Source organism: Haliotis asinina, chromosome 13, assembly GCF_037392515.1.
Source record: "Haliotis asinina isolate JCU_RB_2024 chromosome 13, JCU_Hal_asi_v2, whole genome shotgun sequence".
In the NCBI taxonomy this organism is placed as follows: domain Eukaryota; kingdom Metazoa; phylum Mollusca; class Gastropoda; order Lepetellida; family Haliotidae; genus Haliotis; species Haliotis asinina.
This window is the reverse complement of record NC_090292.1, coordinates 50,804,657-50,876,745: the sequence shown is the minus strand read 5'-3', so window position 1 is coordinate 50,876,745 and position 72,089 is coordinate 50,804,657. Positions and strand designations below refer to the sequence as shown.

The 72,089-nt window shown below is 41.1% G+C and overlaps 4 protein-coding genes across 4 annotated transcripts; all 4 read right to left on the bottom strand.

The window, feature by feature from the left end:
- Positions 1-3,990: 3,990 nt before the first annotated feature.
- LOC137259669 (uncharacterized protein F54H12.2-like) lies at positions 3,991-5,273 on the bottom strand. The gene is made up of 2 exons (XM_067797270.1): positions 4,653-5,273; positions 3,991-4,584 (listed from the first exon to the last, which is right to left on the bottom strand). The coding sequence occupies exons 1-2, from the start codon at positions 5,271-5,273 to the stop codon at positions 3,991-3,993; spliced, it is 1,215 nt and encodes a 404-aa protein (XP_067653371.1).
- Positions 5,274-23,339: 18,066 nt separating this feature from the next.
- On the bottom strand, positions 23,340-26,953 carry LOC137259668 (uncharacterized protein F54H12.2-like). The gene is made up of 3 exons (XM_067797269.1): positions 25,769-26,953; positions 24,022-24,144; positions 23,340-23,522 (listed from the first exon to the last, which is right to left on the bottom strand). Exons 1-3 carry the CDS (start codon positions 26,951-26,953, stop codon positions 23,340-23,342), a joined length of 1,491 nt encoding a protein of 496 aa, XP_067653370.1.
- An 895-nt stretch (positions 26,954-27,848) lies between these two features.
- LOC137259667 (uncharacterized) lies at positions 27,849-28,973 on the bottom strand. The gene has a single exon (XM_067797268.1). The coding sequence runs from the start codon at positions 28,971-28,973 to the stop codon at positions 27,849-27,851; it is 1,125 nt and encodes a 374-aa protein (XP_067653369.1).
- Positions 28,974-31,456: 2,483 nt separating this feature from the next.
- LOC137260038 (uncharacterized) lies at positions 31,457-32,706 on the bottom strand. Its single transcript, XM_067797724.1, has 2 exons — positions 32,543-32,706; positions 31,457-32,075 (listed from the first exon to the last, which is right to left on the bottom strand). The coding sequence occupies exons 1-2, from the start codon at positions 32,674-32,676 to the stop codon at positions 31,457-31,459; spliced, it is 753 nt and encodes a 250-aa protein (XP_067653825.1). The 5' UTR covers positions 32,677-32,706.
- Between the last annotated feature and the right edge of the window lie 39,383 nt (positions 32,707-72,089).

The window sequence follows — 72,089 nt, the reverse complement described above, 5'->3', positions numbered from 1 at the left end:
GGTTTGGCTTGCGTTTCATGTACAACTTCTCTTTTCTTTTGCTGTAAACACCCACAAGACGTTTCGGTGCACGTAATCTGCGAAGCAGTTTGCGAAACTCCCTATATCCAATTGGTCTTTTGGAAGAGCGCAGAATAACGAAGCGAATCAAGTCTGTCAGATTTGAATTTTCCACCGTGTCTCCATCTTGCGACACGATTTCTAACTTGTCCGTGACTGACATTTGTCCTGTAGCCACTTTATTCTTAAGAAAAACCCACAAAGCCATCAACTTTCCCATGGTTTTTGTCAAAGATATGTTCTTGAGTAGATGATCATCCAGAACTCTTAACAAAGAGCCACGATTGTCTGTAGGTCGTTTTTCATCGGGTGCTGCCTCCTCCGTCCACGTCTCGGAGCTATTCGCTGTCTGAAGAGGTGCCGTTGTCTGAGGATGTTGATTCGGATTGGGCATCACTGTCCTGTTCTTCTTCTTCTTCTGTTCCTCTTCCTGCTGGGACGTCAGTCTCTGGTAAGTGTCTCTTGTCAGAAGAATCATTGGCTTGCTCATGCTGCACGAACGAGAGGTAGGCGAGATACGATCTGATGCAAATGGGGAGAATCACCCGATGAGAAACGATCAACTCACGTTTGTGACGACGACTGATCGTCTTGCTAGCCAGTGTTCGAATGCACTTTTTGTGACGTGACAGTCGCCTTTTATCTTCTCCTGTCAAAGCAATGTTTCCCTTCAAAATGTTAAAGACGAGAGTGATAATAGCTTTCAACTGCCCGCTCGAAGCATGGACCAGGAACGCCTTTCTTTGCTTCCCATTGGCCTCGAGTAACATCTGAAGAAAAATCCTATGTTCTTGCAGTATTTGACTCATGACGATGTTTGTCCGCGATCCAACTCGAAATGAAAAATATCCTCTCCACGTGTTCGTATTTATCACACAAAAATGTCCTCTTCGTCTTGTTTCCACTGACTGCAATCGTGAGGCTGATCGTTTTGCCAACTGGCCAACACATCTTCACCTTGAACGATGTTCGTCGTTTGGGTTTTAGACATGTCATAATCGTGTAAAGACATGACCTCGCGACAAAGGTTGGTCGCGGCCATTCGATCGTGTTCGTGACTGAAACATTCGTAGCTAACCCGTCCGTCTCCACACGTTTCGTCATCCAAGGCTTCTGGGCACAGTCTGCCTTTCCACAGCAAGTCTTTGATCACTTCAGTCCATTCGCCGTAGTGATCTATGATTTGCAATGCGGCGTAATCGTCTCCCCACACGGACACCGTAAATGAGATCCGGCGAGCGGGCGTTTCGTTCCCCTTTCTGTGTGTTTCGATGATTCGCATCATATCGGTCCTTTCTTCGAGCTGTTTTGCCATGTCTCTGCGATGTTGTCCCGATGGAGAGCTGTCTGCAGAATTCCCGAAGTGAACTGACTGTTTTTTACCTTTTATGAAGGTGGCTATTTAGGTAAATACACCGTGCAGATGTCATTCGGGAATATACCCGTGCGCAATCGGCCGTAGCGTTCGTCGGCGTGTGGTGAAGCATCCACGACGAGATAGCCATATTTTTGTCCGGCCACGGCATCTCGGAAGGCTTCTGCGAAATAGGTGGCTTGACCCGGAAACATTTGAGACGCTAAAATTTTGTATTCGTGCGCCGAACGTGGGTTGGATAACAGAACAAAGTGATGCGTGTTTAACGACATGGTGCGGTTGAATTCACCTTTGGGATAGGCCGACTGTTGTATGTTGATGACCGAAATCCCGAGATGGTGTGACAGCGTCGTGTAAAGATTTAAATACAACCGATTCTCGCACACTTCTTGCATGTAATCGTCGAGCACCAATAAGCACCTGTTGTCAGATTCCAAAGCATAAGACCTCATTTCCTCCTCCGTTGGAAGGGTATCTTGAAAGCGAATGTTGGGGACACTTTTTTCTAAATCTCCGTACACTTCTGATTGGTACATCGCATAGGCGAAAATGGTGAGCTTCGGTGCAGGGTCGAACATGCTTTCAGCCTGTTTCAACAATCTGGCAACCCATTGCGTCTTTCCGCTTGACGATCCACCAATCACGGAAATGGTGGTTGGCGTTTTAAAAGGCAAAAGACACTTGGTCTCCTCCATCACACGTTGCTAGCTCTGTCAGTTACACTCGAAGAATGATTCTGACCAACAACGAGGAGTGAATTTATATCGTAAGCAACACGCTATGAACCCATTAATGTAAAAAAAAAAACCCATTAATTTTCACTTTGTTCACGAAACAAAAATAAAAAAACAAAAACAAAAAAAAACCTGGTCCCAAAAATGAAAAAAAAGAAAAATCACGAAGTTGACTTGATCATTATCCATAATTATAATACTTGTTTTCCGAATTCACAAATTTGTTATCATTATTTAAAAAATTGTAAAAACATAAACAAACACACGAAAGAGTTTTACTTCTTGTATGTGTGTTGTTTCAATGATTACGCCGAACACCATTAGCGGTGTCCTTTGCCCTGTCTTGTGAGTTATCTCCCTTAGATCGTGACATGTGTTAGCGAAAGCGGAATTGAAGAGGTATTGCAAATATTTTAATTATCGTAAGAAGAGAATGGGTCAGTGCTTTAGCAGGAGAAGGGAAGCTGCACAGAGAATAGAGGAGAGGTTGCAGAGATGCGAGGACAGACTTGACAGCGTTTCGCAGGATCTGAGAAGTATTTTCAGCCAAATCGAGTGTCCGAGACACTGTAGTTATGAATTTCGAATGGAGCGGGTTGAGGGTGACATTCGAAAACTCAAGGCACATCCACCTCCCCTGCCACCAAGGAGAATAGCGACCCTTGATTCAAGCACCGTCACAGACGATGTCGTATTGCCCCAGTGCAGTGGCTGTACCACGTCACCATTATTGGCACCTCATCCATCCCCAGTTACCTCATCCATGGACGAGGATTACATTGACATGAAGTAAAACTTTCATTCTATCAAAATAAAAATTTGGATTTCCTTGAATTCTGAAAGTTTGTTATTTTTTCTTATAAACCTTTAATTGAAAATTTGTGTTAAAAAAAAAAATTAAAATAAAATAAAGAAAAATGGTGATACCAAAAAAAATATATTTTTTTTTAAATTAAAAAAATTGTACATCATGCATATAAAAATGTGTTTGGCTCAGGTTGTAATAATCATTATCCATTTTTTTTTGAAAAACTGTAGATAAAGATAAAAACTTGTTGTCAAAGAGGAAAAACTTGTTTTACAAATTCACAAATATGTTTTCTTTGTACAACAAAAAAACAAACACGCAAAGGAGTTTTCTACATTTTTTTTTTTTAATCATTACACGTGTTTTCTTTTTCTAGTACATGGTGTTCAAATCAAACCTTTATAAAATTACAAAGAACAATACAACAGCAAAAGTAGGCTAAAGAAAACAATAGGGTACAAATAAACACAGTTAATACACGTTTATCATCTAACATTGAAGCTAAGAGCAGGTGATGGGTAGCGATGTACAGCGAGTGCAATATTTGAAATAGCGACACATGGATCGCGAAACAAAATCATCATTCCACAGCAAGTCGGAAGGATGAAATGGCTGGACAATCCGGTTCAAACTTAAACGATCTTTGAATTTACGCAGCAGGTAATACAAACAATACAAACCGCAGAGGTCTGACTCTACGGATTGCAACTGCTGACTGTTTCGTACGTAAGAACTGACGTGCGTTTTTAAATAACGGTCAAAGTCCACATACACTGGTTCTCCGAGACTGTTGAAAAGTTCTGCTCTCTTCCCATGGATGACCATGGCGATCCAATGACGACCTTTGCTTTGTCTTATCTCTGTATTGACGATAAGACCCACACCTCGGGCAAGCATGTTGTCTGGGATGGAGAGTGGTAGGGTATTTTTGGCGTACACGCCCAACACGTGTCTCTGTAAGCTGGAATCGCACTGGACAGCGCACCAAAGCTCCGAAGCCTTCATCTGACGTTCTACTTGACAAACACGTTCCGCGCTTTATCGATCTCAATCAGAGAGTTTCTCTGAGTCATGACAATGCAGCTCAGCGGTTGAGTGAGGGCATTTTTGAACTCCAGTTCGAGCCTCACGTCTCCAGACTTCACCAAATTGAGGTATTCCGAATCGGCGCAAATCTTGTCCAGGTCAAAGACGTAGAGGGCACTTCCCAGGAGAAACTCGCCTCTGCTGATGCCGTTGCCCTTGCCTTCCGCCCACAAACCCATACCATCGAGCATGCTGACATAAGTGGCGACATCGTCCGCTTCGGTCGGCTGACCTGGCACCCTGGCACCGTCGATGTAGAGGGTAATCTTTTTCACCATCGAGGATAAAAAATTGTATGGGTTGCGATCGTATGGACCGTTCAGAGAGGCCGATTCGACCAAGCCAACGATATAACGGCTGGCCACGGGGTTGGAGACGTTGTCGATGGAATGACTCAGCTGCGATGTCGGGATGCTGGTGACCTTGACCTCGCTCTTCGTGTATGGGTAGAGGGCGTTAGACTTTTCGAACAGGGAGTTGTGAGCCAAGATCAGAGCGGGGTTGACTTTGACTTTGCAGACCTGCAGATAAGCATCCAGGAGATGCACTTTGAATTCGTGGCTAGTCACGCTGGTCTATACATTTTCACGGTCATGTCCACTTCGTTGATCAGGTGACGGTTCATTTCGAAGATGTCTTCGAAGATGGGACCCGACATGGTCAGTTCCTTGCTTTGGGCGATAAAATAGGCACGTGTCATCATTCCATTGTTGACCGATCCCGTGACGTCACTGCTTTCCAAGTCCGCATTGGTCACGGCGTAGTCCTTGTAGAACAGCTGTGAGGTCAACTGCGTGCTTTTGGCTTCTGCATCGTACCCGAGCAGAGCTTTCATCATGCTCTTGTAGGCATAGTGGTTGTTGGTCGAAGACACCAGCTGATTCTGCAGGTAGACAGACGTTTGAGAAAATAGCGCCGACATAAACAAGTTTATGGGAGCCACGTTTTCATCTTCCGCCAACGACGTGGTGCCGTCGGCTTGAGTGACCTTGACCTTCACGTGCAGACGGGTCCGTTTCAGATCGATGTAGTCGGCTCCCGAATTGGACACGTGAAACTCCAGCGGGCTCGTGTCGTTGATTTGACTCAGAGGCCTCACATTAACGAAATAATGCTTCTGCACTGAACTTTGATATCCTTTGATAAGTGAAAACAAATTCAACGCTTCGGGAACCAGTTCCTCAAAGTCCCCGTCGTTTATGAGAGACATGCTTTTGGTTCTCTTTTAACTGAAAATGTCGTCTTCTCGCACGGGTGTGCACTTGAGCGCTTTGGCGGTTTTCGAAGGGACGATGGAGGTAGTGTTCTCGGTTCGACGAATTTTCTTCGTTGTGACGCATCTCTCGCCCGCTTTGCGTTTTATAGCCTTGGCTCTCTTGTCCTTGGCTTCGGCTCTGTCTACCTTGCTTTGAGATTCCGAGGTCACGCGCATGGTGACATCAACGGTCGTTTGGGGTGGCGTTGCGGCTGCTGTCCGACGTCGAACTGGAATCACCATCTTTTGAGCTTTCCCGTAAAGTAGATTGGAAGTCTTCCTCACGTGTTTGTTGTCGAAGGAGTGTTTGAACTTGGCATAGTCCAGAACGTACAGCGGACGAGATTCCATGGTGGGCAAGGATACGTGCAGTAAAGTTACTCCACGAAAGGATATCGTCTCAAGTGAAGTGTGGCGTGGGTCTCCCCCGACAAGAATGATGCGGTGCCGACGTCGTCGCTCCTTAAATACAGATCAATGTTGTCCGTTTCTTTCAGTTTGACGCGCATGCACATTTCGGTGCTGAAGCTGTAAGTAGGACCCTGTCTCAAATCGATCCTTCTCAGTAAGTTCAGCTGAGTCTCTCCCACCAACGAAGTGTCGCAGAGATTACACAAAACGTCAACGTAGGGATCTTTGACCTTGCTCATGTCTATGGATCCAAAGTTCAGCTCCTTCAAGGACACCACCCAGAATCCGTCAAACGTCAGTCTCTGGTTCAGTTTCACCCGAAAACGATAGGGCGTGTTCCCCGTGAAGGATGTGGTTTTGGAGTCTGAGCTTTTGAGAAACACGTACTTCTCCATGATTTGTTTCACGCTTCTTTCAGTTCGCTTTCCGGCACGTAGGAGTCAAACTTTTTTGGCCAACCAAGCCAGCGCACCAGGGCGTACGTCTCCCCCTTCACCTTTTTCCTTTTCAAGACCTTCTCTACTCGCCAGAGCACGTCGTCCGCTTTGTCGACCTTCTTTAGCTCGTTGACGTAAAATGATCCGGTCAGAGGCTCGTCGTGAAAGTCTTTCAGTTTGTACTGAGCAAACCCCTGCTTTCTGTAGCGTTGAGATACTTTGAAAAGCTCCTCCGTCCACTTGAGATCGAGCACCGTGCTGAAGGGTCTTCTCAGATATGAGATGCGAACCAGGTCGCCTACTTTAAATAGGTATCTCTTGACTCGAGGTTTGCCGCTGACTTTCTTCCTCAAGGGTTTGAGGTAGACGTGATTCCACACTTTGACCTGGTTCTCCTCAGTCACTCGTGCAGGAGACAGTTGTGGCAGCGAAGAATGCGACGTGTGGTTGTAGTTGTACACCAGTTCGGGGAGAACGTCCAAGTAGCGTTTGGTGTTTTTGTGCGTCATGTATCGAGTGATCAAGGATTTCAGGGTCCTGTTGAACCGTTCCACGTAATTGCTTTTGATGTTTTCATTGCGCGCAATGGTGTGGGTTATGTTTTGCTTTTCTAGAAAGACCTTGAAAGCCCCTTTGAATTCGCTCCCCGCATCTGTTCTCACTTTTTGAGGTTTCCTTTCCTCCAGGATCGCTTGGAAAGCCTTCAACACGGTCTCGGGTCTCTTGTTGACCAAAGGTAAGATGAAGGCATACCTAGAAAGAATGTCCAAGGTCACCAGCAGGTATCTAACGCCATCATTCCATTTCGTGTACCTAGACATATCGGCTAAATCCACGTCAAACATTTCGTCCAGAGAATGCACTCTGACTGTCATTCTTTTAAAGCGGTAGGTGGGAGGTCGATGTAAGCTGTAAGCGTCTTGGTTTTTCACAAACGCTTTGACCTTCCTCAGGGAAATGTGGGGTTGTTTATTCAACCGTAACTCCTCGCGGAGTTTGGATGGACCGTAGTAAGCTCCTGGTTTGCCGGGATCAAAATAATACTGCTGTAGAGCTTTCTCATTCTTTGGAGGACTCATGATGCACACTGAGTCAAAACATGGTAAGATTACGCATATATACATAAAATAGAACGCAAAGTCATCATGAGCTGAATATGATATTTTATTGACAATGGGCGCGCACTCACACACACACTTTACATAAAATATTTGTAAATAATATATAAGTATTCACATATACATACATATACATACATATACATATACACCTATGCATCAGGTGGACTGTACTTTTGTGAACTTTATCTCCAAACAGTATCGGTTTAAAGTCAAAATTTGTATGTAGTCACGCATTTTTATCCAATAAGACAATGTCCAATCTCATGGGTCACTTTGAAAGTTTCTTTTCCAGAAACAGCATTTTAACCACACGCTGTTTCAAATCACTAAGCCACTCCTGTGATTTGAACTGGGATTCACGATAGTCCTTACAGCGATAGGGAAGTAAGTGAAAAGTAGTCACATGCTTCAACGATGAATCATCAGCTATCAGTTTCATCCAGTGATCCAACACCTGATCCTCATCGACCTCGTTCAGGGCTATGTTCAAGTATTTATCGGCCTGATCCTCTTCTGTCAGGTCACAACAGGTATGAACTGGTTCCCCCTCTGTATCGAACATGCAACCAAAACATAACTCGCTTGAAAGGCGTTGAATGATCTTGGTGACTTCCAAACAGTAACACAAAGTGAGAAGTCTCTCGACGTGTTTCAGCGTATTCGTTGTTTCCACTTCATCGACACCACAGCTGGGAACTCGCCTTGACTTTTTGATAATCACTCGCTTGACCGAAGGGCGATTTTCATCCTCAGGACATTTCCGTTTGGCATCCACGACACACGCATCTCGACGTTGAAACCAGTCATTGGATTCCTGGACCACAGCGTCGTGGAGACTGTGAGAGGCACGAATCACTTGCTTCCAGCTGTAGAAGGTAGCCCTATTGGTCATGATTTGATCCACCTTCACCACCCTAGCAAGCCACGACCGCCTGTTGAAGCATCTAAAGAAATGCTCGAATGATAGTCTACACGAGTGTGTGTATAATATATACATAAACATGCACTATGTCGTCAATTCATTGGTTATTTTAAATGGGTAATGTCACTGGATTGGCTAGATGATATCGTGTTTGGTATCTGTTTATAAATAGATATGATTCACCTAAACATTTTTTTTTTCCAGTCCTACTCGTTCCGTTCAATGTACGCTTTTAGGACCGTTCTTTCATCTTCTCTCTCAACTTTTCTTCCAGTCGCTCCTTTCGAGCGGAAGTAAAGAAAAAATGGATCAGGTAGTCTTCATCCTGGTACCGTAGTGTGTCTCTGTCAGAGAACGGGAGGTCAGTCGATGTTCTCTGTACTCTGGCTTTCTCCAGAACGTTAGCATGAGATACAGTCATCAATGCATCGTCAAAGTATAAATCAACACGATCATCTTCCGACATCATAAGACATGGATGATGTCGCTGAGAGGGATGATCTGTTTGGCAACCGTAACAGTTACTTTGACACAATTCATTGACTCTAGCTCGTAGTTCATCCACATACGCTGCTTCCAAAATGCTCTCAAATCGCACTCTACGTTGACGATGATTACTATTTCTGAACATTCTGCGTTCTGGAACCAGGACTTCATGGACGGATAAGGAAAAGGGTCCCGGATCCACCGCTCCTGCTCCTGTTGACAACAGCAGACGTTGAAGAGTACTTTCTAAACAACGAGCTCCAGCAAGGTAAGCCGTCAAAGGACTTCTCCGTGATGTTCTGCCTTGTCTGATTAGTTGACTTCTACCATTCAACCTGTAGCGGTAGTGAGTTGACCTGATGTTTTCCGTCATTTCTGTAAAACAAACAAACAAACAAAATGTATGTAAATAAACACAGCTAGTGTACATCATTACACGACAACAACAGTAAAACAAATTATGCAAATACTGAAATTTTTTCCAATGGATGAAACAATTTTAAGGGGGAGGAAAAAATAAAATAAAAACCAAACGTTGTCACCTTTAACATGAGTTTTTTTAAAAAATTAAATAAATAAATATGGTAAATAAAATAACATTAATACCTTTCTTTAGTTCAGGAAGATTTGTAGGCAGCATTTTTTTTCCACAGTGGAGCTACATTGTTTGCTAGACAATGACTGTTTGCTTTGAGATTCTGCATTTTTTTTTTTTCTATAGAGGATTGAACCCATAGGATCGAGATTGAATGCCATCTGCCAAAAGATATCGTTTATCATCCTGTGGAGTCAAAGCCAGTTTCGTCACTTTGGTCGTGTAAAGGGTGTTCTGTATGGATCTAATTTGGGTAAACGTGGCCAAAGTTTGTTTGCGATCGAAAAGACACTCTTTAAACATGTCGTGACGAAGATGTTTTCGGATGAAAGCTGTCTGAACGCCTTTAGCAGTGCGTTTCTCAACCCTTTCACTCGCAGATTTGTCAAAAGTAAAGCTGTAGTTTTTGGGACGAAGCCCAACGAATTCTCTGATCACTCTCCCTCCCATTTCATCTTTCATGAGACCTATGGCTTTGTGCCTTTCCATCGAATGAAGTGGGTGGTCTTTGGGATAGTTGGATGTATCGAACAGGTGAATGTTTCCTAGCATAAAATCTTGGGGATCTCGAAGAGGTACACCCACCGGGGACCAGACTTGGTAAAACAGACTGTCTGTGTCTGTCATGAGCACTCTAAGATGTTTGCGAGTGTACTCCTTCAGCATGACATTGTAATGAAAATCGTACATAAGCCGTTTAGCATGTTCCAGAATGGTGAAGCCCACAGCGACGGGTTGGTTCAAAGTCACAGATACCTTTTCCATGTTCACGGCAACTAAATTTTCAGAGAAAATGTTCATGCTTCTGAAATTGGTTTTAGCCACGAACCTGCGGAATCTTTCCTGCGTGGTGATCAGTTCGATCTGTTTGTAGTTTCTCACATTTTGTAACTGTTTACCATAAACGGCATTGGAAAGCAATTTGAATAAGTCTTTGGAAAAGCTATCTGTGGCTTCTTTCCGCTTTTGGGTGTTAAAGTCGATGTAAGGTTTCATCCATTGGGACTGGGTAAATTTCAACACTTTGTGCACTTTTTTTAATTTCAGACCCAAGCGTAAGTATTGCTGCAATGTGCCAAAATAGGTGATGTAATTTTCCTTGTCTTTCAAGGTCGAAAACAGTTTGGTCCCCGTGGATGGCTTCTTCTCATTCTTTTTCCCTAACATACCCAACTCTGAAAGCAGTGTCTGTTGATAGGGAGACAGTTTGTCGAAAGGTATGCTCTCTTTCGTCGGTGCCAAAGGTAACGTATCGTGGACACGGTGGAGATGACGCGGGTACTCCAAATCACACTCCACGATGTATCCCACGTCACCATTCGGATCCAACCGAAGCCAGTCAATGCCGTCAATGTCATCTACCCACTCAAACTGACCCTGAGGTAAAGGACAACTCATGGCTGCACCGTACAGGTTATTGATGTCGTAATACAGTAAGTGACTTTCTGGCTGGCACTGATCGAAATCGGACATGTGTTTGTTGTTGGCTTGGGCAAACCGGTGGTTAATACTGGCAACATCTCCTCTCACAGAATCAGCGACGAAATTGTACATGTCAGGGTCGGTCATGAGATCTAAGGTCACCCCCGTCATTAAAAGACAAGCATCCATGGCCATCCCCGGGAGAGTAAAATACTGACAAGGATCGAGCTTGTAGTAACCCAGACACATATCACGAAAAGCTTCGAAGACGTCTGTCAAGATCAACGTGTCAACAGCAACGTACAATTCCATGAATTGTCTGACAGATGTTATTTTGAAGGTGTCCCAAATGTGACGAGCAAAGGCATAGTCTTCTTCAGAAATGGTTTCTTCGGTTAAAGAAGAATAGAAATCTTCCAGGCTCGGGAATGTGGTCACTTTTAATTTTTCGAAACTGTCCACATATTCATAGAAATAGGGCAATTTTCGAGTCAAGACATCCACATGATCTGGATAATTATTCGTCAAGTACTTGAATTCCAATTGACCTTTGCTTCTCAAATTGTCAGCCAGTGTTTGCAAACTCGTGCTCAAAAATTTGAAACTGTCCAGAAAACGAAGTTGGTCAATTTGAAACATAATGAAGTGTTCAGAATTTTGACCTATGCACGTCAATTTTCGATCGGCAAATAATTCGGCTGCCTGTAGAATCAAATGGTTGTCGTATCGGGAGGCATTGTGACCAATAACATTCACAAATGTGGACTCCTTGAAATTAACATTGCAGAATCTGTGACAAAGGCCTCTGACTCGACCTGTCAAATGGTCGTGGTCGATGTGTCTCTCTTTGCGTTGTACCATCTTTCCACAAAGATAACAGTGGGTTTCCAAATCTAATGCTGACTTTTCAGCAGATGTTAAATTCATAGGGACGGGGTTGTTCAATATGTCCATGATTGTCTCGTAATCTTCCAAAAGATGTGTCATGAAATGCTGTGCTGCCTGTTCCCCGCTATAGGTTCTCAATGGGAAAGAATAGAGATTGGGTTCTCTGCACACTATCTGATAGCTGTAACCACAAGGAATGTGCTCTTGGACACGACGAGTTCCCCCCTCTCTCTCACCGTGATCTAATCCAGCTAAGACAGACTCGAAATCGGCATAGATTACAAAGGGGACTTTACTCATTTTGGCATACTGACCCAATCGAAACGCTCGAAAAGCTCTCTCCGGATCAGGCATTTTTATCCTTTGTGCTTTCTCGTGACAGTAGGGAGCATGTTTTACCAGGACGTCTTCAGAACTAAAGGTCCACAAACATTTTCGACAAATGAATTTACTGTTGGTGTCTCCGGATTTTCTGACAAGACCTGCCAAACTAGTGATCAGAACATAATGAGAGATTGGTCGTTCGTCTTGCACCTCCTCCACTTCTTGTGTTAACAGCAAGAGATCAATGTGTTGATCTTTGGTTGAATGGGTCCTGTGAGAACTGATTCTCAAAGGGAAGACGACATGTTCTTGATTTTCATCTTCATCTACACCATATACATTGATGCTTAAATTGTTTGTCTTTTCAAATTTCGAGATATGCCTGAGACCCATGGGAAATTCACAACCGTTCAAATTCAATTCGTGTATTTTATCTTTATAGTGATCCACTTGCTCTCTGACTAAATGAGATGGCACCGGAAACAACTGAGCCAAGACACAATACACAAAACACATGTCGTCGTCTGTGTTCTTGATGTTTAACAGACAGCGCTTTTTCTCAAGTGATCGGGGCAGGGGGAGGTATGAACTTCCAGGGAAAGGTTGAAATTTGACCACAGATACTTTTACGCTCACCACAGTTTCAAAATTTAAATTCGAACTTTCCCCTTCGTAATTGTCCATGAGTTTCATGATGGTATTTATGGCTTCGGAGTACAATTCATCCAAATCATTGGCTTCTGTGACAGGAGACATTTTGGTTCTAAAGTACGGTTCGGTAAAGGAAGTCAAACCGTCAGAGCCCATTTTGCTAAATCGAAATTGCGTGCATAGGCCCCATTTGATGGATCGCTTCGTTTCAAGCTCCCTGTTTAAGTGTTGAATGATGTCAGGTTGAATTTTAACAAAATAAAAGTAGGGATCATTTCCATCTCTACCCTCGGGAATAATGTCAAATTCCCTCGCATTCCCATTCAAAGCCTCTCTTGAGCAAGACTGTTTTTCATTATCTCCATTCCTTTTCCTTCGCTTAGCTGTCTCTGCCCCTGCACCGCTTTGGTCATTGAAATGTGTATGTCTTTTATGATGAACAAGAGCTTTGGCCGATTTGAAACTATTCGAACATAGGTTACATGAAAATTTTGAAGTCAAAGAACTAGGGTGCTGATTTTTCACATGTTTCTGTAATGTATCCTTGCGTGAGAATTTTACTGAACAAAATTCACAGGTAAACACAGAAGAAGATGACCCACAGTTTTTCTGATGTCTGACGAAGGAATTTTTGAAACGGTAGCTTTTTTGACAAGACTCACACTTATACAAAGATTTTGTAGATAGATTAGACATTTTTTTTTAAACAGTGTCTAGCAAACAACATACACCCGTGACACGTGCTCTGAAATGCATTATTAAAAAAAATTGGAATCAGATTTGTTGATTTCATATAATTCTCTTCACAAGTAGCAAATCTATATACATCTTAAATCAATACTTACAAAACAATATGTTCCATATATTTGATAGCATTTTACAGTTTGTTTATTAGTTATTGTTCAGAAATGTTTGCTGAATTCTGTCTGCAATGTCAATATGGTAAGACTGCCTAAGAGCATCCGTGAATTGGTGGAAATTGGCACGTCTCATAAGAAAACACACCAATTCGCGATTCGATTCAAGTCGATCCTTATGCTTTAACAGAGACCTATAGTCATCAAAGCATGCAAATTGTAAGCACTGCCTTTTCAAATAAAACATCAAGAAAGTAGGAAGTTTCCAAATTCTGGATGATGTAAATCCAGTGGGCTTGAATGCTGCTTTTTTCTATAGGATTCATTTCAGTTAGTTATTGAGATTTCTATGTTAATGCTGTACTGTTTTAAAAACAAAACCCAAAATGTTAAATAGTATGTTCTAGCAAACAATGTGGAGGAGAGGAAAGATATTCTGTAACATAGAAAAACTCATTGTTAGGAATATGACTAAGCTCATTGTTAAGAATATCACTCAACATGAAAGTGAAATTGATGTAAATAAAAGGAAGAAGAAGAATAAAACTTACCTTATTGTTTGGAGATGAGGCAAATATAATCCAGATATCAATGTATGTTCAATGTGTTGACGTGTTTCCCTTGGAATGCGACCAGTGCTGTGACGACAATGATTTTGTGGCTCCTGTTTTTATAGTGTTTGATGATAGCACGATGCCGGGGTGGCACCGAATACAATACCTATTCCATTCATGGCACCACGCCTTGTTGACACAGGTGGTCGCTATCGAGACTCGCAGCCACCTCAATGGATCTTTGTTGACACAAATGGCTTATGACCAGCCACCCTTCCCCCCCGTTTTACCTAAACCAAACGTCCTGGTGATAAAAATAGGACATCAATTTATAGCGCCAGGTTGTTTTTTTTTGATTGGGCTAAGAAGAGCATAACAGCCATTCCACCACTGATCGCTGAATGTTTTACAACAAAAAAATAATCTGTATGGGTTCAGCTGTGTCAAAATTCAAACACCCATTCCGTTGTGTTTTTCCACGCCCTATCATGATATTGACACAAGTGGGTTGAAAGCAATACCGATTCAAAGTTGGGTTTTCAACGCTATTGACACAGGTGGGTTGAATGTAAAACCCATTTACCCATTCAAGCCACTGTTGACACAGGTGGGTTGGACACAATAGCTATTCAAAATAAAACCCCATTTTCCCTCCCCCTCTGCCGGTACAACCAGACGTCTCCATCAGGAAGACATATAGACGTTTAAAAGGGGCTTTTGTTGACACACATGGTTATAGGCAGCCACTATCTACTGTTCGCGTGAACCCGACTTCCTGTGTTTAAAAGACACACCCTTGTTGACTTTGGCTCACATCACCTTCTCCAACCCGTTGACAGTAGATAATAAAGAAGATGTATCGCACCACATTTGTGGTGCTCTGACGTCACCAGCGTACCTACTGACCTTATGTCAACAATGAGTTGAATGGGTATTGTCCTTATGTCAACAGCGGGTTGAAAGGTATTGTCCTTATGTCAACAGCGGGTTGAAAGGTATTGTCCTTATGTCAACAGTGGGTTGAATACCCATTGTACTCATGGGGCAGCTGTGTCAATAATGCATTGAAATCGAATTGATTAAGGTTTCTGTACACTGGCACTCCTAGAAGTCATTAACTCTTTGGACTGAATAGCTTGTACACCTGTGTTAATAACGTATTGAAACTGAACTTAATAGACCCTAGTGTTACTACGTCGCGGATATACCATCAGTGTCACGCCTTGTGTCAATAATGTATTGAAATGGAATTGAATAGCACCCTCCGGCATATTGCGTCGCAGATATAGCGTTGGTACCACACCCTGTGTCAACAATGTATTGAAATCGAATTGAATAGCACCCCCGACATATTGCGTCGCAGATATAGCGTTGGTACCACACCCTGTGTCAACAATGTATTGAAATCGAATTGAATAGCACTCCCGACATATTGCGTAGCAGATATAGCGTTGGTACCACACCCTGTGTCAACAATGTATTGAAATCGAATTGAATAGCACCCCCGGCATATTGCGTCGCAGATATAGCGTTGGTACCATGACTAATCCCTGTATACAATCCACCCAAAAAAAAAACAACCCCAAAGCATTCTGTATATAAAGAGCTCTACAGATCTTAGGTAACTCATACTTCGTCTCATACACTGAAGACATCTGTCCCATCTGTTATAGTACACTTCCTTCAGTTGAACTCTACCTCACGAGATGTCTCTCAAACGTACAAGTGAAGAAGTCTCCGCTAACACCAACGACGCCAAAATGTTTAAGCGCACAGTCACAAGCATTTCGTTGGATCAGCTAATGAAGAAGGTGGATAAAGATGGTATTCTGAGAAAAGAAGATACTCGATGTCGAGTGAGTGATTTGCCACAAAATTTATTGTTGAAGATCGAGTCAACCGGCAAAGTGGAGGTGCGTTCAGAATCACTCTGGAAGGTTACATTGTCTCCAGTAGTGAAGAAAGAAAATAGTTGTTGCTACAATATATTGCTGAATGAACAATACACGGACGCACTGAGCAATTCGACACACTTGATATTCAGGGGACAGGCCCAGTCTAGGAACAATCGAACATTCAACAAGCTGGAGTTCTTTTGTTGCACAGAAGAGACAATAAACGAAGAAGCTGAGGAGCAGTCGGAGGAACCACTGACACAAGCTGAGGAGCAGTCAGAGGAACCACTGACACAGAGTTTGTCCTAGGTGAGTAAAAATCATGATAATGTTACAACGTCAGAACATCATGTAGAAAGAATAAACGGTTAATTGACTGATGTATGTGTAACATAAAAAAAAATAATAAAAAATGACACGTTATCAAGTTCATGTTCTCCCTATGAAATTTGTCAGATGTTTTATTTGATAATATTTATCACTACACAATATAGTGTTTTTTTTTACAATAATCAGAATGTAAGTGTATCCTAAATGCAGATGTATTAAGAGCAGACAAGTTATCCTCCATTGTTGTTCAATCTACAATCTTTGCAAACTTGACAATTCTCATACACATTCATGTTCTTTTACTTGCAGATAAGACATCTTACCGGAGTCAGGTCTCTCAGTTGATGACATTCCGAAGAAATTCGATTCCAATGTAATCAGACAATGATATTCTCAAGTCTAATGTGAATAAATCTATTTGACACTTTATCAAATGTATTTTTTTTATTATCATGGGAGTAAGATATGGATGATATCACATATAACTAAAAGATATGACTTACAGAACAGTTAAGATTAGTCATAGGTTTCGATGATCCTCCTTTATATATTAATTAAACGGAGCTGTTTTACATGAGTTTTGTACACGTTAAGGTAACTCCACACACACACACACACACACACACACACACACACACACAGACACAGACACAGACACAGACACACACACACACACACACACACACACACACACACACACACACACACACACACACACACACACACACACACACACACACACACACATGTTAAGGTGATATTTTTTTAGGGGGTTGTCGGATCCTTGATCATCGCCTCACCACTGCCGGGGTCAGCTGGGGTAGAAGTGGTGGAGTTGGAGGAGTCCAGGTTGAGGCACCACCGCAAGCAGTCGCGGTGGAGCTAGTGGCGGTGGTGGTGGTGGTGACCCCAGCAGTCGCAGTGGTGGTGGTGGGGACACGAGCACTCGTGGTGGTGGTCTCGCCAGCAGTGGTGGTGGTGGTGGTCTCGCCAGCAGTGGTGGTGGTGGTCTCGCCAGCAGCAGTGGTGGTGGTGGTCTCGCCAGCAGTGGTGGTGGTGGTGGTGGTGGTGGTCTCGCCAGCAGTGGTGGTGGTGGTCTCGCCAGCAGTGGTGGTCTCGCCAGCAGTGGTGGTGGTGGTGGTGGTGGTGGTCTCGCCAGCAGTGGTGGTGGTGGTGGTGGTGGTGGTGGTCTCGCCAGCAGCAGTGGTGGTGGTGGTCTCGCCAGCAGCAGTGGTGGTGGTGGTCTCGCCAGCAGTGGTGGTGGTGGTGGTCTCGTCAGCAGTGGTGGTCTCGCCAGCAGTGGTGGTGGTGGTGGTGACGTCAGCAATCGTGGTGATCATGTTGGTAGCATCAGCATCAAAAAACAGGATATCATCGTCATCGTCGACGTCTTCATCTTCGATACTAGCGACTTCTTTGATGTCAAATGTGATGAAGTCTTTTGGGGCGGCAGGATAAAAACACGTGGTAGTTATCCTAAAACGGAAAGCAACACCCGACGCTGTCATAATCACAACCAACACCACCGCCAGAGAAATGACCCCACTCCTGAGGCTAGCAACGTGATCTGGAAAAAAGGAGGAAAGGAATAGAAATAGTTAAAGGTCTCATGATTATACCGTACTTACTGTCGTTTCTAAATATATTGGACTTCGATAATCACGATGGCTGACACTTCGTCTTTGTTTCTTCCATTTATATATTAAAACAGCAATGATTGTAAACATAATTAATACTAATATTATTATTATACCTGCCAAAAGCCCTATTTCATCATCTCGCAAACCCTCATCATCATCATCATCATCATCATCATCATCATCATCATCATCATGAGGGGGGATGCTAGTGGAAGCTGTAATGTGAGAAGAATATGAAGCACTAATAGCGTTAGTGGTAGTACTACCAATGGTAGAATTAGAAGCTTTAATAGTAGAATTACTATCGAGAATGGTAGCTGTAGTCGTAGTAGCAGCAGTGACTATGGCAACACTAGCAGCAGCAGTAGTAGCAGTAGTAGTAGTAGTAGTAGTAGTAGTAGTAGTACTAGTAGCAGTAGCAGTGGTAGTAGCACTAGTAGTAGTAGTAGTATTAGTAGTAGTATTAGTACTAGTAGTAGTAGTGGGTGGGTATGAAGGAAAGGTGGATTTAGCGGTTATAGTTAGGGTCTTAATAGTTGTTGGGAGGGGTATAGTAGTCGTGGGTTGAGTTGCAGTAATTGCACTGGGAGTTGTAGTGGCCGTAGTAGTTGTAGATGGACTTGTAATAGTTGTTGTTGTAGTAGTGGCCACAGGTGGATTTGTAGTAGTAGTTGTAGTAGTTGTTGTTGTTGTTGTTGTTGTAGTACTGATGGTCCTAGTAACCACAGTGGAAGTCACATGGGGTGTTATAGGTGTATTGGAGCAATTGTCTGAAGATTAAAAACACAAAAAAAAGTGTAACGTTTCTGTAGATATCGCTCTTATCCATGCAACGACATCACCAGGATTCGTTGAAAGTATTTGGTGACTTTAGCATCCGGGTAAAATATAAACATGATTTTAAAAAGTACCAAACTGATGTTTTAAATATTCATGTTTATATTACTTTTCATTTGAGACCAATAAATTGTTCACTTACACAAAATATACTAATTGCAATAAAAAACAATTAAAAAATTGCGTCCAGGTACATATGTGATAAATGACAGGGTCAATCCCAAAATAATATATCCAGTTGACACAGTTGTAAAAATACAATGGATACATTGTATGGATGATGACGTGTGATAAGACGCTACACCTGACATTTCAACAAATCAACTCATGAATTTATATTTTTATGAAATAGAACATTATGTGAAGAACCTATTGAGCTTCATTCCGTGTAGCTATATTGGACAGTTCGTCTACCATCATCCTTTTAACACGAGCTGGTAGCAACATCATGATGATTTTTTTTGAGGAATATAACTAACCAGACATGGAATGTATGAATGAGTTCGCTGAATGGATAGATACAATATTCACCACTTATGTACTTACCGCGACATCTTTCTCCATTTACGTCAATTTTCCCCACTCCAGCTCCTCTCAGGTCAGAGCATCGAGCCGCCTCACCTTTGATGTGCTGAAAATAATTTGTCATCACATTAGTATGTTAGTTCATTACATTGGTGAGTGAGTGAGTGAGTGAGTGTTTACATCGCAGTCGACAATATTCTACCTGCGCTCTGTAAATACTCGATTTTGCACTAGACAACCCAGTGATCAACAGTATGAGCACCGACCTGCGCAGTAGGGAACCGATGACATGAGTCAACCAAGTCAGCGAGTCTGATCGTCCAATCTCGTTAGTAGCATAGTCGCCTTTTTGCGGCAAGCATGGGTTGCTCAATGTCTATTCTACCCCTCAGACGTTCACGTGTCGATAATATATAACGTGTCGATAATATAAAGTTCCCTAAAATAGATGTTGTGTAATGTACTCACCTGTAATTTGGGGAAAAGATCCGTAGACACCTCAATCCTGTCTCGTCGTCCCAGTAATTTAATAATGGTGATTGTATGATAGGGGTCCCCACTCAGATGTGAGAATGTTCCCCCACCAGGTGGACATTTCATCATTTTACTTATCACATCACACTTGCTGGTGGGCAGCAATGCTGCAGAACACATTATCAAAAACCCACCAACAACTACGATCAGCAGCATTTTACACATCGTGGCTTTGCTAAATTATTGTAATGGCTTTATATACCCTATCCTTCCACGTGTTTCACATGCACCATATTTGATCTTAAAGTTCAAAGACCAATATGCTACTCTCTTTTCTTTCATCGGCATTTTTCAAACGATGACAACCATAGCTTTGAAATACAAAGTTGTTGCTATCAAACAATGTTTACAGTGTACCTACATAGATGTTTATGATCTTGCAAATCGAGGTAAACTTGAAATGTTGACAATTAACACATCATATATATATATCATTGTAATCTTGATGTTGTCGACACTTTACATTATCTTGTCAATTAAACACCATTCATTAATTATCTTTAGACATGAGGTAAACACAATAATATGATCATCTCTGCAAGGGATCACCCCCCAGAAGCGCACAACGTTTGTTTAAGGTTACAAAGTGACCTCCGCTCTCACACTTTTTCGCACGCCAGATGTGTTTATTTTGCTTGCTATTCCAATATCAAATTTAAATATTTATTAAGCCATACACCTAGCTACCACTTCCGATGTGCCTTTTTTTCACTTTTTATTTTTACCACTGATTATCGAAAGTAAAGGGGTTACATAGTTTAATGTATCATTAGGTATTAATTTGTTAGATTCATATAAAAAATACCCAGTCGCTGCAGATGAAAGATTAACGAACTACAGGGAAATAGATTAATGGTGTGTCTGTAAAATTCACTCGGTGAAACCCTATCAACAGAATTATTGCAACATCACGCATGACCTACATACTACACTGATATTTACTATTCAATGTTTGAATAAAGTTTTTTTTCCACTGGAAAAACTGGTTTCATATTGCTCGTCTCACACTCCTATGGTCATTCTCACATTCTTGGTTTTTTTTTATCTTCGGTGTACAAAACGTTAACCGTAGTTTACTTACTTGGATCTCATAGAAATTTGGAAGTCGAATGTGATATTTAATTTTATTTTGTACCTTAGAACCGACTTTAAAGTTACTCTATATTGTGAATGATCTCTTTATTTTGCTGTTATGATCAAAGTGTGGAACCTGGTGAGGATTTCACCCTATAGGGAGCGTTTCCTAACTTCTGTCTTACCCCCACGACGAAGCACATTTAATGTGGTCTCACTTTAGGGGAGTGACCATGTTCTAATTTGCCTCGGTTCATCCAACAGAAACTGGGTACCCGGTGAGATCATGTGACCATAACCTTCTAGCATCCTAACCTAGCAGCTTGGGCTATCAATGATAATAACGATGATGATTAACGTGCTAGTGCTTTAAGCGTGCTTTGTTGCGTGGACGCCGGCGCATTACAAGATTTCACATTATTCTTATGAGTGATTGAGTGAGTGAGCATTTCCGAAAATAAAATAAAATAAAATGCACAGCCTATATTATCAGAATTATTTCTGTAATGGATTTGTCCGGTACACATAATGCTCTGCAGCATCACCAATGGAATAATGAACACGGAAGTTCGTAATACTTACATTTCAGCATAAATGGTTGAAATCCACCCTAAATTGGAATTTCTCCAATTCCGCCTCCCCGCGAATTAGCAGTTCCACCGTTTCCTTTATTTCATCTAGGTCCAGTAGTGCGATTGAGTGACAGCCTAGAGTCTGTATCTCCAATGTCCTTTCATCTCGATTGAAAGTGAATCGGGTATTTTCTAAAGTTAACGTTAATAGATTATTGAATGTCTGAATGAACGATCTGCTCACCCACAAGTCTTGCTCTTTTAAAAAGTTTATAAGGATAAACTTTAGTTGCCCGCTCACGTTGTAACTCAAAATGTGATCCTCTCCGATGCCGAACCTGTATTTGCTTCTTGTTTCATCATAAATTAGAGTAAAACCCATTTCATGAGAGTAAGAAGACTTTTGTGAAAATGTCTGCTGAGAGGTTCAATTTATACTAAATGTGTGTGTGTGTGTGTGTGTGTGTGTGTGTTATATTCGTAGGCTGATCGGAATGTACATGAGCTTCAATGCGCTTACCAAATCGTGTATTGCTTTTAAAATATGATTGAAATACACATAGTCATTATCATCAAATGAAGCTGACGGGTACATCGTGTATTAATATAGTGAAAAACGCATCGCAATAGCCACCCGACATCACAGGAAAAACGAAGGTTCCTGTCCTACACACATTCCTTCTTATTTTGTATTTATTTTGTCCATCATAACTATTGCACGTAAACTTGGGTTATTGCATTATATTCGTGAATCGACACCCATCGTGCCTACATGCGATGAGTCTCGGGCCCTATGTTAAGTAGGTGGAAGGGAAGGGAAGGGAAGGGAAGGGAAGGGAAGGGAAGGGAAGGGAAGGGAAGGGAAGGGAAGGGAAGGGAAGGGAAGGGAAGTGTGTTTGCAGTGTAAATACGATTTTGCATGTTTTCTTTCAGCGGCGTTGAAAACATCTCTTTTCTACCTGCGGATATACCGCTCTTCCGGGTAATTGCATTTCATTCATCACATGCACGTATTATTCGTATGCTGAGCTATACGTCATCCATTGACGAATCCGAGGGAGGAGAGTCGTTTGCACGGGTGTGTGCAATCTTTATAAATTCGTTTAAGCAACACAGCAAGAGATTTCAACGTTACTGTCAGGCGGTCTATGGTAACTCTCCGCGCACAGGCGAACGAGTATACGCTTAACCAGGTGAGTGAGTGATAAATAGATAACATGACTTGGGGGTTTAAAGTCCGCTTTCAACAGTATTTTAAATTGTCTCACGGAGGTTAGTATTAGGACAGGAGGGGTGCGAGCAATTGTAAAACACCGACTGTGGTTTCTGTTTGCAGTGACATCAACAAACCCGTGTTGAAAATAAACAACATGACGATGGCTTCATTGTTTGTTTATTTATTTATTTACCACAATCATGTATGTAAACACACAAGTCACAACCATCATTTCGATTACAAAGATTCCAATCTTTTAAAACGCAGCTGCCCCGGCACACCATTTATAACTTTGCTCTTCACCCCTAATCTTTTGTTAGTAGCTGTTTTAACTCCAGATCGTTTCACAATATGTTTAGGTACTTTTAAACTGCGTAGCAGATTACGGAATTCCTTATATCCAATTGGCTTTTTCGATGTAGAATGTTGCAGAACAACGAAACGAATCAGTTTCACAAGGTTCGAGCCTTCCAGCCGTTTTCCATTTTGCAGTTCAAGTTCCAAGTTATCTCTCACTGTCAAGTATCCCCCCTTGATTACATTCTTGACAAATAACCACAAAGTCATTAATTTCCCCACAGTTTTTGTAGAAGAAATGTTCTTGAGAAGTTGTTCGGGAATCCGTAACAAAACTTCACTGTCGCTGTTGCTGTTGCATTTATTGTTGACAGACTGAGATTCATCCTCAACTCGGAGGTCATCCTTTGCCAATGTGCTACTGTCATCCGATTCATTCTCTGTCCGAGATCTTGGCTCTGGATTCGCTGTCTGATTCGTCGACGTCGTCGTCGTCGTCGCTGTTGTCGTCGCTGCTGCTGCTGTCGCTGTTTTCTGCGCTTCCGCCTCGGACATCAGTCTCTGATAAGTGTCCCTCGTCAAAAGAATCATCGGCTTGCTCATCATGAATCTCTGGCTGTACAGATGAGAGGTAATCTCTATAGGATCTTATGCAAATGGGTAGAACCGAATGGTGAGCGGCAATCAAATCACGTTTGCGACGTCCACTGACTGTCTTGGTGGCCAGTGTTCGAATGCACTTCTTGTGACGTGACAGTCGTAATATATCCTCATTCGATAGGACAATGTTGCCCCTTAACACGTTAAATATCAGAGTAATCACAGCCCTGAACTGTTCGCGCGATGCGTGATTCAACAAAGCTTTTCTTTGTTTCACATTAGCTTGTTCCAACATCAGAAGAAAAGTCCTATGTTTATCCAACAGTTCACTCATGTTGAGATGTGTTGGATGTTTGCCGCTCCGCTTTCAAATGTTCGACACTCACTAGGTCAATGGGGTTTTATTATATCGTGTGAAAAAAAATCATGGATGCTTTCTAAGCTCCTTTGCTGTGTTTGGGTTCAGACACCATGTGTATGTAGTCACAGTGAGGTGACAGTCTGAAATGTTCTACCATGGGATTGTCTTCCGGTATCCATCGATGAACACGTAGCTTGCAGCTGAAACAGTAGACTTTGTCCGATTGTCCAGTGTACACAAATCCGGCCGCAGCCATGGACTTTGGAGACTGCTTCATCTGAAGTGGCCAGCAGTTAGCAAACGAGTTTAGTCTGTCACTAAATTTGTGTCCATGCACCTGGGGACAGTACTCTGTTTCGGTACAGTCTGGAGCTATGTCTTCAAACCTTCCACATACGTCCATAACGCCGACAACAACGTGAAGAGTTCTGTTTAGTTCGAGAGTTGAAAGCAAAGTGACGAAACCCAGTGCAGCATGTACACTTTGTAATATTTTTGTGTTGTTTTGATTTGTTAGATACAGGTTTAGATGCGAGCAGACGTGAATTATGACTGAGGTAAGTATACCGTGCACACATCACCGGGAAATATTCCTGTACGCAAACGTCCATACTGTTCGTCGGCGTGGGGTGAGACATCCAGAACGAGATATCCGTACTTTTGTCTCCCAACAGCATCTTGGAAGGCTTCGGCAAAGTATTTCGCCTGTCCCGGGAATATCTGCGACGCTAAAATTTTGTATTCGTGCGCCGAACGTGGGTTGGATAACAGAACAAAGTAATGCGTGTTTATAGACATGGTTCTGTTGCATTCGCCTTTGGGATAAGCCGACTGTTGAATGTTGATTACCGTGATCCCTAAATGGTGGGAGAGAGTAGTGTACAGATGCAGCATGAGTTGATTTCTAGATATCTCCATCATTAAATCATCAAATATCAACAGCATGCGTTTTCCCGACTGTACAGACCAGGATCTCAGTTCATGTTCCGTAGGAAGGGTGTCGTGAAACTGAATGTTGGGAATGGAGTGCTGCATGTCACTGTACACATCTTGCCAAACTGCGTAGCAATACACTATCAAGTTGGGTGCTGGTTGAAACATGTCATCGACTTGTTCTAGCATCCGTTTTACCAGATGGGTTTTACCGGAAGAACTTCCTCCTATGACGGATATAGTCGTAGGTGTTTGAAACGGCAGTAAGCATGAGCTGTCTGCGACATTTGATCGATCATCGGACTGTTCCATGATTGTACTGTACAGTACCAGTGTTCAGACAAAACTGATCGAATCGTTATCTATGCAGATGTATTTTATGTCAAAGTTTTAGGGAAAGAAAACATAAAACCAATATTTTTTTCTGAAATATTTTTTATTTATTTATTTGAGTTGATGTTTCTCTACAGCATCTGTTCAGCACTATAAAGAAATAGTATTCAGCACTATAAATGAATATACATTCAGTACAATAATGCGGTTACATAATTAGTAACATTAAAGAACTAGATTCGGCGCTATGAAGAAGCTGACTGCTTTACAAACACATACAACACTCAGTAATCCTATTTTTCACGTCTTCTGTGCAGGGGATAAACACGATTCTGTAAAATATCTGAAATAGTGACAAACATATGTGACATGGGTCGTATGGCACTGAATTTAAGTAAAAGCTAATACACCTGCGTGTTGGCTTAATTTTTGCGTGCAGATTTGACATGAGCATAGATCGTGAAATCGGGTCGCATCGTAGGACACACCAAAGGTGTGAAGCTTTCAGCCGCTGACAATTACTTGACAAACACGTTGCGGGCTTGATCGATTTCAATGAGTGAATTTCGCTGCGTCAAGACAATGCAACTCAGCGTGCTTTTGAGTGCCGATTTAAATTCCAGTTCGAGCCTCACGCTTCCCGATTTCACCAAATTCAGATACTCCGAATCCGCACACATTTTGTCAATGTCGAAGACGAACAAAGCGTTCCCAAGGAGAAATTCGCTTCTACTAATGCCGTTGCCCTTGTCTTCGTTCCACACACCCATGCCGTCGAGCATGTTGACGTAACAGGTGACATCGTCGGCTTCGACGGGCTGACCGGGCACACTGACACCGTCGATGTACAACGCCATCTTTTTAAGCATGGATGACTTGAAATTATACGGATTGCCTGTGTAGCTCCCGTTGAGACTCGAACTTTCCACCAGTCCCACGACATATCGGTTGGCGACGGGATTGCTGACGTTGTCTATGGTGTGTGCCTGTTGGGTGGTTGGGATGCTGGTCACCTTGACTTCGCTTTTAGTGTATGGGTAAAGCGCGTTTGACTTTTCGAACAGTGTGTTGTGAGCCAAGATCAAGGCAGGGTTGACTTTGACCTTGCACACCTGCAAGTAAGCGTCCAAGAGGTGAACTTTGAATTCATGTGCGGTAACACTGCTCATCAAACAAAATTTGGGCTCCGATCTGAACATTTTCAGGGTCAGATCCACGTCGTTGGGCAGAAGTCGATTCATGTCGAAGATGTCCTCGTACAAGGGTCCCGACATGGTGAATTCTTTGCTTTCCGCTATGAAAGCGGAGCGTGCCAACACGCCTGTATTACTAGATCCGGTAACGTTACTGCTTTCCAGATCAGCGTCGTTATCGCCAACATCCTTGTAGAACAGCTGCGTGGACAACTGGGTGTTTTTTGCTTCCTCGCCATATCCCAGCAAGACTTTCATCATGCTCTTGTAGGCGTAATGGTTGTTGGTCGAAGACACGAGCTGGTTCTGCAGGTACACCGCGAGCTGTGAGAACATTGTTTGGAGGAACAAATTTGTGGGGGCGACATTCTCATCAGTAGCTAAGGAAGTACCATCGGCCTGTGTTACTTTGACTTTCACGTGTAGACGAGTGCGTCTAAGGTCGGTGTAGTCGGGACCGGAGTTGTTCACTTGAAATTCCAACGGTGCACCATCGTTGATTTGGCTTAAAGGTCGCACATTCACGAAATAATGTTTCTGTACGCTAGTCTGATAAGGGGGTAAAGTGAACAGATTCAAGGATTCGGGCACCAGCTCTTCAAATTCTTTGTCGTTCAGCAGTGACATCGTGTCTTGGTCGTTACGGATGGTGTTTTAACTGAAGATATCGTTTTCTTGCACGGGCGTACACTTGAGCGCTTTGGCTGTCTTTGATGGGGCAGCGTTGTTGTCGGTTCGGCGAATCTTCTGCGTTGTGACGCACTTTTCACCGCCCTTGCGTTTTAAAGCTTTCACTCTTTTGTCTTTGGCTTCCGCTCTCTCTACCTCGCTTTGCGATTCTGACGTCATTTGCAAAGTGACCTTTGTCGGCTGCTGTTGCTGCTGTTGACGATGTGTTCCTGCTTGCCGTGGTGGGATCACTAGTTTTTTCGCTTTTCCGTGAAGCAGATTAGACGTTTTCCTCACATGTTTGTTGTCGAAATAATGCTTAAACTTGGCATAGTCAGGGAAATACAGAGGACGTGAATCCATGGCTTCTTTTGTATTTTTACTCCACAAAAGGATAAGACCTTAAATGAAGTGTAGCGTACGTCGCTTCTGTTAGGAATGAAGCTGTCGATGCATTTTCCGACTTTAAATACATTTCGATATTGTCGGTTTCTTTCAGCTTGACACGAATATTAAATTCAGTACCAAAGGCGTAGGTAGGTCCCTGTCTTAAATCGATACGTCTCAATAAGGCCAGTTGTGTTTCGCCCACCAATGAACTGTCGCACAGATTACACAATACGTCTACGTACGGATCCGTGACTTTACTCAGGTCCACCTTTCCAAAGTTCAGCTCCACTAAAGATACAACCCAGAATCCGTCGAAGACTAACCTTTGATTTAATTTGACGCGAAAATGGTAGGCCGTATTCTCCGGAAAGGATGTCGCTTTGGAATCGGTGCTTTTAAGAAACAGGTACTTCTCCATACTTGATTTTTTTTGTTGTTGTTGTTGTTGTTGTTTTTCACTCCATTACAATTCCTTCAATTCGCTTTCTTCAACGTATGAATCGAAAGACTTAGGCCAGCCGACCCAGCGCACCAGAGCGTAAGTTTTTCCCCTCACTTTTTTCCTTTTGAGCACTTTCTCAACTCGCCAGAGCGCGTCCGTCGTCTTGTTGACCTTCTTTAACTCGTTTGCGTAAAAGGACCCGATCACTGGTTCGTCGTGAAAGTCCTTCAGTTTGTACTGTGGAAATGTCTGTTTCTTGTAGCGTCGAGCCACTTTAAATAACTCCTCTGTCCACTTGAGGTCGAGTACCGTGCTGAAGGGTTTCCTGAGATATGAGATGCGAACCAGGTCGCCCACTTTAAATACATATTTTTTCACTCTAGGTTTACTGACTTTCCTCAAAGGTTCCAGATAGACGTGATCCCATACCTTCACTTCATTTTCTCTATTCACTTGCGCAGGGGACAGGTGGGGTAAAGAAGAATGTAATGTGTGGTTGTAGTTGTAAACCAGTTGTGGCAGAACGTCCAAATAATGCTTGGTGTTTTTGTGCGTCATGTAACGAGTGATGAGAGACTTCAATGTTCTGTTAAAGCGTTCGACGTAATTGCTCTTGATGTTTTCATTGCGAGCTATGGTAAGTTTTATCTTTTGTGTTTTTAAATACTCCTTAAACACACCTTTGAATTCACTCCCTGCATCCACTCTGACTTTTTGGGGTTTTCTTTGTTTGAGTATTTTTTTGAAACTCTTCAACACTGTCTCAGGTCTCTTGTTTTCCAGTGGTAAAACGAAAGCAAATCGTGATAGAATGTCCACCACTACCAGCAAATATCTCACTCCCTCGTTCCACTTGGTATACCTCGACACATCGGCTAAATCCACATCAAACATTTCATCGATAGAATTGACTCTTACTTTCATCCTTTTGAAACGATATCTAACAGGTCTATGTAAGCTGTAAGCATCTTGATCGCTAACAAACTTTTTGACACGACGAAGTGACGTCTTTGGTTCACCCTTATCTCGTAGCACACTTCGAAGTTTCGAGGGTCCGTAATAGGCACCTGGTTTCTGCGGGTCGAAATAATAATCTTCTAGTGCTGTGCCAGGAGTCTGTGCAGTGTTACTCTCTTGAGAACTCATGATGAAATGAGAGCAGCGTAAGATAAGACAACAAAAATACAATGAAAACATAATGATAAAATAACATCATTGAACGGGATGTTGATTAAGCGGTCGGTCTCTCTCTCTCTCTCTCTCTCTCTCTCTCTCTCTTGCTGTCTCTAAGAGTTATCCCCCTTGGACCATGACCACGTTTTAACTGTAGCGGATGTAAAGAGGATTTGTGGGTAATTTTAATGGTGGTGCAAGAATTACATTTGTTTTGGCTTAGTTGCATACGAGGAGAAAATGGGCCAGTGTTTCTGTAGAGCAAGGGGAGACGGGGACATAGAAGAGAAGGTGAGGAGATGTGAGGAGCGACTAAACGTCGCTTCTCAAGACATAAAGACAGTGTTTTCTTTGATCGAGTGTCCCAGACACTGCCGTTATGAGGTCAGGATGAACCAGGTAGAGAGTGACATTCGCAGACTGAAGTGTCCTCCACCTCCCCTGCCTCCGCCGAGGAGAGTGGTAGCAGCCAGCATTGATACATCATCATCATCTCAGAGTAGCTGGCCCACCCCGATGGCGCCACATCCATCCCCAGTCACCGCAACCACAGACGAAGACTACATTCCCATGACTCCCATGACTGAATTATAAAAGTTGTACTACATTCCCATGAATGGATTATTTGAACCTTATTTTAGACCAGATTGCATTCCATCCCAGATGGGAACCCAAATTTTGTTACGGTTAATGTTTCATTATTTTCCCGAAATCTGCATTGTACCACTGCTGTTGTACATTTGCTCAATACATTTAATTGAATATTTTAGATTTGTCAGTGTTATATTTTGGTGGTTCATTGTGGATTTTTTTATACATTTTGTCACGGCAATATAATGACAAATAACATAAATAACATAGAGGGGTTTTATTTGCGAGAAATACAGACCAGTACGATGGTTTCTTCTTCTTACGGTCCTTTATCCAACTTTAACATTTTCAAGACACGCTCTTTCATACTGTCAGTGCATTTATCAGTTTTAAACTGAGAGTCACGATATTCCTCGCATTGATACGGAGCAAAGTTGAATTCTTTCACGTCTCGCAAAGTCGGGTCATCTGCCAACAGGTTTCTCCAGTTTCTGTTCACCTCTGCGTCGTCTACTTCAGACATCGCCATGTTGAAGTACTTCTCCACCATGTTTTCTTCTGACAAGTCACAAGTATGCACCCATTCACCTTCTGTCTCGAACATGCACCCAAAACACAGTTCGCGAGACAGTCGTTTGATAATCTTAGTGAGTTGATGACAATAGCAGAGAGTCAACAAGTTTTCTATGAGGGTCATCTTCTCCGTCATAGCGACCTCATCTGCGGAGAGTGCCCAGCGAGATTTTTTAATAATGACTCGCTTTGTGACCTTGGAATCACTTTGAAACTTTTTCTTGGCATCGTTCACACATTCGTCACGAGTTGAAAACCAGTTACTTGATTGGTGAATGACCGGTTCGTTCAGAGTGAGTGGCATTCTCACGACTTGTTTCCAGGAGTAAAATGTAGATTTGTCTCTGCTTTCTCTCCTGATACAAAAAAAAAGCCAACCAAACAACAATATAGAATGACAAGGTTCTGAAATAGATTAACTCGACAGGAGAAGCAGTACATAGTATGTTGAATCACTCACAAGCATCAATTTGCTAAAAGTACATTAAATATTCTATGTTTATAAAATATAGATGATAAAATTCACAAACCTTGCCGTCATGATTTACACTGTATTTCTCACTAACACAATTTCTCACTAACTCTCTCTCAAGCAGTAGACGTGACAATGAATGATATCCAGGTAATTTTTTGCGCAAGACAGTATTAAGATATTTGAAATCCATTGGTTGACGGGATTAATTCTTGTTTGTCACGTGTTTGAAATCCATTGGTTGACGGGATTCTTGTTTATCACGTGTTTATCTAAATACAGTAAAATGATTTAGACCAATGTAACCGTTTACATAAATATTTGAATTTATAAGCATCTCAATGACTGATGAATAAATGTGTGTTTGTTTGTTTGTGCGTGCGTGTGCGAGTGTAATATAATATTGGTTGGTTGGTTTCTGTTTCGATTCTCTCAGAATGAACATATGAACTTTGTTTTTTCCCCGCTTTCATGATAACTTCGACATATGAAATAACAACAAAACAAATTTTATCTCTTGTATTTATATCATATTTTAATATATTACTTCATGAAACAGGTTTCTCGATTATTAATAGAAGTACTAACATTATTCATCCATGTGTTGAAATACAATAGAAAGGATGACCATAATGCAATAATGGTAATGTTCATTCATTTATAAATTCATTTATTATTTCAGCATGATGTTCGTGTCCCCAACATCAAACAACCAGATTCACAATTCTTAGGCGAAAACTACTACAGCATGAGGTAAATGGGATGAAGTGGGGATAATCATAAAAAATATCACTGGGAATAAAACTATCAGTGTTACATTCTAAAAATCTCTCATTTTCTCTCTCAGTTTTTGCTCTACTCGTTCTTTTCTGCTCACGGAAAAGAAAGACGTGTTTAGGTAGTCCACATTTTGATAGCATTCAGTGTTAATTTCGGATGATGACTTCATTTGCTCTCGTGCCTTGTCGAGGATGGATCTATGAGGCATTGATGACAGCGCAGCATCAAAATAGTAATCAACCCGCTCATTGGCCTCCATCATTAGACACTGATGATGGACTTGAGACGGGTGATCCACTTCACATCCATAGCAGTTTCCATTACATAATTCATTCACTTTGACCTTAAGTTCATCAACATAAATAGATTCCATCACATATTCAAATGAAGATCGAATGTGTTTGCAGTTGTCCCCACTCTTGCGTTGCATCCGTCTTGGAATAAGGACCTCATAACAGGCCACAGAGAACAACGGCTCTTTATGAGATGTGCTCTCTTGTGCTCCCACATTCAGCTGTTGTCTTAGCATTCTCTCCAGACATCGAGTCGCTGCCTGACAAGCTGCCAGACGATTTTTGTGCAAAAGTCGCCCTTCCTTCAGCACTTCTCCCCGACTTCCAATAACCCTGAATCGGTACCTCGTGAGTTTTTCAATCATCCTGTAAAAATAAAGAGAAAATAATTATTATTAATTTTTTTTTCACCCACTCACCTTACAGACGTTTTCCTTCTTCTATAAAATTTCGTACAATTCGGTTTCTGTTATACAAGTTTTAGTTACTATGATGCATATTTCAGTTTCTCTCAGACACATATTAGTTTCTATCACACACATTTCAATTTCTGTCATGTACATTTCAGTTTCTGTCATACACATTATAGTTTCTGTCTTGCGCCTTTCAGTTTCTGTCAAGCAACATATGAAAACGATCGATGAAATACCTCATTTTTTTCCCCCTTTCCTTCTTTCTGTCAGCAACATCAGAGGGTTTCTTGACATGTTTGCTAGACACATGCTGTTCTATTGCTCGAAAGTTGTTTTCAGATATTTTTTTTTTGTGTGTGTGTTTAGAAGTTCTAGAAAGGGTTAAATCCATAGGGTCGAGACTCAATGCCGTCTGCTAACAGATAGCGCTTATCATCTTGTGGCGTCAAAGTCAGTTTGGTCACCTTGTCTGTGTAAAGGGTGTTGTGAATAGATCGAATCTGATGATAAGTGGCCATGTTTTGTTCATGTTTGAAAAGACAGTCTTTATACATTTGGTGGCGAAGATGTTTCTTTTTGAATGATTCCTGTATCCCTTTGGCAGTGCTCTTCTCGACCCTTTCACCTGAAGTTTTGTCAAAAATGAAACTATAGTTTTTTGCTCGAAGTCCAACAAACTCTCTGATAGTCTGACCACCCACTTCGTCTTTCATCAGACCAATCACTTTGTGTCTTTCCATGGAATGAAGTGGGTGGTCCTTAGGGTAGTTTGAGGTGTCAAAGAGATGTGGGTTAGCTAACATGAAGTCTTGAGGGTCGGGGAGAGGAGTACTCATGGGCGACCAGAATTGGTAAAATAAGCTATCTGTGTCAGTCATCAAAACTCTCACTTGGTCGCTAACGTAAGCCTTTAACACAACGTTGTAATGGAAATCGTACAGAAATCGCTTAGCATGTTCCAAAATGGTGAAACCTACAGCGACGGGTTGGTTCAAAGTGACAGACACTTTCTCCATGCTCACCACGACCAAATTTTCCGAAAAAACATTGACACTTTTGAAATTTGGCTTTGCCGAAAACCTTCTTAGTCTTGCTTCATTGGTGATCAACTCGATTTGTATGTAATTTCTTACATTTTGTAATTGTTTCCCATACACGGCATTGGATAGCAACTTGAACAAATCTTTTGAAAAATCGTCTGTTGCCTCTTTGCGCTTTTGGGTGTTAAAGTCGATGTAGGGTTTCATCCACTTTGACTGAGTAAATTTCAACACCTTGTGTACTTTCTTCAGCTTCAAACCCAGTCGCAAATATTGCTGCAAAGTTCCGAAATAAATGACATAATTCTCTTTGTCTTTCAAGGTGGAAAAAAGTTTGGTGCTCGTGGGTGGTTTGCTCTTATTGTTCTTTCCTAACATACCTAATTTCATCAGCAAATTGTGATGGTAGGGTGACAAATCTTCGAAGGGAATGCTCTCTTTGGTGGGAGCGAGGGGCAAGGATTGATGGACGGAGTGAAGATGACGTGGGTATTCCAAATCGCACTCAATGACGTAACCTACATCACCTTGGGGGTCGAGTTTCAACCAGTCAATAGCATCTACTTGTGTTTCATCTACCCACTGAAAGTCACCTTGAGGTAAAGGACAGCTCATGGCAGCACCATACAGATTGTTAATATCATAATACATCAAGTGAGATTTGGGTTTTGACGGGTCGTAATCTGACATGTATTTGTTGTTGGCTTGGGCGTGACGATGATTGATGCTAGCCACGCCCCCTCTTACTGCGTTGGAGACAAAATTGTACATGTCTGGATCAGTCATGAGATCAAGGGTGACCCCTGTCATCAAGAGACACGCATCCATAGCCATACCCGGGAGAGTAAAGTACTGACAGGGATCAAGCTTGTAATAGTTTAAACACATGTTGCGAAATGCTTCAAACACATCGGTCAAAATCAGTGTGTCAACGGCAACGTACAATTCCATGAATTCTCTCACTGATGTAATTTTGAATGTCTGCCAAATATGATGAGCAAAGGCATACTCTTCCTCTGATATCGTGGCTTCCGACAGAGAGGAATAAAAGTCATCACGCATCGGAAATTCAGTATGGTTTAATTTTTCAAAACTATCAACGTATTCGTAAAAATAGGGCAATTTCCGAGTCAACAAATCCACATGGTCAGGATAGTTCTTGGCTAAATAGACAAACTCTTCTTGACCTTTGCTTCTTAAGTTGTTTGCCAACGTTTCCAGGCTGGTATTCAAAAATTTGAAACTGTCCAAAAACCGCAGTTGATCAATTTGAAACATGATGAAATGCTCAGAATTTTGACCTATGCATGTCAATTTGCGATCCGCAAACATCTCAGCCGCTTGAAGAATCAAATGATTGTCATATCGTGAGGCATTGTGGCAAATGACATTCACAAACGTGGATTCTTTGTAATTGACATTGCAATAATTGTGACACAAACCCCTGACTCGACCCGTTAAATGATCATGATCGATGTGTCTCTCATTGAATTGTATTTTTTCTCCACAAAGATAACAGTGACTTTCCAGTTTTAATGCTGACATTTCCTCTTGAGTCAGATTCATGGGAACCGGGTGGTTTAATATGTCCATGAGCTGATCGTAATCTTCCAATACATGCTCCATAAAGTGCTGAGCAGCATGGTCTCCACTGTAGGTTCTTAATGGGAAAGTGTACAAGTTTGGCTCTCTGCACACAATCTGATAACTATAACCACAGGGAAGGTGCTCTTGGACATGATGAGTTCTCCCCACTGTCTCTTTATGATTTAAGGGAGCCAAGACAGACTCAAAATCTGCATAGATCACAAAGGGGACCTTATTCATCTTACCATACTGACCCAACCCAAATGATCGAAACGCTTTATCCGGTTCAGGCATTTTGATTCTTTGAGCTTTTTGATGACAGTAAGGGACATGTTTTTCCAAAGTATTTTCAGTCTTGAACGTCCACAAACATTTACGACAAATGAATTTACTGTTATTGTCACCGGCTTTTCTAATCAAGGCTGACAGACTGTTGATGAGAACATAGTGAGACAGTGGGGGTTCGTTGTCTTCCTCCACCTCCTCAGTTAACAACAGGAGATCGATGTGACGATTTTGAGGTACGTCTGCACTTATTGAACTGACTCGCAAAGGAAAGATGACATGATGTTGATTCTCATCTTCGTCAACACCATAGACATTGACACTGACATTGTTTGTTTTTTCAAATTTTGAAATGTGATTTAATCTCATGGGAAATGAACAGTCAGTGAGGTTTAATTGGTGTATTTTATCCTTATAGTGACTCACTTGTTCTCGGACTAGATGGGATGGGATGGGATACAAATGAGCCAGAACACAATACACAAAGCACATGTCATCATCCGTGTTCTTGATGTTCAACAGACAACGCTTTTTCTCTAACGAAGGGGGCAGAGGGAGATATGAACTTCCACGAAAAGGTTGAAACTTGACCACAGATAATTTAGCACTCATCACAGTTTCAAAATTCAAGTTTGAACTATCCCCTTCGTAATTGTCCATCAGTTGCATTATTGTATGTATGGCTTCTGTGTACAACACATCCAAATCATCAGCTAGCGTCGCTGGAGACATTTTAGTTCTAAAGTAGGGTTCAGAATAGGAAACCTGACCATCAGGGTTGGTTTTGCTAAATTTGAATTGAGTACAAAGTGCCCATTTGATGCTTCGTTTTGTTTCAAGCTCCGTTTTGAGGCATGCTATGATTTCTGGTTGAATTTTCACAAAGTAATAGAAGGGGTCATTCCCTTCTTGACCTTGAGGAATGAAATCAAATTCCCTCACAGTCCCATTCAATGCATGTCTAGAGCACGATTGTTCATTATCACTGTTAGATTTCCTTCGTTTAGCTGACCCACAACCGCTTTGTTGTTGTTGTTGTTGTTGTTGTGAACTGGTGGAAGAAAAGTGATTCTGTCTAGTGTGTTTGGTGAGGTCTTTGACTGTGGGAAATGTCTTTGAGCAGGCACGACATGTAAATGATTGACGGGAAGCTGTGCTGAGCGAGGTGTCTTTGTGTTGACTTTTTATATGTCTTTGTAATGCATCACTGCGCAGGAATGATTTAGAACAGTTTTCACAATCAAAATGTTCCTCAGATGGACCACAGTTTCTCTGATGTCTAACTAGGGAACGTTTGTGACCAAAGGTGCTTTGACAAAACTCACAAGTGAATACAGGTGCTGTATGTGGGGTAGACATTTTAAAGAGAGTCTAGCAAACAATGTCCTTGGTACACTGATATTTTTTCTGAAATAAGCAAAGAAAGAAACAAATAGATTTGTCTGACTTTCTAAGCTTCAGAAAACAACCTGATGATAATTAACTAAAGTTCAAATGCATTCTAAATTATCATCAAAATGTGTACATTTGAACATATAGTTACAATGTGAGATAATATTTGTGATTTCTTATTATATATTATTCTGTTGAAATGAGTGCATAATCCTATCTGCGATTTCATCATGATGTGATTGTCTCAAAGCATCTATCACCTGGTGAAAACTGCTGTGTCTTAGAACAAAGCACATCAAGTCTCGATTGGATTCAACTCTACCATAATGTTGCAAAGAGGATCTTTTATCAGTGTAACATACAAAAGTTATCACTCCTTTTTCAAACAAAACATCAAGAAAATCTGGGGTTTCCAAATGATGTATGATAAAAATCCAGTTCAACTGAAACGCAGTACGTTCTGTGGGATTCATTTTCTGTATTACTTAAAAGCAATTAACGTGATCTAGCAAACAATGTAGATGTGAAGGAGAATATTCTGAAATACAATGTAAAAATTATTATGACATATTTGTTGTGTTGTTCTTTCAAGGAACGTAATACTGATAATGTCGTAAACTGCTTATGATATGTTTGTTTAAAACAACAACAACAACAACAACAACAACAAATAAAATAAAATAACACTCTTACCTTAACTCAGGGGTTCTGTCAGTCCAAACTCTGAGGCACCCTTCTGGTAGGAGAGGAAGAAAAGGTTCGACTGGTCTATGAAGCCAGTTGGGAGGAAGTAAGGTTGAGACCACAGGACACTGACAATATATATGCGACGCAATACACCAGGGAGTGGTACTCATTTCAATTTCAATACATTATTGACACAAGGCGTGGCACCACTGGTATATCTGCGACGCAATATGCCAGGGGGTGCTATTCAATTCCATTTCAATACATTATTGACACAAGGCGTGGTACCATCGCTATATCTGCGACGCAATACACCGAGTGGTGCTATTCAATTCGATTTCAATACATTGTTGACACAGGGTGTGGTACCAACGCTATATCTGCGACGCAATATGCCGGGGTGCTATTCAATTCGATTTCAATACATTGTTGACATAGGGTGTGGTACCAACGCTATATCTGCGACGCAATATGCCGGAGGGTGCTATTCAATTCCATTTCAATACATTATTGACACAAGGCGTGACACTGATGGTATATCCACGACGTAGTAACACTAGGGTCTATTAAGTTCAGTTTCAATACGTTATTGACACAGCTGCCCCATGAGTACAATGGGTATTCAACCCACTGTTGACATAAGGACAATACCTTTCAACCCGCTGTTGACATAAGGACAATACCCATTCAACTCATTGTTGACATAAGGTCAGTAGGTACGCTGGTGACGTCAGAGCACCACAAATGTGGTGCGATACATCTTCTTTATTATCTACTGTTGACTTCAAGTCTGGTATGTGATGACTCAACCTCCTTGCCTTGTTGAAACAACTGGATCGAAGACAATACCCACCCCACTTACTACGGGGCCTCGTGCCCCACATGTTATTGACACAGCTGGTAGCTTTTTCCATTCCTTGTTGACATAACGACCAAACCCATTTCCTTCATGGCACCACACCTTGTTGACACAGGTGGTAGCTATTAATGATGCTATAATTAGTTGATGGTATGTGACGTCATCGTGCCACGTGACTGGTTTTAGCCAATCAGTGGCTCAGAGCCGTCGACACTGTTGGTTCACCCCGTTACACCTTATTGACACAGGTGGTATCCATTCAGTGCACTGTTGGTTCTCCCATCACACCTTATTGACACAAATGGTATCCATTCAGTGCACTGTTGGTTCACCCGTCACACCTTGTTGACACAAATGGTATCCATTCAGTGCAAGTAAGTGTCCACACCTTATTGACACAGGTGGTATCCATTCAGTGCACTGTTGGCTCACTCCGTCACACCCTATTGATACAGGTGGTATCTATTTAAGTAAGCGTTCACACCTTGTTGACACAGGTGGTAGCTATTAATGATGCTATATTTATTTGATGGTTTGTGACGTCATCGTGCCACGTGACTGGTTTTAGCCAATCAGTGGCTCAGAGCCGTCGAAGCGGCTCTGGACTTCTTAATTATTCCCTACTGACGTCTGGAAGCTGGGGAAAGTCAGTCATCAGTTGCCAGACGTCTGAATGTGAGGCAGAGCACGATTTCCCGTCTCTGGCAACGATACACGCAACACAACTCGACCAGAGACCGTCCAAGGAGTGGGAGACCAAGGGTGACAACTCCAGCACAAGACAGCTACATCCGGGTGCTTCATCTGCGTAATCGGGCCGTCACTGCTACGTATACCGCTGATCACGTTCCCGGGCTGCGTAGTCTCTCCACAAACCATCAGGAATCGCCTAAGAGAGCATGGAATTCGGCCTATGCGACCTCATGCAGGACCTGTTCTGCATCCCCATCACCGTCGTGCACGTCTTCAGTGGTGCAGGAACGTTCGGGCATGGAACCTCTTGAATTGGAGGAGGATCTGGTTCAGCGATGAGTCACGTTTTCTGCTGTACAGACATGATGGAAGGATGCGTGTTTACAGACGTCGAAATGAGAGATATGCTCGAAAGTGCGTTCGTGAGGTCAACAGACACGGTGGTGGAGGTGTAATGATGTGGGGAGGCATATCTATGAACGGCAGGACACAGTAGGTGCATGTGCAAGGGAATCTCAATGCTGTACGCTACCGGGATGAAATTCTGAACCGTCATGTTGTTCCTACACAATTGACGCTAGAAGGGAAATTTTCCAGCACGACAATGCAAGACCGCACACAGCACGCATTACCACGGATTTCCTTGCCAACAACAACATTACAGTTCTTCCATGGCCCTCAAAATCGCCGGATTTGAACCCAATTGAACATTTATGGGACCAATTGGGTAAACGGTTACGACGTCGACAGCCGCAGCCACAGACACGTCTACAGTTGGTGAATGCGTTGCGAGATGAGTGAAGAATCCCACAAAGGCGGATAAGACGTCTTATACAGTCAATGCCCAGGCGATGCAGAGCAGTGATTGAGCCCGTGGTGGTCACACCAGATACTGACTTTCTCACTATGCCATGGAAAATAGAGACGCTTAATACCACTGTGAATGATTGTATATGTCTTGACACACATTTGTTAATACCCGTGTGAATTATCATTGCTCAAGTTCCATTACTTTTTGTGCAATTTAAGTTAATAAATCATCTCTCATAACATTGGATTTTCACCTATGCGTTTCTTTTTTGGGCCAGTGTAAATGCAGAACTGATCATGAAACACATCGAGAAAGTGTTAAACAGTCGTGAAGAACTGGCCTTGGATGTCTCCTTTCATGTGGATATAGGAATCATACGTATACCTACCTCGAGGTGGACGATCCAATAAGACCATAACACAACTCGCAGGTTCAAGCAACTCTATTCATCTGAAACGGTCTATAGTACAGATTGTCAACGAGGATGACCTATGTATGGTCAGAGCCATTATTGTGTACTGGGCGAAAGCTAATCAAATCGGTCAAGATGAATGGAAGAAACTCACTGGTCATACTGAAACACCCCTGATAGACTTGGTCCTACAGTATCGAAAATGTCCCAAACACTTTTATAATAAATTAATAGACAAGTCACGCCATGAGCAAGGAAAGTTTGCCCTGAAGTTATGTAGATTGGCCGGTATCCCTCCAGATCGTCCTTGTCATTTGAATGATATTCCAGCTTTTGGGAAAATACTAGGATGTCAGATTCTAGTGGTCAGCGCTGAAAGAGGGAACAAGTTTATCAGGGTTGGTGTTCAAGAGTCAGAACAACCCAAATTCTTTCTCCACCTGGTCGAAAACCCACAAGCTCACTTCCATGCTATTGTCAACATTACTGGATTTTTCTCAGCCTCTTATTTTTGTGAGCGGTGTTTGAAACCTTACAATGACAAATTGCATCATTCCTGCTCTGAGACCTGCATTGTATGAGATAGCCAAAAGTGTCCTGAAACAGATACACCACTGACTTGTCGGCATTGCCATATGACTTGTAGATCACATGAGTGTTTCCAGCGACACCAAACTGGAAAAAGAAATGTAAAGAAAGGCACATACATACCCTCTAAATGTGAGTGGTTCTGGAAATGTACCATGTGTAAGAAAGTATTGTGCCGAAGAGAAAGGGATCCCAAACTACACCAATGCGGAGAATGGAAATGCCCTGGATGTGAAGAAGTGGTGGAGCAAGATCATCTCTGTTACCAGAAACCTAGTGACGTGGACCAGACCAAGAGTAAATTTATCTTTTATGACTTTGAATGCAGACAGGATGAACAGTTGATGTGTGAAGAAGGTTATTCACCGCAAGGACCTTGTCCTACCTGTCCTGCTGAAAACTGTCCCCATCAATCATCTACTTGTCAGCATTGCCACCAATCCTGGTGTGGCAAAAGTCAACATGTTCCCAACTACTTGGTGGCACAATCAGCCTGCCATGCTTGCAAAACAGAACCAGTCAGTGAAGACTCAAAATGTCACCACTGTGGATCTAGATGCCCTGCCTGTAATAGAAGGGACAAGAAAACCAAACAATTTAAGAAACCTCCTTGTGAAGAAAGTTGTGGATTTCGTCAAGTGATATTCAAGGGAGATGGAGCTCACATTGAATTTTCAAGATGGCTCTTTAATAGCAAGCATAAAGACTTCACAGCCATTGCTCACGATAGCAAAGCCTATGATGGATACTTTCTTTTGGAGTATACGATAGATCAATCCATGTTTCCAAGTAAAATCATTTACACTGGTTCTAAAATCATGTACATGCAGATTGAAAAAGGCCTCAATATCAGAATCATAGACAGTCTCAACTTTCTTCCTATGAAACTGGCCTCCTTACCCAAAGCTTTTGGACTGACAGAAGTGAAGAAGGGGTACTTCCCACATTGGTTCTCCTTCAAATTAAACCAAAATTATGTTGGAGCTTTTCCAGATCCCCACATGTACGGAGTGGACTACATGGGAGCTAAAGACAGAGATGTATTCTTGTCATGGCACAGCCAACAACATGGAGAGTTTGATTTTTCTAAAGAAATGAAAGAGTACTGTATCTCAGATGTCACTGTGCTCAGAGAAGCTTGTCTAAAGTTTCAGCAGTTGATCATAGATGCCACAGGCGAGGAAACAGAAGGAAAGATCATTGGTGGTGTTGATCCCTTTGCCAACTCTATCACTAGAGCCTCTTTATGCATGAACATATTTAACCCTCTAGTGCCCACCGTATCATATATGATACAATTTACTCCCTGGCATCTAGTGTGCCCTATGAGGTAACAAGAGTTATCTCCCTTGAAGGACCTTGGTCCAGCCAATTTTGCAAGTCATTCAGTAGTTTCGTACAAAAATTAACTCTGCATGCTTAGTGCAGAAAGGTCATCAAATATGGCAGCTTCCATGGAAGACAGATGTCTGTGTGCACTGAGCCGTTGATTTGATCGTATTCACTGATACAGGTGAGTTAAAGTGCTAATTGTTATTGTTTCAGTTTGCTGAAATGCTACAGCATTAATATATCATATCATATAAACATAAATCATACCATTTGATTCATAAATTGCACGAATATTTATGTGTATCATATATGATACATCGGGAAAGACGTGAATGTCAAAGGGAGATCACTCTGAACACCTTTTGGGATACATTGTAAATATCTTTCTTTTATGCTTTAAAATACCATATTTATTTTTGATTAATGAAATTCAAAACATAAAGAATTCTTTTTGCCTAGGATAACTTGATAAAAAATGTAAATTAGCTTAAATATGTTTATATTATATATAATGTGAGTTTGTTCCAAATCTTAATAAAAGATGATTGTATTATCATTTCAAAATGATGAAATGAACAATAAATAGCATGATGATTTTTTAAAATATTTATTTCTAAATGTTATTTTCAGGATGAATTCTCGGCCTAAAAGGACATTGTCATTGAGAAATGCCATTAGTACCATAACTGCTGATGACAGTGACATAGAGGACTTTTGTGAAAGTTCAGGAGACGAATATCTCCCTGAGAGAAATTGCGAATCCGATCAGTCATTTTCTTCGGACAGTGACGATGTCCCGTTAGCTGAAGTTATAAAGCAAGTCAATGACGATGAAGATGACATGCCTCTCTCAATGCTTCAAGATGAAATACCTCTTGCAAAGCTGCGAAGATTATCCAATGTGGATATTACAGAAGACAAAGACCTGCAGGCTGTTTTGTCCACTTTACCAACTGGTAATCAGAATTGGGAAAAACAACCGTTTCAACCTGCTGAGTCACAGTTTACAGGTATAACTGAAGAACCTCCTGCTGATGGAACAATTGGATCTCCGTATACCTACTTCAGACGCATGGTTACAGAGGAAATGTTGAGTATAATAGAAAATCAAACAAATGTATACTCAATGCAGAAAGACGGAGTGGAAGTAAACACAACGAGAAAAGAAATAGAAATATTCATTGGTATTTACTTACGAATGGGATTAGTAAAGATGCCACGTGTGAGATCTTACTGGGAATCTGCAACTCGTTTTGGCCCCATAGCCGATCACATGTCACGAAACAGGTTTGAAAAACTGGCACTTTATCTCCATTTCAAAGACAACTTGACAACTACAAATGAAGAAAAGGCTGACAAATTGTGGAAACTTCGTCCATGGCTGGATAGTTTGCGCTCCAGATTTCTCACAATTCCTGCTGAGGAACATCAGTCAGTAGATGAAATAATGGTATCCTTCAAAGGGAAGTCTACTCTAAAACAGTACATGAGAGGAAAGCCAAATCCATGGGGGTTTAAGATATGGGGAAGAGCCGGATCGTCAGGTATTCTGTACGATTTTGATGTGTACCAAGGAAAGAAACAAAACAAACCCGAAAAAACAATTGGAGTTGCAGGTGATGTCGTGTTGCAACTAACTGAAACACTGGCCCCAGGCAACAACTATAAAGTATTTGCCGACAACTTCTTCACATCTATTGCCCTTGTGAAGGCACTCAACGAGCGTTCAATTCAGTTTGCTGGAACTGTAAGGTCCAATAGACTTAAAGGGTGTCATTTCAAAACCGAAAAAGAACTGAAGAGAGAAGGCCGTGGAGCGTCCGACTACTTGGTTGACACAGAGAGCAACACAATTGCCGTCAGATGGTTTGACAACAAAAGTGTGGATATGCTATCTTCTTTTGTTGGCGTTGAGCCGAAAGGCGAAGTAAGAAGATGGGATAAAGGCACAAAGTCTTACATCATGATTGAACGCCCAGCCATAATAGAAACATACAATGCCTTTATGGGTGGTGTTGACCTACTTGACTCACTTACATCACTCTACAAGCAGAAAATGAAGTCACGCCGCTGGTACATGTACATTTTTTGGCATTCTGTCATGATCACCGCAGTGAACAGTTGGCTTTGGTACAAACGCCATTGTTGTCTCCTCAAACAGAAGCCAATGCAACTGAGGGTCTTCATAAGCGAAGTGGCAAGTTGTCTCATTGAGTACAGAGCCAGAGTTGGACGACCTTCACTTTCTCCTCCGATCCTTCCAAGATCTCCCCCTGCGCCTCGAAGTAGGCCAGTTGTCGATCAAGTCAGGTTGGATAGGACGAACCATTTTCCTATCTGGGATTCAAGCAGACAAAGATGCAAGTACAGCAACTGCAACAGGTTGTCCTTCATCAAATGCATGAAGTGTCAGCAACACTTCTGTCTGAATAAGGACAGAAACTGCTTCCTTGATTCACACCTATGAAGTATATCAACATGTGATGCCGGTTATTCCGTCCAGATTGTTCTGATTTCAAACAGTTTTATTTGCAATTGAATTTTTGGAATTTGTTGTGTTTACATTTCGTTAATAAAATGGTTAAATAACAGATATGATGTTAGTTTTGATTATCATATGAAATTGTATCATATATGATACACATGACTTTATTCCCGATGTATCATATGTGATACATTTTGTAATTCTCTGAGTTTTAAAGATATTTCCAAAAACCTTGATGATATGTTCAAATATGACTGAAAGTGATAAGGTAACACATTTTAAGAATTTTCCCATGTCTGTTTCATATAGCGGGAACTAGAGGGTTAAAACCAAGTTTCCGAAAAGTCACGACCATGTCAAGCTGACTAATGGACAAACTGTCACAAACTGGATGTCTTCCAGACCCTCTGAAGAAGAAGATGGGTCATACGATGTCAAGCTCAAGAGTGGTCAGTGGATTTCACAAAAACAACTTCAACAGAGGGGTATTACTACCCATGAAGCAGAAACAGTTCCAAGCCCCATCGCTCAAGTACCATGTCAAGGATATGTTGGCCATGGACAATATAGTAATGTTTCCATTCAGTGGTTGGAATGGCTCATGCATTCAGAAAATATTGTCATACAACATGTCCTGAATGGAGGTGCCAACAGGCCCTGGTGTAATAGTGGAAAGAGGTGCCCAAGCCGGGAATCGAATTGGTGTCCTTTGGACTGTGATTCCAATGCTCTACTTACTGAGTTAAAGGGTTGGCCCATAATTACTATAAAAGTATTCTTTTTTGGTTCATAATTACAACATCCACTATGAGTATCAAGAATACTTTGTTTAGATTTGCAGCATCACGCTATAGCAAGAAAAAGCTACCTCTTGCAGAGGAAACTTCTGATCTATATACAGATGTAGATGATGGTAACGATGGCATAAGAAAGAATTTTTTTTTATTTAAACATTACACAGTTAATTATTATACACATATAAATTCTGTATGCAGATAGTTGAAATCATATGCTGTGTAATAGATGAAGAGAAATCTTCTTGAGAGAGAAGCTATTTCAGTCTTTAGGAAATGTTTTCGTATATTCTTAGTGACTTAATAAGTGACTCAAGCTCTTAAATTAAGAGTGACTCTTCATTGCTAATTGCAGGCATCTGAAGGGTCCAAACACAAGATTACATTCTAATGGGCATTATAAATGTTAATAAACACAAGCAGTTGTCGAGTTTTAATGCAGTTGTTTTAGGCCGAATAGAAGATAAATATTGACTTCAAGCGAAGATGAGGAAGAGAGGGATCCACCAGCAAAATCTAAGAGGACCGTGTCTCTGTCCATTGGACATAATACTCCTAATACACCAACATCCCCAACAATTGCCGCATCTGTTTCCAAATAGACATTCTGTATCACCTGCAGCAGTGGAATCCTTGCAGTCTTCTCCACTCACACCCATTAGGATTCAGGCGGAGGCTGTAAGACGTTCACTAGGTTATACTCAACAACTGATTTCCGACCACCATCACCGCTATAGTTATCCCGGCGTGCTTCTACAGGTATGTTTGTTTCTAATGTTACAGTTCCAGATTTGAATTTTCAAGAATGTATTATATTACATTACACGGATGTTTAACAGTCACCTGTTTTAATTGCAGCTGAAGTACTACAGTGTATAAGGTCGTGAAAGAAAACACAGCTACAACAAAAACAAAAAACTAATTACTGCACCAACTCCTAAGTCAACCCAGCCAAGTGCCGAGCAAAGAAAACCGGACCTTCCCTTGAAATCACTGCAAGAGCTTCACGACACCAACACGGCACTGGGTAATGCCAGGGCATTCAGAAGTGTGGTAAGTTTTTTTCCGAACGTCATTTCTAGATTGTTCTATGTTCTGCAGAAATAGTAAACACGTAGAGAATGACATTACCCTTTACTTCCTTTTGATGTACTTGATGCAGTTAGGAGTAATTGGAGGATCAAGTTTAAAGCACACCGTGTAAATCATTCTGGAAGCAGCTTTTACCACCCCATTGGCAATAAGTGTCAACTGGATAGGCAGCCGACCCAAGGCAGCCTTTAAGGGGATGAAAATGATGGGTGCAATAGCCTTTAAGTGAAGCAGAAACAAAGGGTTCACACTGCATTTACATTCATAATAATTTCATAAGTTCGCGGGTTTTTTATAATTTGGGTTAGTGGGATTACAGTACATGGAAACATAAATATGACTAGGAAAAGCAACTTATCTCTCAAATGAAATTATCATTTTAAAGAGTGCAAGATAATTTAGTTTAAGATGCAAAGAAAGTGAAAAAAGCGCTCGTAATATGCTGAGGGCGACGTAACTCCTTCAACAGACCAAACATTCCCGAGAGAATGATTTTAAATTTTGCTTTGCAATGAAAGTGCTGTACCAGTTTTCATTTGCTTACTGACACGACTATTTACATAGAAAACAACATTTAATGTTATTATTAATGAACACAAGATGAATATTTAATATATAATGTCACTATGAGTCTTAATTTTGTCTTATGAAACGCGTTTTGTGAAATTTCAGAGGCTACAAGGAAAAGTCCGGTGACATAGAAAGCTTTGTAAGTATAAGCTGTGGTTCCGCAATGCCTCAGACAGAGCTGGTGGCAGGAAGGAGCGAGCAAAGAAAAAGACTGCAGCAAGCACTGTGACGACACCCGATAACAACACATTGTGATGTTAATGTAGCAATATCACTTAACGAATGCGAAGCCAAGTAGAATACTGTGGCGGTACTCCATAACGCATTGTTACCGCTACTAGATCTACTTTTGTGTATAAACCATTGACATCATTTGACTTCATTTTCATTACCGTCGTGAAATAACTGTAATACTGCGGGAAATGACAGTATATCCCTACCAATCCTCAACCTGTTTTGCTTTAATTTTTATCCATTCTGGACATTTTTCAGCAATTTGGATATGCAGTGTAGCGACGGAGTGCGTTTGGTTCAACTGACTACTGTGAGAGCCCGTCCTTCAATGACTTTGTTGTGTAATTACTCCTCATGTGAACCATAATATGTTAGAGGCTGACAAACGACATAGTGTAACGGAAATGCTAGCCGGTACTTTCAATTATCATGACGAATCTGAGCCAATATGGCGTCTCGTTCAGAAGAAAGAAACCATCATTTTCCGCGAAGCAAGGAGTGTTTGCGCGAATACTTGCGAAATGAGCGGCAGTTATCAGGAACTGGTTCGTGCAAAACCGATCATTCAGATTTACTGCTTAAGGCAGTTTCCAGTGTATATGTGCCGATGTAACTACACATCTTGTAATGCTCTAAATAAAGAATAGCATAGAAAGACAACGAGCGACAACAGATCACGCAGACTTACTGCTTCGTTACACAGAGACAGTATTGAATTCCACAGAGAGTGTTTCCTAACTGAATGAAAGTACCTATCTGGAGAGTTGTTTAGTTTCCCGTAATAGTATATAATCACTTATATAATCAAGGTTGAAATTAAACTTCATTTATTTAAGCAAAACCACCAAGAATTTGTAACCGCCAAACGATGTACGTTTGAGGTAAACCAGCTGATCTTCCGCGAAGCCATGTGTGTTTGAGCGAATGCGCCTAAAAACCAGGAACGGTATTCGTTTGATGAACAAAGAAATGAGTGAATCAGTTTAGTTTATATTCTAGCTATATGACGGCGGTTTGAACCAGAGTGAGTTAATATTTAACGTCACATCGGCAATATTGCAGCCATATCGTGACGAGAACGATTAAGTATAAAAATACATATAATTTGATAGAACATACATTGTAGAAACCTGTCAACGAAGAACAGTAAAACTAACTAGAATATCACATAATAGAATGTAAAACTGGTTATTAGACCTAAAACATGTACCTATAGGGGACAATGCAATATATAAATGAGCTATAGGTTACCAACAACTGAAGGTAGATCACCAAACTAAGGATCCGGTGATGAGAAAACGAAATTTATCGCTGAAATGGAATATATGAACACTAAAAACCTGTCGACGATGGACAGTGTAACTGACAAGTAGTGGTTAGAGCTATGTATGTGGAGGTATGTTTTTATTAGTTTTGCTTACTTTTATATGTCTTATTTTTATTTATTTTGTTTCCGTTTTGTTTCAGGAGAAGCATGTTTCCTCTGGTTTTAACTTTCCTTTTGGAGTAGCCCAGGGTACAGGTATGTACGAAAATAAAATATATTTCAAAAGATGAATGATATTACCACAACTAGATTGCGCACCCGGACCAAGCGGCCATTATTTCTTTGTTTGGCACTCTGTTTGATGCTGATCAAAACACTATTAAACAAAATGTACGAAGGTTTGCTGAGAACCAGGCCAGTATAAATCATGTCATACGAGAAGGGCTCTCCATGATTAACACAAGAACTCAAGTTTCAGAGAACCGAAACGACATTAACGAAGGTATTGATAATATGAACATAACTGAACAAGAAATTGCTAATGTCTCGGAGACTTTGAGCAACCAAATAACAAAGTTTGAATGCACAAGAAAAACATTTTCGTTGGTGATTTTTATAGTAAATAGGATCGCCGATCTTGATTTCACCTAGCTTGCTGTCAGCATACTTGGCTTGCACAAGTACAAAAGATTTATGTTGTTGCTGCAATGCTATCTAATGCTCTTCCTCTCCATGATATATTGTCCAGCGGTAGGACAACATCCCTGTTATCCACGTTCTCAACTATCGTCACGACATGGCTGAGATATGGCTGACATATTGCCGATGTGACGTTAAATATTTACTCACACGCTCGTGACCATTAATTGATCCAGGTAACAATGAGAAAGCTACACAGGCGTCCGGCATCAAGATGTAGTTGCCGGATGGTCTTGTAGTATAAACAGAACAACCAAAAGTGTGCCGTGAAAAACCTTCCATCAATAAACACCTATGATATACATATATACATGAATATACACTAATCTAGTTTTCACACGAGCTCACATTTATACATGAATGAACACACTACCACACATGACATTTATAACAGCAATACTATGACCGAACAAAGAGACGTTGCAATCGTCGTCTACATATAACCCCGGCACCCGTGCACAGCCACCTCCTCGTGGTTGGTGCTGGGTAACGGTAAGTGCTCTTCTCCAGTGTGGACCCGGAATGTGTCCACGGTACCCCATTGCTTGTCTTAAGAGGCGACCAACGTGGGCAACCTGTTTGCCGCGGGTTGCGTCCCATGCCGGTGGAGGACGGTAGTCTGGTGGTTGAGGGCAGTAGGAGACTGAACCACTTTGCTCCTATTGCTCAACACACCACTTCGGCCCTTACTTCACCTAGACGGGTGGTAGAACTGACCCAGTTCTATCAATCGGCTGGTCACGCCAAGCCCTGGGCTGCAACTGTGTAATGTTTACAATTTCTGAAATTGTTAATTTAATTTTTCATGCTTCGTCATATCTTGAGACTATTTTTTCAAATGTATCATGTTATTTATGTTTTTGCCTACAGTCGTAAGCCCAGAAGGCGATGCCTCATGGGCCAATCAGGTGGAAAAATTACTTTTATATTATTCTGCTTGAGTATATCATCCGGGTATCCTTGGTGCTGCAGGCTGGAGATCTGCTTGTTTTTTGCATTGTCCTTGTGATACTCCGTGGTGGATGGGGAGCTCGGATGAAGAAATCTCAACCCTAAATATGACTTATGAAATCCCCACACAAAAACAAACAAAAAAAAAAAATCTTGAAAATTATGTTGATGATGATGACCTTCGACCGTAAAGATCAATTGACTTTTGGCCACGCTTTCTTGTGATTGAAACTGTTGACAAAACACCTCTAAAATTGAACCCGTTCCCAGTTGCCAAAGGTATTCAAGGTATTGCCGGGGAAGTTAAGAACATTAAACGGTTACGTTCAGGTGCACTGCAGGTTGAGGGCGGGGAACGGCAGCAATCAGTCAATTTGATGAGTACAGAATCGTTTGTTGGCATTCCGCTTACTGTTTCTGCTCACAAGACGTTAAACACGAGCAAAGGTATCACCAGAGACCATGATCAGTTGTTTTCTGACATGGCATATCTTGACATCGTGACTGAAATGAAAGACCAAAGTGTACTCTATCTAAAACGCTTTCCAACACGTAACGTGGTTGAATGGGCCCGGTTCAACCAATCGCCTGGTCACGCCAAGCCTTGAGCGTTACTATATTTTGTACGAAATTTTGAGAATTGTTATTTGTGTATTATTAGGTCTTGGTATATTTTTGGACATTCGGAATTTCAATTTTACAAATCTATGTTTTTGCCTAGAGTCTATGCCAGAAGGCGGTGGCTCGTGGGCCAATCTGATGTAATTATTAATCTTTTAATTCTTCTGCTGGAGCATATCATCTGGGTATCCTTGGTGCTGCAAGCTGGAGGCCCGCTTGCTTTAACATTGTCCTTGTGATACTCCGTGGTGGGTGGGGAGCTCGGATGATGAACCATATGACACCAACCATGGCTTATGAAGTACCTAACAAAAAAAAAACCCAAAGCGTCCACTTGAAATTGATCCTGTTGATACTTAGGCATTTCAGGTAACACAATGGCCGATCTTGCTGCCAAGGCAGCACTCAGCAAATCTGTGACACCACTTCTTATTCCTTATAGTGATTACAAAGCCACCATTAGATCTTATATCCGTGATCTGATGCAGTCGAAGTAGGACACCCAAGTGGGTATAAATAAATAACATGAGATAAAATCTTACATTAGTTATACCCACTTGGGTTGTCAGTCCAGATTTGAAGAGGTTATTTTACGACGATGTCGTATTGGCCACACTAGATATACTCATGCATACCTGTTAAACGGTGAGGATCCTCCAATTTTGTATCCCTTGTGATGACACAGTCACAGTCAAGCATATTCTGCTTGACTGTGTTGAATTCTCCATCACAAGGGATAATTATTTTACAGTTAAAACGATTAAGGATCTTGTTACCAGCGTCAATTCTCATTTAATTATAGTTTTTTTTAAAAAAGAAATTGATTTTTTTGGTTGAAGTTTGAATAGTATGTTTCTGTAAATAGATGTATTTTAATGATTGGTGGTCTGAATTAGTAACTTGAATTGTTGGTGGCTGTACCCTCAAAGGGGGTTGAAGTATTGTAAAATTATTGTCCTCCTGAGAGGGTACGTAAGTCCACAAACATTCACAGTAAATTTAAGTCTACCAGGTTTTTAATCGTAGTATTCATGTTCTTTTAATTTGGGCTAACGTTTCGTACAATCGCCAGCAGCTGAAGGGATGGTGTAAATCCAACTAGGGTCCATGTAGGTAGCAAAGGTACTGTAAGTCCCCATGGTCCCTGGTGTGGTGATCTACCTTCCGTTGTTGGCGATCTATAGTCTGTTTTTATATTGTATTGTCTAAATAGTGAACAATAGAACTGAGATCATACATTTGAAAATTAAAGGGTGACTTGGTGTAACTGCCATTGACGGCTTCAGAAGATGCCAATGCTACTACAATTTTGTTGGGGACCTTGTTTTGAAACAAATTATCCACTGTGTAGTTCAGCTGTCCTTTGGGTAACGATACAGTTTTGATGTCACTCTTGGTGAAAGGATACTTTGCTGTGTGATGAGCGAGAACTTTGGCATGGCTGGTGGTGATGGCTGAGCTGGGTCGAATCTTACACATTCGCAAATAGATATCTTGTATTTTCACCTTGTAACTGGGTGAGTCTTCTGCACACATGAGATTAAATGCAGGAGGAGTGCGGAACATTCGTATTTGTAAATCCACGCCATTAATCAAGTAACGTTTTGAATCCATCAGATCTTCATAGAGAGGACCACACATATCCACGGTTCCATTACGAGTGTATTCATATCTTAGAAAAAGACCCCCGTTGGTTGAATTAGGATCAGATTCATCCATAGAATCTGCACTGTCTTTGTAATAGAGTTGAGATTGTAGTAGAGATTGTTTCGATGTTGTGGTTTCGTTGAGAAGAACCTTGATATAACTCTTGTAGGGATATAGATTGGTCGAACTCGTAATGAGTTTTCCATTGAGAGACAAATCCACTTGAGAGAACAGGCTTTGAAGCCATAAATTGACTGGTCCTACTTTTTCGTCTGTTGTAATGTCTGTTCCATCTGCTTTGAGTATCTTGGCCTGTACATGTAATTGAGTTCTCCTCAAGTCAATGTAATCTACCCCTTGTCCTGAGATGTTAAATTCAATGGGACTGGAATCGGTTGTAATTTGAGACGTCGGTCTGTAGGTCATATAATACTGTTTATTCACTGACGCATAGGTAGGAGGTATAGTAAAGAGGTTAAATTCATCAGCGTTAGCCTCAACGGATACACTCTCTGTATATGAAGCCATTATTTCTTCCTGCTATTGGTGGGTATATCCAAGTTATCACCAGAGCCACTTCGTTTAGATGTACACAGCTTGCGCTTCTGTGAGGAACTGATTTTTCCACCTTTAGTTTGCCTTTTTATAGACTTCTTCTGTATCTGTATACGAGTGAGTGAGTGAGTTAATATTTAACATCACATCGGCAATATCTCAGCCATATCGTGACAAGAACGTTAAATAGTGAAATGAAATATATGGATACTATAAAAACCTGTCAACGAGGGACAGTAAAACAACTAGAATATCACAATTGGGATTAAAACTAGTGTGGAAAGTTAAAACTAATATCACTATTCGGACAATACAACATAAAAACAGGCTATTGATCGCCAACAACTGAAGGCAGGTCACCATACTAGGGGCCATGGGGACTTACAGTACGTTTGCTACCTGCATGGTCCCTAGCTGGGTTTACACCATCCCCTCAGCTGCTGGCGACTGTATGCAAGATTAGCCACAATTTAAAATGACACATATTCTACGACTAAAAAAGTGGAAGATTAAATCTGACTTATACTGTTTTGGGACTTACGTACCCTCTCAGGAGGACAATAATTTTACGGTACTTCAACCCCCTTCGAGGATACAGCCACTAACAATCTTAAGTTGTTAATTCAACTTCCAATTATAAAATAGTAATCTATTTACAAGTCATGTAACAGGTCTAATTCTATTAAAAATGCAATGATTAAATGAGCACTAACATTACTAAAAAGATCCTTCATAGTTCTTGATTTAAAAAAGTTATCCCTTGTGATGGAATACTCCACACAGTCAAGCAAGACATGCTTGACTGTGATTCTTTCATCACAAGGGATACAAAACGGAGGATCTTCACCTTTAAGCAAATATTCATGTGTATATCGTGTGTGGCCAATACGACATCGTCGCATGATGACCTCTTCAAATCTGGACTGACAACCCAAGTAGGTGTAACCAATGTAGGGTTTTATTTCATGTAATTTGTTGATACTTACTTGAGTGTCCCACTTCTTCTGCATCAGATCACGGATGTAAGACCTAATGATAGCTTTATAAGCAGTGTATGGAATAAGAAGTGGTGTCACAGATTTGTTGAGTGCCGCCTTAGCAGTAAGGTCAGCCAATGTGTTCCCAGAAATGCCCACGTGGCTGGGTAACCAACAGAAGACGATGTCGTAATGGCCAGTAGCAAGATCATTATACAGTTCAATTATTTCAATTAAAAGTGGATGTTTACAAGAAATATTTTTAATGGCTTGAAGGCAAGAAAGAGAGTCGGAATAGATTATATAGTGTTTATCTTTAGGGTGTCTTTGAAGATATTTAAGAGCCGTTAGTATGGCGTTAGCTTCAGCTGTAAAAATAGAACTGTTGGCTGGTAATCTAGAAGATATTGTTCTGGATCCAATGACAGTAGCACAAGCCACTGCGCCACCGTCCTTGGGCCCATCTGTAAATAAGGATTTATAATTGCTATATTTATGTTTTAATTGATTATATTCTTGTTTATACGGTAATTCATTAGTTTCTGATTTTTTAAACGAAGTTAATGTTAGGTCGATTTGTAGCCTAGCTATCTGCCAAGGAGGAGAAGAAAGAAGACGGGAGGGAGCTATGTTTTCCAGCTCAATGCCGGCCGAAGAAAGAAAGGGTTTAACTCTATGTCCTAGAGGAGGGACAAGCGAAGATTTCTTTTTGTATAAATCCCCATAAAGGGGATTGAAAACACACTTATAGGCAGGATTAGATTCATTAGAGTATAACTTAGTAATGTACTGTAAAGCTAGCTTTATACGCCGCTGTTCAAGAGATGGCTCATCAGCCTCAACGTAGAGACTGTCAATAGGTGAAGTTCTAAAGGAACCAAGACAAAGTCTTAGGCCTTGGTGGTGGACAGAATCAAGAAGTTTAAGGTTGCTTTTGCAGGCTCCACCATATACGATGGAGCCATAATCAAGTTTTGAACGGACGAGTGACCGATATAGGTGTACGAGTGTTGCTTGATCCCCTCCCACTTTGAGTTGGAAACAACTTTCAACAAGTCAAGAGCCTTCAGGCATTTAGTTTTAAGGAACTTAATATGAGGCAGAAATGTTAAATGGGAGTCACAGATTAGGCCCAAGAACTTGGCCTCCTTTACAACTTTGATGGGAGTGTCATCTACTGATAGTTCAGGGTCCTTATGTGGTTTATATTTTCTGCAGAAATGTATACAATTAGTTTTGGATTTAGAAAATTTAAATCCGTTTTCAAGACACCATTTATGTATTTTGTTTAAACAAAGCTGGAGTTGCCGTTCAATAGCATGCATATTTTTACCTCGACAAGAAATATTAAAATCATCCACAAATAACGATCCATCAATTGAATCGTTTAAAACTTTTGATAAACTATTTATCTTTATGCTAAAAAGAGTGACTGACAAAATACTGCCTTGTGGAACACCCTGATCCTGATTGTAATGATCAGACAGGGTAGAACCCACACGGACCTGGAATCGTCTGTTATTTAAAAAGTTTGCTATAAATTCAGCCAAACTCATGTAAATCTCTTAGAATGCCATATTTCCAAGTTGTGTCATATGCTTTTTCTAGATCAAAAAAGATAGACACAGTATGTTGTTTATTAATTAGTGCGTTTTTCACAAATGATTCTAAACGCACTAAGTGGTCGACTGTACTTCTGTTTTTACGGAAACCACATTGTATATCAGTTATGAGATTATTTGTTTCCAAGTACCAAACAAGTCGATTATTTATCATGCGTTCCATGGTCTTGCAAACACAACTAGTTAGCGAAATAGGTCGATAATTGGACGGATCAGTATGTCACGTCCAGGTTTAGGTATTGGTAACTACGATGGCGTCACGCCATGAGGGAGGAAAGTTACCCGATGTCCAAATATCATCAAAAATATTTAGAAGAGTTTCTAGGCAGGATTCTGGTAAATGCTTCAGGAGTTGATAATGTATGTTATCAGCTCCTGTAGCATTGTCATGAGGTTGAGCAAGGGCAGTATGGAGTTCATGAATAGAAAAAGTTTCGTTATAATCTTCCCCATTATCGGAGTTGAAAGTAATAGTTTTCCTTTCTTATTGTTTTTGGTACTGCTGGAATTGAGGTTAATAGTTAGAAGAGGAAGAATGTTTAGCGAGGGTTTCACCCAGTTTATTTGCGATATCTGATTTATCAGTAAGTGATCTCCATGTTTAAGATGATGGACAGTAGATTTAGTACCTTTACCTTTAATTTTCTGGACCATGTTCCATACCTTGGACATTGGTGTCCGAGAATTTATTTTAGATACATAATTTTGCCAAGATTGGCGTTTATTCTGTTTAAAGGTACGCCGTGCTTTAGCATTTAAAATTTTAAATCTATTTAAATTATGCACCATAGGGTGGCGACGGAAATAATGTTCTGCTTTTTTTCTTGCCTTTCTAGCTTGTTTGCATTCATCGTTGAACCATGGTTTTCGAATATGTGGAACTGCAGAAGACTTTGGGATACACTCATCAGCAATGTCAATGAGTACATCTGAAAAACATTTAATAGCATCAGGAGCAGTAATAAAACGTTCGGGATTAAGTTTGCCAGTACAGAGAGATTCATATAGAGCCCAGTTGGCCGTTTTAAAATTCCATCGTGATGATGGAGGTACATCAGAGGGGCTCACAGGTTTTAGTATTGTAGGGAAATGGTCGCTCCCACACAAGTCATCGTGAACCGACCATTCAAATTCATTTAAGAGATTAGAGTCAGTAACTGATAAATCAAGAGCTGAATATGTCCCTGTGCCAGGATGTAAATATGTATGTGATCCGTCATTGTAAATGCAGAGATCATTATTTGAAAGAAAATCCTCAAGTAATTTACCTTTGGTGTTCGTAGTAGGACCACCCCAGAGTGGGTTATGGCCATTGAAATCGCCCATGATTATACAGGGTTTAGGAAGTTCATTGTAAAGAGCTTGTAGATCAGTTAACTGGACAGTGTATGAAGGTGGAATATACAATGAACAAAGCGTAAATGCAACTTGTAATGTAAATCGCACAGCTACAGCTTGGAGATTTGTTTTAAGCGCTATTGAACTATGTATAACATTTTGCCGTACCAAGATTGATGATCCTCCACTTGCCCTATCACCGGGAGGTGAAAAATAATGGTATGCATTGAAATGACGGAGGTCGAGAGTATCAGTGTGTTTTAAATATGTTTCCTGTAGACACATTGCTGACGGTGTAAAATCCTGGATTAAAAGCTGCAATTCATTAAAATTAGTCCTTAGTCCTCTGCAATTCCACTGAATAATATTATTCTGATAACCTATCTTTTGGGGGGATTTATTGGGGATCTACCCCGCACCTTTTTGGTCGGCGACAGGCTGTGTGCCCTAGAGCGGACGTTTTCAGACACGTCCATGTCTTCGAGTGATCCATATTTGTTGTAAATTTGAATTTTATTCTCTGAACCTTTTGGGGCTCTGCCACTTAGCTTTTTCAAAGAATCAGGCTTCTTAGTTTTTGTTTTACTGGGTTGAGACCTTGTTGATGACTGAGAAGATATGTTGTGATCAGGGGATGTTGCTGATTGAATCTGAGATGTACCAGGAAGTGATTCTGCAGTTTGAGTAGATATGGCAGGTGACAAAGGTTGAGGGGAATCCGTGTTCACCCAAGTCAAGTTTGTCTGACAGCTTGCAGATAATTTCATAATTGTGGATGTTGCGTCTGGGTTTGGTCTGGCAACGGAAGCATAGCTTTCCGTTTGTACTGAGCTCTGGACCAATTTCTTTGCATCTGCAAAACTGATGTTCTGTGTAAACTTTATTCTGTTAATGGCCATTTGTTGTTTCCACACAGGACATTCTTTAGAGAAAGATGGGTGATCCCCTGCGCAGTTTGTGCACTTTTTAACATGGCTGTCACAATCGTCTGTTGTGTGTGTTTTTTCACTACAATGAGCACACACAACAGACAATGTGCACGTATTTACACCATGGCCGAATTTTTGGCACTTGAAGCACCTCAGCGGATTCGGAATGTATGTATCAACATTGAGATTACAGTACCCTGCCTTAAGTGACTTTGGAGCAGTAGGCGATGAGAAGGAAAACAGATATGTGTTGGTTTTTATGGTTGTGTTGTTTTTACGGGTTGAGAAACGTTTGACATATAGTACACCCTGATCTCTCATCTCGGAAACGATATCTAGGTCAGACATGTCTGCAAGCAATCGATCACGATCTCGCACTATTCCCTTACTGGTGTTGAGTGTTTTGTGGGCCGTGACAGTAACCGGAGTACCAACAAAAGTGTCAATATTCAAAAGGTTGGTTGATTGTTGTTTTCTGGCACACTCAATCAACAGCGCACCAGAACGTAATCGTCGAATGTTCTTTACTTCGCCAGCAATGCCTTGGATACCTTTAGACACAGCAAACGGGTTCAGCTTCAAAGGTGTGTTATCTTTGGTCTCAATGACAAGGAAACGTGGCCAATAATCAATTTGTTTGGACGGTCTGAGGTCGTCAACGGGATCATTTTCGAGAGGACGTTTGCTCTTCTTAGTGGGGGTTTCGTAAGCCATGGTTAGTTATGTAGATTTCATCATCCGAGCTCCCCACCCACCACGGAGTATCACAAGGACGATGCTAAAGCAAGCGGGCCTCCAGTTTGCAGCACCAAGGATACCCGGATGATATACTCCAGTAGAAGAATTAGAAATAATTAGTCTACCAGATTGGCCCATGAGCCATCGCCTTCTGGCATAAGACTCTAGGCAAAGTTCAAAGCAACATAATTCAACATCAAACATGTTTTAGATATTAGAGCCAAGACCAAAATCAATCAAAATCAGTTCCAAATCATACTTGTGCAATGATAAATAAATTTATAATCTATGCACAGGGCTTGGCATGACCAGCCGATTGGTTGAACCGGGCCCATTCAACCTCCCGTCTAGGTGAAGTAAGGGTCGAAGGGGTGTGTTGAGCAAAGGGAACGCGGTCACAGGCCCCCAGTGCCCTCAACCCCCAGACTCCCGTCCTCCACCGACACAGGGCCGCAACCCACGGCAAACGGGTTGGTGGACCGAATATGCCCCCGGATCCACACGGGGGGTTGGCGAGCACTTAGCGTTACCCAGCACCCACCACGAGGAGGTGGCTCGCCACGGGTGCCAAAATCACAATAGTAATCATGTCATTTTTCTTTTTCAGTGATGACAGTGATAAGGAGGAAATGGACGTCCCAGAGTAAGTTATGTGAATGGGGTTCATAACATTGTAATACATGTTGTATTAACTAAAGTATTGTATGTGAGTGTGTGTGTGTGTGTGAGTGAGAGAGAGAGAGAGAGAGAGAGAGATATCAGGAATTTCAACCCATTTATGTGAATATTGTTTGTATTACAGTGATGATGATGACTGTGTCATCACGAGGGTGTTCGTACCACCACCACCATTAATCAACTCCACTCCAGCACCATCTTCTTCTTCCTCCTCCCCGTAAGGATATATTATATAAAATTTATTATTATCTGAAGTAAATACATTCTCATCATGTTTTTTTAAACATTATTTTTTACTTCTCATTACAGACTCAAGGAATTCTTCCAGGCTCACCTGGATTGGAGGAGGGAGGAAATAAAAAAGCAAATACTGGCTCTTCAGCATGAGGAGTCAGTATTGGATATCATGGAAATAGCCCTTTCGGATTACTAGGTTGTTTGTGTAGTGTGTTAGTTTTGTAGTGTTAGTTTTACCTATTTGTACATATAGTTGTTAACTTTGTATATAATGTTATCTCTGTGTGTGTGTGCGTGTGTGTGTGTGTGATTATTTGTTGTTCATATGTATGTCTGTTTTTTTTCATTGTTTGTTTTGTGAATATTGTTATTAGAGATTTGTAGATATTGATGTCTTTGTATATAGTATTGTACATATGTCAAAAATAAAAAATAAAGGAGCCCTAGGGTGGGCAAATGATTCATTCGTTGCTGGGCTACAGTCATTCCTAACCTGTTTGTCAACATGAATGGGTTGCTTGTCCCAACCCACCAAATCATCTCCTCGACATGCTGGGATGTTGGATACCTATGTGCTCCTGGATACATTGGATATTTCATGGAACTATGTGCTGCCGGATACTTCATGGAAATCTGTGCGTCTGTATCCATTGGATATTTCATGGAAATATGTGTTGATCTATTCATTTCATGGAACTAATGGATATACCCTTGGATATCATGAGGTAAGTTGTTTCTTTACACAAATGTGTACACTTACCTTGATGCTCTGTTGATGTATAGTTGAAAATATGTATCCACACAGTATATACTCCAGTGAATTGCACTCAATCTATTAATCCAGTGAAATGCACACAGTATATACTCCAGTGAATTGCACTCAATCTATTAATCCAGTGAAATGCACACAGTATATACTCCAGTGAATTGCACTCAATCTATTAATCCAGTGAAATGCACACAGTATATACTCCAGTGAATTGCACTCAATCTATTAATCCAGTGAAATGCACACAGTATATACTCCAGTGAATTGCACTCAATCTATTAATCCAGTGAAATGCACACAGTATATACTCCAGTGAATTGCACTCAATCTATTAATCCAGTGAAATGCACACAGTATATACTCCAGTGAATTGCACTCAATCTATTAATCCAGTGAAATGCACACAGTATATACTCCAGTGAATTGCACTCAATCTATTAATCCAGTGAAATGCACACAGTATATACTCCAGTGAATTGCACTCAATCTATTAATCCAGTGAAATGCACACAGTATATAATCCAGTGAATTGCACTCAATCTATTAATCCAGTGAAATGCACACAGTATATAATCCAGTGAATTGCACTCAATCTATTAATCCAGTGAAATGCACACAGTATATAATCCAGTGAATTGCACTCAATCTATTAATCCAGTGAAATGCACACAGTATATAATCCAGTGAATTGCACTCAATCTATTAATCCAGTGAAATGCACACAGTATATACTCCAGTGAATTGCACTCAATCTATTAATCCAGTGAAATGCACACAGTATGTAATCCAGTGAATTGCACTCAATCTATTAATCCAGTGAAATGCACACAGTATGTAATCCAGTGAATTGCACTCAATCTATTAATCCAGTGAAATGCACACAGTATATAATCCAGTGAATTGCACTCAATCTATTAATCCAGTGAAATGCACACAGTATATAATCCAGTGAATTGCACTCAATCTATTAATCCAGTGAAATGCACACAGTATATAATCCAGTGAATTGCACTCAATCTATTAATCCAGTGAAATGCACACAGTATGTAATCCAGTGAATTGCACTCAATCTATTAATCCAGTGAAATGCACACAGTATATACTCCAGTGAACTGCACTCAATCTATTAATCCAGTGAAATGCACACAGTATATTCCAAGGATATTTTGGTATCCACAATGTGTAGTCACTATAGGCACTAGTGACTTCTGAGACTGTCAGGGACTGTCTTGGGGGCTTTATATACCCCCCCCCCCCCCCCCCCCCCGGTCTAAAAATAAGATGTGGGGAATCCCATGTACAACATGAGTCATACCCTAAATATAGACACATCAGATGGTGACACAATAGATCTAAATATAGTCCTCAGACAATGACTGAAAGACTAAACATAGGCACCAGGTGTTGACACAATGGATCTAAATATAGCTGCTGACACAATAGGTCTAAATATAGTCCTCAGACAATAGATCTAAATATAAACCTCAGACAATAGATCTAAATATAGATGGTGAGACAATAGATCTGTATATAAAGACACCAGGTGTTGACACAATGGATCTAAATATAGGAGTGACTCATACTCTAAAAATAGATTTTGACTCTAAAAAACACTAGGTCAAATGTGGGAGCACATAGGCCTCTATACTACTCCCTGCTAGTTTTAATTGAAATTGTGATATTCTAGTTGTTTTTCTGTCCTTCGTTGACAGATTTTACCACATGTATATATTTCATTTAAATGTTGTCGTCACGATATGGCTGAGATACTGCCGATGTGACGTTAAATATTAACTCACTCACTCACTCACTTGTTCCAGCCTGCGAGGGAAAAAGACCTCACACCTCCATCCAGGAAACTCCACCTATAACATCTTTCTTCCCTCCCGCAGGAAAAAAAGACCTCACACCTCCACCCAGGTAGACCACTCAGTCGAGACCACAACATCCATCAAACTCATCAGGAAAGGGTTGGTTTTCCAGCGTGACGAACCTCCAAGTGTTGACATAAGTGAGGAGGGGGATGACAATAAAGACCATAAACTGCTGAACAAAGGTGGGCGAAGAAGTAGCGAATCCAGCTCGTCTCGAAAGGAAGAAGGGAGGAGGGCGACGGACGACACCGTGATAATTTTGGATGATGACTTTCACGGTACTGATGGTGATGACAGACTCTCTTCCTCTTCGTCCACCACCAATGTGTGTATGTGTGTTTGAGTTTATTGCACATGTACATATTCGCATTTTCATACTTATTATTTTGCATTGCTGCGCGTGCGTTCGTGCGTGTTTCATTACGCATAGATGAAGGCAATAAATGTACATGTAGCGGATCTAAATATGAACTGTTACAAAGGTCACCTTTCATACTAATTATTGTATCCACCTTCTAATAAGTGTGTGTGTGAGTGTGTGTGAGACAGAGAGAGAGAGAGAGAGAGTGTGTGTGTGTGTGTGTGTGTGTGTGACTTATCGCATTGCTAGAGCATAATATCACGATTTATTAGATAGTTGCTCAAATAGGCATTACTTCGTTTATCTTTTATCCTCTTACTACCAGCTCTAATTTATTGTTTTACACCAACAGTTCGCATCCAACTTGGGGTTATTGAAGCGCCAACTCACGATTGTAAAGAAGAAGTACAGGAAACGAGGAAAAGAGCTGTCATGACATCTGGGTTTATGTTGTCAGTTCGTCCCTGCTTTCAAGTGACGTATTCCAAGTTAAATAATTATTGGTACGTCAACATGAGAAGAGTTAGCATTGGGAAGAGTGCTACTTAGACAACCACCTTCAAGAAAAGTAACGGGGTGTGTCTAACCGTTGAAGATGCGATACAGGTTATTTCGTACATTCTTGTAGTCCCATATATGTCACCTACGGACACACCCTGTGCTGCGCATGTAGCGGATCTAAATATGAACTGTTACAAAGGTCACCTGTCTTACATCACAAACCTCAGTTCGTGCGCGCAACGTTATAAGTGTTGACATTGCGACAGATGCTTCAAAAGACCCCGTCAGGTTCGACAGCATGGAAACACATGATGCTGCAACAGGACAAAGCTCATATTACCTGGTGGCTACATGAAAACTCAGGAAACAGTTTTTGAAGAGTTGCAAGATATGTGTGGTGTTAACATTCCCCATGAAAACAGGTGTTACAATTTCTTTGTCGTGTTTGGCATGGAGGCACTTGTCACACCTCCAAATGAAAAAAAAAACGACGAAACAGGTAACATGAAGTGGGTGCAAAAGCCTCATCCCATATCAGTCCGCGTCTGTAGTAATGTTCCGGGCTACACAGAATCTGAGTGTATGGTTTGTCCAGATACTGGTGTATGGTTGGACAGTATGGTGAAATACATGCGTCAAATAGCGAATGAGGCTGGAAAACGAACTGAACATAAGCTTGAGGATACAGAGTTTCTAACAACTCTTCGTGAACGAAGTGACACACCCATGACACCCCGACAGTGATACAGGTTTATCGTCAAGAAAAATAACCAATACATTTGCATAACTACCAATCAGTTTCGTATACTGGATGTTTCTCAGTACCTACCACCTGGTTCCAGCTACGCTGTTTTTTTTAGGACAACAGTGAAAGTACAACAGTGCAAGGGATTCTTTCCATACGACTACCTAGACGATGTCAAGCGATTGGACGAGCCGGGTATTCCACCCGGTTAAATCCTTCTGGTCGGACCTGGAACAAGTTGATACATTATTGGATCCAAATGAGTGAGTGAGTGAGTTAATATTTAACGTCACATCGGCACTATTTCAGCCATATCGTGACGAGAACATTCAGCAATAAAAACGACTATTGTGTCCATTATAAAACCTGTCAACGAAGGACAGTAAAACAACTAGGATATCAAAATTAGCATTAAAACTAGTGTGGAAAGGTAAAACTGATATCATTATATGGACAATACAGTATAAAAACAGGCTATAGATCGCCAACAACAGGATCCAAATGAAGAAACGTACAACAACCGTCAATGTATATCCACGAGTGACTTCAAAGGTTGATCTGTTTATGGCATGGGACTATTGTATATATATATGATACAACCTTGTCTAAAAATAAGTTGTAGGGAAACCCATGTACAACATGATTCGTGGTTTAACGATAGGAGTGACTCATTTTCTTTAAATAGACACACCATTGTTCAGGTGCAGATGACGTCAAAAATCCACTATGGCGGATATTCTCTTATCGTAGCCCGGCTACAACAAACAAATCTGACTGACCAGCTCGCTAACAACACTTTCACAACACGTCACATTGTGTCTGGAGGCTTATCCTGTTTTTGAAGCTCGTTCGTGTAAAACGTACCAGTGATTAGAAATGCATATAACTGCAGCCAATGACAGTGCTGACACGACCAACCATATGTGTCCTTTTTGTGAATAGAGATTATTACAGAGTGCTGGACATGCTGCAACAACGTCTTTAGGCCTGGTGATGTCAATCCATCCTTGGGTGATTACTAACGGGAGCTCACAAATGAAACGGAGGGAGACCCCATTGGGACGATTTGAAGGAGTATGCCTACAAAACCATATCTGGTAAAGAACCTTGCAAAGTGCGAGGATTTACACTGAATTATACCAACTCACAATTGGTCAACTTTGAGTCTATCAAAGACTTGGTGCTTTCTCACAAGAAAGAAATGCTGGGTTTGAAAACAGACTGCACCCTTTGCTCCACGTTACTGCTGAGTGAACTTAAGGCATGGCTGAGGAATTCCTAGAATTGTGAAATTCTCCACTATGTTAAATTTTGGTGTGTTTTTTTGTGAAAGTGTGCTAGATATTGATGTATTTTATATAATAAATTACAATGTGTTGTTCATTGAAATGTTATGAGTGTAAAATGACAGTGTTGAAATGTAATTGTTTTCAGTCAAAACAGAATGGTAAAAACAAATTGCTTCAGACAGCAGAAAAGCTGATGGCTATGTCTCCATAAGTAATGTTTTAATACTATTACAATACATGTTGTAAGTAACATCTAAAGTATTAATGTGAAAGGGATTTCCTTACACAATTTTCTTAACATGATACTAGTGTACAATGATGAAATCAATGTTTCAGACAAGATAGAACACCCCCATCAGTTTCACCAGCATCCCCTGCGGGGTATTCGGAGATAAGCGAGTGAGTTTTCCTGTTGTCTTTACCCTGTGATTTAAGTAGATTATTCAGTTTAATCCTAGGTAATGTGGCAAATCACAATTTCTCCTAAACAGTAGTAGTAATAATGTCATTTGTTTTGCAGTGATGACAGTGATGAGGTGGAATACATGGTCACCCCTGATGAGTAAGTTGTGTTAATGGTTTCATAACATTGTAATAGATGGCGTATTATCTAAAGTATTATTTGTGTGTGTGTGGTTGATATAAGGATTTTATGTGAATTTGTACATATTGTTTGCATTACAGTGATGATGATGACTGCATCATCACGAGGGTGTCCATGCCTGCTGGACCACCACCACCACAGTCCCTCAACGGACAGCATCTCACTCCCCCTCCTTGTAAGTATAAATTATACCAAATTTTATCTGAAGTAAATGTATTATCATCATTGTTTAATATTGTTTTCATACTTGTTTTTCAGATTAAAGGAATTCTTCAAGAATCACATTGCGTGGAGGAGAGGGGGGATAAAGAAACAACAAAGGGCTCTTCACTTCGAAGAGTCCTTACTAGATATATTAGAATTAACCGTAGATAATTGTTAGTTTTGTAGTGTTAGTTTTGTATATTGTAGTTATTTTGTACATTTCTGTATATATGTAAAGGCTGGATATTTTGTCTCTAGCCCTTGCAGTAGTAACCCAATATCCCTCTCTTTACCAAATATCTGATAAGGTTTGAGGGCTCAAGGCACTGGTGCCAAGGGTCCCATAGCAACAGTTTTTTCAGCCAATCCCCAGGGGGTATGTTGTCGCGTGACAGGGGCGAGAGGGAGCGTGGGACCCCCAACCTCGAAATCTTCCTCTTACCTCCAAATTGCTACTAGGTCTTCTGTATTAGGTTCCAATGTATAGTTATGCTGTTAGCAAGAAAGGTAATTGTGAGCAGTTTTCAAATTAATAAATTATTATTTAATTCTGATAATTTAAAAATTTGAATTTAAAAACAAGTGTTGTGGTCACTGTTATCAGTTGTTCTTGTTGTGCCAATGTGGCAAAATGTCACTCATCTGTGACTGTCCAAATGTGCACTCGATGGCAACAACAAATGACATGTACTCCTTGTAAAATACTTCCCTCGGGGAAATAATTTTAGCAAAGTACTTTGTGTGTTTAGAATTGTACATTGCTTATTTGATCTGCTTGTTAAAATTGCTCTAGCTCATTGCTAAATTCAAAATTCCATTTTATTTAATACTTGTTGCGTTAACAGCAGAACTTTTCAGCCATTTTATACTACATTAAAAAGCGGCTGTACCATTGTCCCTGTTTCCACTGTTTTCCACTGCGCCCAGTTAAAGTATCACTGTGCCATCTGGAGGTAATTAGTGGCGATCATTATCATGCACTGACCAGTGCTGACCTCTCCACTGAGCAGCAGAGATCTTTGGTAGTGTTCGGCTCTCCTCGGCTCCCTTCCGGCTGCATTACAAAATGGCTGCACCGGATGTAAACAAACCAGGGTCCTTCGTCTGCTTCATGTTTATCTTAACACAGAGGAAGCCTAGTACAGTCTCATGTCACCTTATTCAGTATATCTGTAAACTACTACTGATGGGTAATGGCATATTTGTTACATGATCATTCAGCATCTGAATATTATTGTCATCTCAAAACTGTGTTTACTTTTCTACACAAGACTATTTTCTCGCTCTATTCACGTCTGGCGTTATGCAATCTAATGTTGCCAAAAGCCTTAGCATTAACTACCAGGCATCCCTCTCAATTTATGGTGTGAAATATCAATCGCAGTTATTTCTTTGGAATTATGTAGTATTTCTACGTACCGTTATGTCAATCATTTTAGGATGTTTCCCCACTTGAGGTGAAAGTGAAGTCACTGTTTATTCAATAATAATATGATGTATCATATTATATGGCCAATAATACACCTGCAAATTGTAGCAATATAAATAATGTAATATCCATTTATTACATCTTATTAATTTATTAATTACAATTAGGTGTTCTTCCTGGGTAACCACTAGTGGCTTACCTACTGGGTGTATCAACATGCTGTTGGAGCTAGCCTGATATGGACCAGTTCGATCATCTAACAGGTAGTCATACCCCATCTCCCTTAGCCGCATACATTGTACAGGCCAGGTGTCCTGTCGTGGTTATTGTGACGTACAAATTAAGACCGGTTTATATATATCACAAATGTGTTCGGCATACACATTGCCCCACTTTGCGCATATATATGTATACTTTTATCCTCCCCGTTGGTCCTGTGAATGTGACTTTCATCCCACCTCAGGTGGGGATCCTATGTACATGCTTCATATCACTCTGTATAACTGTTTTGTGGCTCTTTCTGCCTGTACGTCTAGGTGACAACAAGCCCTCTGGATTGTGTTTTAGGTTTCACCTGGACTGTGCAGTCAGAATTTGCAGATCCGAGCCACGCCTTTTGTTTTAATATATGTTATTGCTGTCCTTTTGTGTTGTGTCATCTTTGACTGGAGGACTTAGCGCAGTAGGCACACTTGCCCATCCCTTTTCATCGTGAGACGTAATTGTTACGCAATCAGAGCAATTCACCAGGTCTTACATATATACTGAAGGTAAAATTTGAAGCAACGATAAATGTTTAGTGATATCATAAAAAATGTACATCATTGTTCAACTCCTGAATGCAATTTCTCATATGCCCAATATGTTACTTAACATCTAAGCACATGTTTTCCTCGTGCATTTCTCAGCATGCCCGTGCACGACACAAATGGAAAGGTGGCGTCTGATTCGTGAAAACACGGTATTGAGTACATGGTTTTGAGAGCTGCGTTCGTGATGAAATGGCGCGAAATCGGATGTCTGAAGCTCAAAAAGAGGCAAAATGTTGGCATGAGAAACGGTGGAATGTCTTTGAGACAGATAGCGAACCGTATGAATGTTTCTCACAGCGTTTTCAGTAGACTCTTAAACAATATCGCCAGACGGGCGAGGTCAAGGTCGTCCACAAAAGACGTCTGCAAGGGATGATGGCCTGTTGCTACGGGTGGCACGTGAGAACCCATTCCACTCCACTATCAGTTGCGTCAGAGGTGGCAGCATACAACTGGCGTTAACGTTTCACGGGAACTGGTTAATAAACGTTTACTCCGTGGGGGTTTAAAAACACGCAGGTCTGTGAAACGGCCCAGATTGACTGATCGTCACAAACATCAACGTTTGTTATGGACTCAGCAACGTCCACGCTGGAACTTACACACTCCCACACATACATTGCACCCTCCCTGACTCCACCTTTCTGAGTGAACCCAAGACATGGCTGAGGAATATCTTGAACTGTGAGTATGGATCATTTTTATAAAAAAAAGCTTGTTCATTGAAATATGCTGTGAGTGTAAAATGTTTTTACATGATGGTAATTTCATACAAGACATCTTATTTAAAATGATTCCTTAAAATGATATGAGTGTACAAATGACAGTCCTAAAATATTTTTTCCAGTCAAGACAAACTGGGGAAAACCCCCATAGCCTCCCTTGAAGACATGGATTGGGTGAGTGAGTGAGTATTGCGTTCACGAAGTGATTTTAATATAAGTTAAGTATTTAGTTTAATCCTTGGTAATGTTGCAAATCACAATTTCGTCTACACAATAGTAATAATGTCATTGCTATTTCAGTGACTTCGATGACAAACTATTGCTTGAGGCTGCAGAAAAGCTGATGGCTATGTCTCCGTGAGTAATGTTTTAATACTATTACAATACATGTTGAAAGTACAATCTTAAAGAATTAATGTGAAAGGGATTTCCTTACACAATTTTCTTAACATGATACTAGTGTACAGTGATGAAATCAATGTTTCAGACAAGATAGAACACCCCCATCAGTTTCACCAGCATCCCCTGCGGGGTATTCGGAGATAAGCGAGTGAGTTTTCCTGTTGTCTTCACCCTGTGATTTAAGTAGATTATTCATTTTCACCCTTGGTAATATGGCAAAGCACAATTTCTCCTAAACAATAGTAGTAATAATGTCATTTTTTTTTTGCAGTGATGACAGTGATGAGGTGGAATACATGGTCACCCCTCATGAGTAAGTTATGTTAATGGTTTCATAACATTGTAATAGATGGCGTATTATCTAAAGTATTATTTGTGTATCTGCGTGTGTGTGTGTGTGGTTGATATAAGGATTTTATGTGAATTTGTACATGGGGGGTAGGCCAGGCGCGACATGAATGCTGCCTTGCGATCCGGCTGACCGTGACTTGCCCTATCGGGGATTAGAGACCAACGTCTCGCCCGACACTAATGGGGGACAAGAATGGTGTGGTGGGGTCACGCGGACCAACCTGCCAGCCACCTGGATCAACCTGCCCGCTGGGTGGATCGACCTGCCAGCTGGGTGGAACCATATGCCAGTTGCCCCTTCCCCTTGTGTCAATCAAAGCGGGGGATGAGCTGGATAAAAGGGGACCAGACCCCCACACTCCAGCAGACATGAACTGACGCTCGCCAAGTACAGTACAGTTCGCCGAGAGGGCCCCCTCCTGCTTCTGCCTGCCTCGCCCTGCCTCTGACGCCCCTGGTCAACCTGCCGGCTGATGTTATGAAGTAAATATAAGTCGTTCCTCGAAAACCTCTGGTTGTCGTCGGCTTATACTTTGTTACACCGTTCTTGGCGGCTCTCGTATTGAGTGGGAACGGGATTTGAGAGTGAATGATTCAATGAATCTATATGCATTTCAATCCCTATGGAAAATATGGACATCCCGATAAGTATGGTGAAACAAATGGGTTTTCAATACACGGGCTAACAAGACTGCACAAAATAGACCTAAGAAATGTTTGTGGCAATGGTATGGGAGTATTTCCTAGACACTTAACCACCATGGCACAGAATGACCTTCTTAACATAATCGTGCACATATATCAGCGTGAAAATATACACCAAACAGAAACACATATACCACTGTTCATAACTATGTCAAGGTCACTGACATGATCCCTGAACGTTTAATCACACGCTCACAGTGTACTAGGAAACAGGTCGGCGCGTTGCTTGCTTAGTGTGAGTGTTCTGATGCAGTCTCAATTATTTCCAGACGTTGGAGCAGCCCAGACCGGCGAGTGTAGAGATGATGCAATCAGTTGTTGGAAATGGGGTGACTTGTGAATGTTTATATCATCCTAACCTAAAACCCTTCATTCCAGTGACATAGAAACACTTTTTGGGAAAATATGTAGTGTTCAAATGAAGGTTAATATATGCGTGTACCCTTACTATAAAAAAACCCGACATTTCATGTACCGTTACACACGAAAAATGGCATCGTTAAGAAATGAGGATACAGTGTTGTGGGGAGAAGATTTGTAAGTACTTATCATTCTTCTTAGTGTTATTCGTGACCAAAAAAAATTGGTCCCATTTCTCATCCTATGGTCACTGAAATGTTTTGATTATATAACTAGATTAACATAATAGTGACAACAGAAAATGAAACCTGTATAGTTTCATTTAAGAAACAACGATTGCTTCATGAGAAAATGTGATATCATTCACATAGCGATGCTAAAATGTAGCTGTGTGTGTGTGTGTGTGTGAGAGAGAGAGAGAGAGCGTGTGTGTGTGTGACTTATCGCATTGCTAGAGCATAATATCACGATTTATTAGATAGTTGCTCAAATAGGCATTACTTCGTTTATCTTTTATCCTCTTACTACCAGCTCTAATTTATTGTTTTACACCAACAGTTCGCATCCAACTTGGGGTTATTGAAGCGCCAACTCACGATTGTAAAGAAGAAGTACAGGAAACGAGGAAAAGAGCTGTCATGACATCTGGGTTTATGTTGTCAGTTCGTCCCTGCTTTCAAGTGACGTATTCCAAGTTAAATAATTATTGGTACGTCAACATGAGAAGAGTTAGCATTGGGAAGAGTGCTACTTAGACAACCACCTTCAAGAAAAGTAACGGGGTGTGTCTAACCGTTGAAGATGCGATACAGGTTATTTCGTACATTCTTGTAGTCCCATACATCTGTCACCTACGGACACACCCTGTGCTGCGCGTGTAGCGGATCTAAATATGAACTGTTACAAAGGTCACCTGTCTTACATCACAAACCTCAGTTCGTGCGCGCGACGTTATAAGTGTTGACGTTGCGACAGATGCTTCAAAAGACCCCGTCAGGTTCGACAGCATGGAAACACATGAAGCTGTAACAGGACAAAGCTGTAACACAACACGCTTCGTCAATCCAGGCTAATTTTATTGTAAGGAGAAAGTACAGGTTTAAACGGGCGATGGTTCTGGCTCTGGCTCTGACCCTCAGTCTCGCTCGGGACCTTTTCTGCTGCGGGCTGCTGGAGAGGTTGTTGGTTGTGTCTCGGTCGTCTGCCTGACGCTGTCTGCCGCCTCTGTCTCTTCTCTTCGAAAAACCTTCGTTTTTATGGGCAGAAGTGTGCGTCCTATTTTGAGCCCCCCTGACCCAATTCGTGACCCTACATCACGGTTTTTTTTTGTCAGGTATGTCGTACCGACATCTTTAAGCTGTTTGTCACACCTGGTCGTCGACACTTGGCCTATAGCCTCAGGCTGAAGTATCTGGTCGTGATCCTTCACCTACTATTCTAGGCAGTTTAACTGACACAGTGCCCCACAGTTTAGTACATGAACTACTTCTTTATACAAGTGCTGACCGATTTATCAGTATATTCGATATACATGACTGTCAGTGTCCGTGTTTTCCTCTTAACCGAGTTAGGGTCACACACTGTCACAATATTATTAACAATTCCAATCACCATTATAATCTATGTATGTACTGACTGTTTCTATTTACACATGTGGAGAATTCCGTCCTCCCAACACTAACTGAAAGTGTCCTTGAACTTCGGTGCATTTATTTC

What these genes read in the sequence shown, in the direction of transcription:
- LOC137259669 (XM_067797270.1), bottom strand. Translation starts at nt 5,273, where the DNA reads ATGTCTCTCATAAACGACGGGGACTTTGAGGAACTGGTTCCCGAAGCG. An exon ending in TCAACGAAGTGGACATGACC is followed by an intron (nt 4,585 to 4,652) that starts GTGAAAATGTAT and finishes GCTTATCTGCAG; the next exon opens with GTCTGCAAAGTCAAAGTCAA.
- LOC137259668 (XM_067797269.1), bottom strand. Translation starts at nt 26,953, where the DNA reads ATGTCACTGCTGAACGACAAAGAATTTGAAGAGCTGGTGCCCGAATCC. An exon ending in ATTTGGTGAAATCGGGAAGC is followed by an intron (nt 24,145 to 25,768) that starts GTGAGGCTCGAA and finishes TGGCCACTTCAG; the next exon opens with ATGAAGCAGTCTCCAAAGTC. An exon ending in TACCGGAAGACAATCCCATG is followed by an intron (nt 23,523 to 24,021) that starts GTAGAACATTTC and finishes TCATCTGTACAG; the next exon opens with CCAGAGATTCATGATGAGCA.
- LOC137259667 (XM_067797268.1), bottom strand. Translation starts at nt 28,973, where the DNA reads ATGAGTTCTCAAGAGAGTAACACTGCACAGACTCCTGGCACAGCACTA.
- LOC137260038 (XM_067797724.1), bottom strand. Translation starts at nt 32,676, where the DNA reads ATGTATAAAGACTGTCTTTTCAAACATGAACAAAACATGGCCACTTAT. An exon ending in CAAGATGATAAGCGCTATCT is followed by an intron (nt 32,076 to 32,542) that starts GTTAGCAGACGG and finishes TTATTTTTACAG; the next exon opens with GATGATTGAAAAACTCACGA.